Source organism: Bombus impatiens, unplaced genomic scaffold (genome assembly GCF_000188095.3).
Source record: "Bombus impatiens unplaced genomic scaffold, BIMP_2.2 scf_0969, whole genome shotgun sequence".
Lineage (NCBI taxonomy): Eukaryota > Metazoa > Arthropoda > Insecta > Hymenoptera > Apidae > Bombus > Bombus impatiens.
Window position 1 is genome coordinate 910,498 of NT_177388.1, and position 61,594 is coordinate 972,091.

Genomic DNA, 61,594 nt, shown 5'->3' on the forward strand with positions numbered 1-61,594 from the left:
CCTTCTCTTTCTATTCGTAAGAAAATCTATGGAGACACGAGTGAATAAATACAGGAGTTTTCTTGTACGCCATGAACAATAGGGATACGCTTTCTCTTGTACGTATCAGTCTGTCGGGGGAATTACATGTGATTAACGTACTAGGAAAACGCCGTGCGTGTTGTATACAGCAACAGTTTCTTCGAGGAGTAAAGAAAATCTTTCCAAGCGCGTTTGTATGAACGGATTATCCATAGTTGTCGGAAACCGCAGTTAGCAAAATTAAACCGCAATCTCCATTTCCAAGTTTAGTAATTCTATTTTGCACAATCATTTCTCTACATGCAATGCTACTTACGCATCTTTATTTGTAAAAATTGAAATCTCATATTACCGAAATTGATCTTGCAATTTCCAGGTATTAAATTTCATATGTTCAAATTCTTTAGTTTGTTTATATCAAACATTAAAATTTCTTAACTGGAAAATTTTTCCAAGCTATTTCCAAATTTCGATTTTTATTTACACTTCTCAAATTGATCCTTTACAATCGCATTAAACACTAACTTTGAGTTCTCGTTTATGAAACGATCCACTATTGTACGTAAAACAACTACAATCAAGTGCAATAATTAACCTATATTCGAATACACTAGAAGCTCATAATTCTGCTTACGACTCCTTAATTACTCTTTATTATCATTGAAAAAAAATATATATGCCAAATCTAACTTGTCTTTTTACTAATCAACTCGAGTTAACTCGAGTTTTGATTTATAAATCGATTCAAAATCACAGTCGCAACAGAATCAACTTCTGCGTAGAATAAAATGAATCTGAAGGTCGGAACCGTACTTGCTTGTCCGCGATTCAGCACACATTCTCGGGGCTGACTATGAAATCCACGTAGTCGATGACCGTGTCACGGCATGTCCAAAGTGTCCGTTCCGTTCATCGACGAGGAACCTACCGCAAGAGCGGCTTCGTAATTGGCAGGTACGGCAACACGATACCAGTACACTGCATTCTGTCACATCCCTCCTTCTCGTTTGTTTCGACGCGGTCCCTAGAAGGTTCACCCACACCACTGCCCTTCAACCTTCTCGAAAGAAGCGCGTCTCCTCGGATCTCTTCCCATCGTCCAGCCCAAAGACGAGTATCACTTTGCATCTCGTCACGGCGTGCAGCCTGCAGACTGCGTTCCGCATGAAACTTTATATTTGGTGGCCTTCATTTCGCCGATGAGTGAAAAACGCGAGTTCATCTACCTTGTTCCCTGTCGCTATCAACGCGTTTTATATCATTAATTCCATTGGTTTCATCTTTTTTTAGCAATTTTCTACGACTATATTGTATTTTGAAAGATTTGTGGTACGGGAGAAAGAAATTCAACATGATTCGTAGATTTGAAATAATTCGTTCGAACAATTTTTAAAAATTTGCGAATTTGAATTTGAATTACACGATACAAATTTATATTTCTGCGGTGTTTTCTTATTATAGGTGAAATATAATGGAGTTTAAATAGCTAGTACATAAATTTGGTATATAATATTGAATTCTAAATATGAATTTACAACTATCGTGCAGACATTCATTCAGTGATCCAGAAATCGATAGAGAACATACGTTCACAGTAGCATTTCCGTATTCTAGACGCTTTCAATTCATCTCAAGTAGACCAGTTAAAACCGTATTTGTTGACATCAAACTTACTCGTTTCCGTGTTACCATTGGGAACATCGTATTCTTTGCGCGTTACAGATATCCGGTGCAGCGTGTTCCTACGAAATCTGTAAATAACCCTGGAAATGAATCAGCCGCGGAAATCGAGGAATCGTATATCTGAGTGACACACAGAGAGCCGGGATCGCGGTTAACGAACGAGCCGCGACCGTCGAAAAGGGCGCTGTAAATCAAATTTAACGCGGTCGTTACGCTACCACCGACTATCCTGCGTTCCCGTTCCGCGCGTTAATTAAGATCTGATCTCTTTTTCATCCTTCGAACTGGTGCTGTTTTTTCCAATGGAGACTCGAAGTCGCGCATCCTATATATCTCGGCTCCTTATACATATCTCAAGGAACGCACGCGCTTCTCTCGCGGTAGCGGCTCAAAGAAGTATGGGAGCTGTTGTAACGGCAAAGACCACGATTTATATTTGCTAATAAGTCTGTCAAAGAGGTAACCAACCGCTATTACCGGCTTCTCGGTACGGACTTGAGTTTGCGCTGCTCCAGATATAGAGGCGCATCGAGTCCAGACCCACGAGAAGGACGAAAGACGACCACTTACGCTGGACGTATACCACTGGCCATATACAGATGTTTTACTGATATCATATTTGCTCCTTATACAGTAGGGTGCACTTGGGCCCAACCGGCTCGCGTCACCATTCGAGAAAGTAGCTACGCTGCGCCGGGCACAGCTGCACACGCCGGTCATTTCGGATTTTTAGAGCGACTTCGATATGGCCACTGCTGCCGCCGAGCTTTCCTGTTCGCCTCTTTCGCCCTCGATGCGCGACCGCCAGACCAGCTTCCTCCTGCCTTCGATTATCGCTCTTTGTGTCGCGACATGCGTGCGACCAGAGTCTCTCTGACTTATCGTAACAAGGACTCGGATCGCAGGAAAACATAACAGTACACGTGGACCGCGCCACATCCGGCGATATGCTAATTGAAAAACACGTAAATTCTGCCGTTTTGGATTGTTAGTTTACATCGGCAGCCGTGTTGTTTCTTTGCTTCTAAAATTTCAACCATTATCTCAGAGTCCAGGAAGCTATTCAGTTTACGTTTTGTTATTTGTAGAGATCGTATAAGGATAAGCGATCTTCGAGAAGCTTGTAAGAGTATCTTTTCCTATGTTAATCAGCATAAAGGTTGATTCGACTGAAACTCTCCTTTTCGTCGTACACTAAAACGTATTCCCAGGAATTCGACTGTGACACCGTTACTTCTCATGCACCAGAGTTCACCAATGACCTCCGGCGCATGACGTAATCGGATGTGTTCAGGAGAAGGATCACGTCGTCCATTGAAATAAAAGAGAATCACTCGAATCACAGAGAAATTAAGTTCCCAGATCGTTTCGATGTACTTGATGTACGTTTGCACGAGAAAACTAATCGATTAAAAACAAAGGAGTGAATTGGCGAGGTTTCGAGGCATTGTTCGTTGTAATTGGTGATTAAGCAATTACGAGAGCAGCGCGTTCGACCAGTCGATCGGAAAGCGAACGGGATGACGCGACGGCTCGTACCTAACCAGCTGACTTAATGGCGGCAGAAATCGAGGCTCGAGCAACGGGGATGAACATCGAACGCGGGCGAGGAAAGAATTTATTAACATATAATCTCCTTTAATCGAGACACCGGTTGTCTGATCATCACGATGGCCCACGATAGTCGCAGCGATCATTATGCTAAGTAGTCTGAATCCTGAATCACCGAGAGCAACTCCACGGCCTTTGCTCTGCTCTGCTTGCCTCGAGAGCTTCGCTTCCACCTCCTCCAGTACGATGATTGTGGGTGGATGGAATGTCGATAGGCATCTGGGTACACTGGTTGGCCCAGCTGTTGTGCAGGATTACGCGAGTACGTGGCACATACTCGGCCAGGACCTTCCAAGATACGTGTATCCTTGTTCGTCGAAGGTATGCGGTTATATCCTGTCGCGTCGCTCCACCTAGCCGGATCCTAACTTGGAATTTGATCTTGCGTAATTAATGTTTGTGCGCGATCGCCCATAACGGTTCGTTTGCCTGTCTGTCCACTCGCTTGCTCGACCAACATTCTTTTATTCTCTTCCTGGGTTCACAAACACCTCCAGCTCGCACCAAACTTCCTTCTCCGTTTATTCAAGGGAATTCAATTTGGGGAGTCCTGGACGAGTACCGAAGCCGTAACTCGATAGTCTGTTGAGCTTTCTGCAGTTGAATATTGTTGTCTTCGGGAATGATTAATTGCAAGTAATTCGCTGTAGTAGGATCCTTTAAAATTAATTTTTTCATTTGTAGATAGCGGTAGTATATAAGCAATTATTTTCATTTTGGTTGTTTTGTTTCGATATGTGTTTTATATTATTTTGAAGTAACCTTCGTTCTATTTTCACATAAAGAAATAAAGAGTGAAATGTGGTTATATATGGTTTATTAATTTGTTAAGAATAGAGAAAGAAAATTCTTTCTTATTTTCCTGAAAAAATAATGTATACATATTCAATACAATAATGTAGCCATATTCCCAATAAAGTTCACTACATCTTTTGGATGTTTGGTCGATATTTGATAAAGTTAAAGCGTGTGTCATATTTTCGTAGTTATCGAGTTCATCTATCCATCTTCCTTGAGTAGCTCAAATCGACGATCGATCGATCCATCGTTTTGAACTTAAAAGATTCACACGACGAAAGAATAAAATCGATCGAGACACCCGACACTGTTTACGAAATATTATCCACCTCATTCGAGGTACTCGTGTGTACAAATCTTGGTATATAAAACTTTGCACACGTGCGTCCCCGTATGAAAAAACTCAGAGAGAACGAAACCTAGACTATCACGGAGCAGAAAAAACATTCCATTTAAAATAGATTGAATACTTAAAACAGTTAAATTGACGGTAGAACTGAAATAAAATTAAAATAATAAAACAGAGCAAGCTTATAACAATCTGGAGAAAATGAATGAGAGGGATTCCAACTAAAGTTAAAAATCAAATCTCTTAGTAATTGATTAATCACTTCAAGTGGAACGAAGACATAAAAATCTATTATATTAAGAGTAAAAGAGAAAATGAGGAGCAAGAAGAAAGACGAGGTGGAGAGAATAAGAGAGAATCCTGTTTGGCGGATGGTAGAGTGTATAAAATGACACGACAGCTGGGAAGTGCACTTCTCTGGCGCGACGTGCTCTCGTATCCCTATTTCATCTTTTATTTTCTATCGATGTTTTGCTAATTATTGCGTGTACCTAGTTAGCACCAGTCACCGTGTCGTGTTTAATGACAGCAGCAACAAAATAATCGTACGGCTGCCAATGATGTTTCAGTGACTATTGAAACATGCACGACCGCGTGAGCGTTGTGATTAAGTACTAAAGTAATATTTGATTTTAAACGCCCATGTTTTGATATGAAAATATGATAAGGAAAGAATATTTTGTAACTAACGATACTATAATTTTACCAACATATCATTTCATAAGCGGTTTTAATTACACGATTGAATAAATTCATGAGATGTTTTCAAGCAAAATTCCACCTCATCATGACAACACAGTTTATAATAAAGTGCTTCTTTTTCATTTCCGTAACGCCTTTTTAATTCATAGCTTGATCCCAGGAAAGCTGCTATGAAATTTTCATTAATTTATCTTTTGAAAATTTATGAATTTCTAATTCGATTGAATGGAAAATCAGAGGAATATAACCATTTATTTCAAAATAATTAATTTACCCTCTTTAGTATTGCTACATATTCCCAATTATTTTAATATAAATAATGCATAAACGCTATATATTCCCTAAGACTGTTGCAAAATGAATGACCATAATTCATCGGTCTTATCTAAATCTTGATTCATGCAATCCTCGATCTAACAAGATACTTGTTATCACCTCGCTAAAGGCATTACGAACACTGTCGGTTTACACTCAGAACCCCTAATACCTCCGGTTACCTTACTGCAACAGTTATATCAACATAACGGACAATCAATTATCCGCGATAACTGCGTGCAACCGTAAATTTCCCTCTTGTGTTACATAAGCCCATTATTAAATGGGCATGACTCCTCCAGCTCGCAACAATGCAACAGCATAAAACCTGTAGATGCCTCAAGATACCTAAATGGCAGTCTGATACGAAACCCGCAATGATTTTCATCGTCATCGCGAGTCCTTTGCCTTCCAATCACTGATCGTTATTTCTCGTATTCGGAGCACGTGTTTGTACGGTGTTAGAAAACTGGTGGCACGTCGACACGCTATAGCACGACTGCTTGACTAATTAAGGAACTGCTGTAACGATAACACTTGTCTGTAAGTGTATACTTGGTGGAAGAGATATAGTGAGGTAAAATAAAATGCTAAATTGGGTCGCCAATTAAAAAGTATACGAAGAAAACGTAAGAAGCTCGTCCTTGCTGGTTTTACGACCTCTGGTACATTTCTAATTATTTATTGCGGTTATCGAAAATCGTAAATTATAACTAACCGGCCATTATATGGCGAACTGAAAATCATAGTGTTGTAAACAAAGGTTTTGAGAATTTCAAATTTTAAAAGTACGCTCTTTTTAATTTCATAATTTAAGTTATATGTAATTTTATCTGTATCTGCTTGTGATACGTCTCTGCGACTTAATGAAATATAATGTTAAAATTGTCAAACGATCAAAATTGAAGAAAATTGCTAAACTGAGTAATTACTCTCTATTTTATGGAAACTAGCAGTGAATTAATATACATCACTGTAATTCTCAGCTCTCTATATCCTTTTCACCTACTATACTAGCTCACAGAGGGTGAAAGAAAAGAGTAAATCTGTAGTGGATTGAAAAGATAGAGGGGAACAGAGGGAGCTGTGGAACAGTACACTTAATATATCCCGCGGGAACCCGATAATTAACATTCCCATCGTGTAAAGCGGCTTGCGGCTGAACTTCTTGTCGCGTGGCCTTGTCTTCGAGGATCGAGCGGCCATTGTTTGTGCATCGGCATAAATACCGTATTCTCTCGGCTTTACACCGTGGCAACGATAATAGGATACCGCCTAGTGACAGCCTGTTCCTTTCTGCGTGTTATATGATGCGGTATATGGCGCATCCTGCTGAGACGTACTTTTCTGCTTCAAGTACGCGGCGCGTACGTTGTCGCGCCACCATTATCGAGCTTACGTTGCTAAAACACATTCGTGGAGCGGTTTATTGAGTGTATCGCCAGGATTTCCGGTTGTCGCTTCTTTCCACGACGTAATTAACGCGTTTTTTAATTGTGAGCTGATTTTATCTTTGGCTTCATCACGAAAAAGTGTTTAGAAGGAGGAATTCGAATGAATGAAAAACGCACATACGCAACGCTGTTTGGACAGTAAGTAAATAAAAGGGGAGGTAATAAATAAAAGATAAATAATTGGAAATTGATGAAAATCGATCCGATGTCATTATGTTGATTATATCCAGTGGTGAGAAATATATTCTTGTTTCAAGTTTTTAGCAAAGTTATGATAAGAAGTAAGGAATTAACAGTAGAAACACGTTCATCAATTACAACTTTAAAAATGTAACAAAAATATTCATCTTTCGATCGAGTTGCATCAAGTATTCAAACACCTATGGGTGGTAATATAAGTGGCAAAAGTCTCATAATAATTGAGAGAAGAGAGATCCAGTTGATTGGTCGAGAAATTGTAAGAAGTGTACAGAATTTAGTTTGGCATAAATATAATTTACATTTTGAATCTTTTTCGAAAGTAGTTTCGTATATTTATGGTAATAAGTGATCTTGAAGTATCGTTTAAGTAGGTACCTCGTTGGTTTCTGATCGCCATTTTCATGTTTTTGACGAATAGCTTATATATAAAGATTTATACGATGCGAGTAATGCGCGGTTTCTTACCGATTCTCATTTTACGAGGTATGACCAATGTATACACATAAATCGGTTTATAGCGATTTAACGAGGGCTTGTATTAGAGAAAATAGTAGCTGACTACTGGCTTTCGGTTTAGTAAAGCTTTCTCGAAAATATACTGCATCCCATGTTACGTTAAGTCTATTATGAAAAAGAAAAACAAAAGAAGCAACTGCGTATAATTAAGAGAACATTTTGAACAGAATTCAATATATTTTGTATTATTTTTATCATAATATTAAAGATTCGGCGTTAATTACATCATGCTAATCGATAATGAATAAAATAGAATCGCTGGAAATTGATTTCCATCGCTCTGTCTTCACGATATCGTGCTGTTCTCTAATCCTGAAATTTATTTACGAAGAAATGGCATTCATGCCAAACAACTTAAGGATATTAATTTTCTAAAAGCCATTGATTCGTAAACAGTAGTAATTTCCGGTATCTCATTTACTTATCTACTTCCCGGTATTACAAGGAGTTTCGAAAAAGCAAACAATGAACACTGTATTATGATATTTATAATACTTCAACTTGGTTGATAATATCGAGCTATATTGATTTTCGCTGGTATGCATCAAAAAGTGTGTATTAAAAGCTGAGGAAGTTGGGTAATCACCTTTTTACTCCTTACGAATGGAGAGGATTATGAGGTATTATTCGTTGGGATTACTAAGCTACCTGGAAAGTAGACAAGTAACTGTTTGTATGTTGGTTCCTTATCCTGACGAAGTGTTAAATTATTTAAAATCGAAATAGTTTGTACTGAATACTGCTGCTGAAAGGTGCTTTTGTCCCATTGTTGTCCTACTTCCGCATAATATTGTATGAGAACAATTAGGTGATATTCTATACTCTTACTAAAGAAAGTAGCAATCCTCTACACCGTTGTATATTACTATTCTGTTGACGCTTTCACGAGTTCCAAAAGTATCTTTTTCAATATCAATTATAATCTCTAAACACTTGCGATCTCTAGTCAGTCCCTTTAATAGTTAATTCTAAAAATCAATAAAATAATCATCAATCGAATGACTTAAACTTGTTTCATATATTTCAATTTTTCATTTTTCTACATTATGTACACCACGACTTAAAATCTTTTTGTGTAAAATTCAGGCAAATGAGAAAACCAATGTAGATACGCGCGATCTTACCTCTAGACAACAACTTACAATTCAGCCATAATTAATTATCAAGAAGCTAATATATTGTATGTAATAGAATAATTGAATACGTAACGGGATATCTTCTATACAGATATATAATATGTTGTATAATAGAATTTTATGACATAGCTTTTTTGTGCGGAAGAGAATTGTTCGCAGCATCTGAAGAATATTGGAATTCTACACTTCCTACTTCCTCATTATAGCTCATTCCCTATTTCCTTTTCTTTTTATTTTTTTTCTTATTTTCAGTTTCCACCAGGCTGAGTATATGAGGAAACGTTGAAGGAAACTTCCAGCTCACCGGAAATGGCCGCAAATTAGTTTGAAAGAGAAACGAAATCGTTTGATGAACACATCTGATATACATACATATTCTACGCGGCGTGCAATATAATTAGAACATTACGCGGCATCAGATTCACGTTGCACGATTAGGGAAAGACTATTGTAGTCAGGCACATTTATTGTTAAAAGGGAAACAAATTATCGTTTAGGGAAACGAAAGAGAAAGCAGTCCTCGATGTATAAAATTTTATGGCATCGTCAATCAAATTTATTGACAATATCGTTTAAGATAATTCCACGGTTTACGTGACTACTTAAGACCCATTATTTTGAACTACCTGTTATTTTCTTCCATGATATGTTGCTTTTATGAGCCACCGAAAAATTTTCTTTCACCGTTTCTTGCAAAATATCATTAAAACAGGAATCAGTTAGAACTTATTTGCCGTCATAAACGTTGTATGATAGCTTGTCTAATTTCTATTTCGTAGGTAAAATTAAATGTAATTTCATCGTTAATAAAATTAATTTCTTATCATCTAATAATTTTCGAAAAATAATTGTCCCGATCTTTCGCAGTTTAAAGAGTAATTTCTCGAAATGTCATTAAAGCTTCGTGTTTGAAATTTGTCATGGTAGTTGCTGCTTAAATGAGACTATTATTTACAGCGTTGTTTGTTTCTTTTTCGCGCCAGCTTTTGTGCTGTGCACCATTATTTTGCAGATTATATTTTTTATAGACCTTTCATAAAAACATTCATGCAGGATGTAACTTCATTCACTACAGAACAGGTTATGCAATAATTAAATATGCGAAGACACCAAAAATTGAAATAGGAAGATATTAAAAGAAGCAAAAAATTTACATGAAAAACGATATAAAAGGAATATTCTTTCCTTAAATATATGACGTATATAAATGCTTTCCTTTCAAGTTACCTATTTATATATCTTACATTTTTCAAACTTTATTTTATTTACTCAATTACGTATTTACTTAACTGTACTTACTGTATTAACTGTATTAACTTACTGTATTTCATTATATCGATATTGTATTGCCGCTGTAAGTAAATGATCTCACTATAACGATTACCTATTAGTTTTACGGTGCCAGGTTAAATCATTTATAATTTTCCTCTGTTCGAAAAAAGTATAAAATTTTCGTTGCAGAGAATCAAACAATCAAACGTGCCTGTAATTTATAATCCCGATTTAGATAAAACTACGTATTTGAATGAAGGTCTTTGTTACCTCTTGCTTCATCCGAAAATTGAATAAAATTAGTCCAGGTATACGAGAGTCATGTTGGAACGCGGGGCAACGTTCGATCGAATGTTTGGTACGCGTCGTTGACCCCGATTTCTGACTCATCCTGCGATTTCAGAGGGGCCAGATCGAAGCGGTCCCTTCGACTTGTCTACCCAACCACGCCTTGTATTGTCTCACTTAGGCCCACTAATGTGTGCCGTTGTCTTGGCCGTGTGTGCGTCGCACGAACATGTTACCGGTCGATCAAAGCAACCGAGATCTTCCAATATCTGCGCAGCGTTATGATTTACCTGTGATGCAAAATCACGACGCGTGGGTGGAGTGCAGCGATGGCTAAGAACCACCAAACGTGTAATTCGAAGTAATACATAGATTTATTTTTTTAGATATCTTTGTGTGAAATGATTTTTAATCGATCTAAAGAAATTTATATATCGATTAATCTAGTACGTAACATCGCCTGTAAATAATTTATGAAATAAAATTATATGTTCGATGATAAAAGTTAAATTGTATATAGTATATATTTGACGTTGAATATATTTCTTATTCTGTAACTTTAGTTGCCAGTATACATTCAAGTTTTGACTAACGAGTTGATAATAGAAATTTGGTAATTGTATTTTTCTTTCTGAATGTCTGAAACAAACAATAATTTGAAATTTTAGAATCTTTTGATGACGCACCAACATAATATCAGTCACGACGTCCATAGAACTCTCGAAGACCATAGAATTGTTTTTTCAAATGGTGCTCGAATCCTTCCCTCGATGCTTAATCTCCTTGACGAAAATGCTAATTTTGGTACGGCACATCGCAAATCGGCTCGCGTCATTGTTCTTTCAGGCTGATCGTGACAATGGTCATTTTTAAATCCTAATAAACAATATGTCATTGAACTTCGTGCATATATTTACATAGACATATATATTCATACGTTACCGCTTGACATTTCTCGTTTCCATCGCCACTGTGTCGTATAAAATTCTAATAAATAATTATACGATCGTTAAATGCCTATTCATCAAATGTTCCAGTCAATTATACAAACTACATGTACTATAAATCTACTACATACATGACTTTACCATTTTATCTTGTAAAATCTAACGATCTTCCTACCTGGTCGAGGTACCCATTTTGTTTACAAAATGAAATCTTAAAACGTATATTCCTCTTACTCTGCTACACTAATTGTAATTAAAGAAAAGAAAAAAAATAAATCTGTAAATCTTTGAAAGATATCATTTGTTGAAAGAAATATCGAACTGGAGGATCTATGCAACATGCCATGTAAACGTGAGCCATGTTTAATTGCCCCGTTAATCGTTCGCAGTGCAATTAGCAGTTTGTCGAATACTTACGTCAATACGTCCAGGAGAGAAATAATTATTACACAACAGGATGCCGGTGATCCTCTTATTACCTATTTCCTGTCGATCTCTCCGACCTTATTCCGTTCGCCTACCTGCCGAGCGTAATGAAACGTAATGGAACGTAATAGAACGTAATGAGTGGATATACACCTGGTCTATAACTCTTGCCTTGATCTTGAGACTAGAGTCGCGTATACAGCCTCTCGCGCTTACAGCTGACCGAGAAAAGCACGTCGATCGCCGATACAGGAGGGACGTTTTATCGATTTAGCGTCGTTTTCCAAGAAGTTACCGTACACTCTCGAGCAGCGAGCGTTTCAGAAAGATTTTAGAAGCGATACTTGGTCTCGATAACAAAAGAGATGAGCGATAACATTAACGGAATCAATAATACCAGTTACAGTTGCTTCGCAGTCGAAGATGAAAAATCGTGCTGTTTGTATAACGCGAAATTTATATTTCCAGAGGCAATATAATCGAATGACTCATCGTGACAGTTATCACTTATCGTTGTTAATTCCTGTTATTAAGCAAAGAAGATGAATAAAGCACGCGACGGAGCACGCACACGGAGAGATTCGATACTGTTGAGGAAGCTATAATTAATTTATCTATTAGTTACTGGGCGCAACCGACGATCTATAATTCTGATCTTTCAGTTGCAGACCGTTATTACAAAAGAGTTGTGGAAGGGGAGCAAAGTAAGAGATCTTCGGCCGGAAATCGTTCTAATAAATTACGCTCACGATGTATCATCTTAGCGAATCTCGTATCGGTACTATTCGAATAAATTACAATCGCGTTACGCATTTGCCGAAGTAAGCTTAACGTTGATCGTTGGTAAACGCTCGATGATCGCTTCAGGCACCGGATGAACGTTCTGATATGAATACGATCACGACGATATGTGTGTAAAGGTTGATAAAATATAGAAGTTTAATATATATTATGAGAAAGATGTATTTAAATATATGTACATACGTATATCGCTGGTATTTCGAGCTCACCATTTTCTGGCACCTATTCTTAGTGCAATATTAACTTCTAGTTGATCTTCGCCAATTATAAGTCGATATATCCGATAAATAAATGCAACAGTTTCTATTGCTACGTAGAATTCGATCCTCGAAAAAGCGAAATTTCTCATTTCCCAACCAACCGTGTCAGATATATCATCTAAACACTACCTGACTTCTTACCTTTCCATCTGTGCTATCAAGGCGATGTAGACATATCATATCGTTCTTTGTATATGAATACTGTTTAATGAGGTATATTAGTTTTTAATTGAATTTTATCTATTACAGTTTAATATATTAGATAATCAAGTAGTTCTAATGCAACATAGAATTTGATCTTTAAGGAAGAAAAATTTCTTATTTATCAACCGACTACGTCGGATACATCATCTCAACACTATAATATATACGTAATAGAAAACTTTTCTCCTTCTATTTCTGCAATTAATCATCTGTAAGAATATTTTAGTCTTTCGCCGTGAATCGTCTCTCAATACTACAATAAAATTACTCAGAAAATATTAAATGAGCCATAAGAGAAACTTTGCTTCTACTGCTACAATTGTATCTAATTTTTTCTGCCGCTTCTTAAATCACGTTGTTTAGATTTATTTCTCGAATCCATTGCAATTTGATGAGCTCGAAAAACTCGGTAGATTCTAAACTATTATCCACATTTACGTTTAATTGGCATTTGCGTGTGTTCCGCGTCGCGTCTGTCCACAAAAATACTCGGTGGAGCTTGGATAGTTCTTGGTTTCGAAGCGAATAAAAGACTGCCTTCTCACGATACAGATAACACGGCAGATTACACGTCCATAGCATACGGCATTCATCCAGGAAGAGATGTAATTAGAGTCGTATCCACCCCAAAAACCTGACGACCATGTCCTGACTGTTATTAAAGACACGGACATAGCGAACATGCGATTATAATAATTTTCCGACTGATGTCCGAGCGACCTAACGTCGATCTAACGGTGTGTTGTCCGTTTCTAATCTCGGCCGTGCAAGGCGTTATGTAGATCCGTTTCTTTCCTTTCATTCACGTGCATTTCAGAGACTAACGTTTTCTCTAATTTCTTTTCACCGTGAGTTCAATCATTCACACCCGGTATCGTATTAATGAATGAATTATTGCACCGTTCAACGGGTTTCGAACGGCATGAATCACTGATGATTTATTAGAATCATAGGTTTTATTGAGTGTGAATAATCTGCGAGCAAAATGAGAACAGGAACAATATAATCTAATAATTTCATAATTTTACTATCATTTTTATAACTCTGTGAGAAACTTTAATTGTAGAGGAGTAATTTCAGTATAAGAAACTTCGGTTTTGTCGAATAGAATAATTAGTAGTTAGAGGAATTTTATTTTAATGGAAATAATAATTCAGTGATAAGTTCTAATAACGTCGTATTCGGCAATTTTCGAGCCATTTGAGAGAAGTTTACGTTTGTTAAATAAATAACATCAATTTAAGAACATATAGTCTTTATTAAATATGAAATTTAATTTCAAAGGATTTTATTTTATTTCAGATAAGAATTAGGTGGATATGTTTGATTTTTTCTGTTTAAATCCGTAAAATTGACTGAAGATAATAGTATAATATAATGGAATCCAAAGGAAACCTGTAGTGGCTTATACGTGAATTCTTCTCTCGTGGTCCGAATGCGAGTTCGCGTGACTGAAAAGCAAAAGAATTTTTATCCCTCGTAATTGTGGGAAGGAAGATTCGTGGCGCCTGTTTCGCATCGATTTCGAGTCAGACGTCTGATTCGCGTCTGTAGTTGGTTGTCAGTCTCGTTGTCAGACCCACGATCGCTCTTCCGATTGACTCTTTCACGAAAACTTTATCGTGAAACTGATATAGAAAAATCTGGTAGATATAAAAATTATTCTGCTTAATTGAGCTTTAAGTAAAGAGAATGGTAATGAGCGTTTTCTTGTAGAAAAAATAATGTTATTTTATAATTACACAATTTTTTTGAACAGTATATTTATAACATATTAGGAACGTTTATACATTGATTATTTTAAAAACGTTTTAAATATAAAATATAACATTATATTTAACTCAGAAACCTCCTACTGACAGTTTCATACATTTAAATACTAAATTCATATATATGATATCTACACATTCAGAACTGCATATAATGGAACCCCTAGGCAATGTAAGAAGTTGTGTTCCTATTACTGAATTTTTTCCTAAACATCGCACACGAACCACCTACGCACAATTAAAGTAATTACTAACAATTCTGATGGTAATCTGATAACCTAGAAAAATATGACGTTCACCCTTCAAGCTTTCCAAACTGATACATAACCTTCAGTAACCATAATTTACGGTATCCATTTTCCATATACGTGTCTCGACCAAGCAACGATCGTTCCCTAGCATAATATCCCGCCTGTAAATCAGATTCGCGACAGTCATGATTTTTACATCTTTTCTCTTTCTTTCCTTTTTTTCTGAAATACCTAAATTTATAGCATCCGTTTAGCAATGGACGATGCAAATTAAACAATGCTACGTACTCGATACGCGACCGCGATGGTATGTTAAATACAGTTATCGTAACTCGTGTCAGGCGAAAACCGATGGATAACTAGAAAATTGATCGGCCGCTCCGAGTGTTGGACCACGAGATTAACTTCATTCCGCGGGAACCTTTGATTTATGTGCCGAGATCACTAGATATCGACGATTTACATATTTCAAATGATGATTGCCCCGACGAAAATGAATGCTGAACGCAGTCGCTGCATTTTCGAGGCGAATAGCGTACGTGACTATCAATCGACTTGCTGAATATTGTTATTGAACAAGGAAATGGATAACTTCTATGAATTCGATTGGTCACTAAATTATTACGACGATAGTAACGTTATTTTGTAGGTGAGGCAGTTTCGCGTAGATAAATAAAGTACCTATAAATAAGATTTCTGTGCAGGATGCGGAAATGAGGTTTATGATTTGGAAGGAATATAGATCTTACTTCATTAACATCTGGCTCGAATGTAGAGTTTAGTTATTGATCTTTTAAATTAATTTGAACCATTTGATAAATATGTATTTTCTGCTCTACGTCAATTACAATTTAAAGGGTATCAAATAGAATAAAATCATTCCCACCAATTGCAATTACAATAAATCTGCTCGAAACACAATTTCATGTATGTTTCACAAACGATTTAAAAAAAGTATAAGATACGTCTGCATTATATTTAACGTGATTCAACACGCTGAACATTTTATTAACACTGTGATCACATTTACGATGCGAAACATGAAAACTGTAATTGGAAACCCTATTTAGACGACGGAAAATCGTGAAATTGCATGTTAATTGCGTTTCAAAGATGTTAAGGCACGACGAATTGACAATAATTAGTCCTTCTAAGGATCTATTTCGGGAAGCTCACAAATTTTTCGTTTGGGAAAACTGTGTTTTTATTTCGAAGGTAGAACTGTGAAGAACTGGGCTATCGACCGATCATGACGACACGAATTTTATTCTGAAATCGATTACTACGGGCTAGCATCGGGTTACGTACCCTGAGGAGATAAACGGATAAAAGAGACGGTAAATCTTAAATAATCGTGAACGCTGTGCCGATAGATTTGCCATAATTCTTTGCCGCGTTCACTCGCTACGGTACTCTAACTTTCTACTGTTTCTGCAATCGCGTACCTGTATCGTGTCGATGTGATTGGCAGTAATTTTTGTATTTTATTAACTAAAATTTCAATGACTCCAGCGTAATTCAAACTTTGATATCAGCTGTTGCTAGAAATTCCCTTTTTAACTAACAGGCGCATATTTCTTTCGGAAGTATTCTGTTGAGCAATTTCTATAACCCCATTCGGATTATGGCAATTAGAATTACGACAATCATTCAGATCAAAATAAAGTAATTGAAATTAAATGGTTCCTTTTTGAGTTTGTGTTCGTACAAATTAAGACCGGTTTCACACGGAGATACACTTATCGTAATATGCGTCTGATAGATACATACATACAGTACAGTACGCCAATTAAATGGTGTTCACATGACGATTCTCGTGAGACGCAGTACCTCGATACTCGTTTCATTGCAATTTCGTGCCTTGGCAACGATACTTACATATCAAAGTGACAAACGAAACATTAAACAAACAGTGACACTCACACGGTACGTGGCTCGCGATGCCTGTATTACGATACGCGTGTTTCCGTTTGAAACCGCCTTAACCGTTGCTTGAGTTCAAGAATCTTGTATTTAAACGGTCACTTAATAGAGGATAGATACCTAAAATTATTTCAGATTACTTAACTTCACGGAACTTGGCTAATGAGTACAAGGGTGGAAACCTGTTAGGAAATTTCAAGTCAACTATAAGTAATAGGTTCACACTGGTAGACTGCTGAATCCAGACAACTCAACTGATCTGAACGAGTCTTAAATTCCAACCACTCCGCAGCGTATCCAGCAAGAAGCAACATTTAATGTCCGTTCGTTACATCATTATTACACCGTAAATCATCTCGGAAAACCATTTGAAACTTAGAATTAGTTCGTCATAAATTAAAAACCTAGAAATTTTACACTTTTCCTGCACTCCATTCTTCTTAACGTTGCACAAACCCTTCGAAACTTGCACCACTATTCGCCAATATAGGACAAGCAATCCTAATTACCCTCAAACGATCGAATCGAATAAAACGATGCTTTTATCCCAATCAATTTTCTCAACGGCTTGATCAACTTGGTCCCGAGGAACCGGTAGGTATCGCGGGTTAAGTGATTCCTAATTACGTAAAAGCACGCTCTCGACATTCCAGGGCGTCGATGAACAATCACGAAGACACGACTTCGCTGGAGGATCGATCGCAAGATCGCTGGCCCGATCGTGAGCAAGAGCAACGAGGTAAAAGGCCGCCGCTATGACGACAGAACTAGAAGTCGTTGTATCCGGTATCTAAACCGGCAACTCTTTGTCATACACGGTATCGCGCTGGTTTGCCAGCAATTTATATGACTTGTCCTTTGTTTCAAAGTCCGGCCGCCGCGCCGGTGATTTCCTCCAAGATTTACGTGCTTCTGAAACTCTCCATTTCTCGTACTCAAACCACGCGTTTCGACTAGATATTGTGTAATACCTGGCGCCACAGCTACTGTTTATATTGTATATTCGTTAATGAACACGATTTGCTCTGACGTAAATACTCGCGGAACGTTGCGGTTTTGATAGTGATGAATAGAGTTGCTTGTATATCGTGAAAGATACGGAAGCTGGATTAGAATTTAAGTGCGAGGGTGGTAGAAAGAAGTCGATGCAAATCTTTGTTTTATTCACAATGAGTCATTATTTGTTTTCTAACTCTAATGTAGTTTCTTATGTATGTTTGTGGAAGATTGAATTAGAAATTTTCGATACAACCACACGATAGGATGGTATGAAAACTGTTTGTAACTATTTCGTAAATAAATGAATTCGATATTCGACGAATCGAAAAATTTAATATTCTGAGAATAATCAAACGAGTAACATTATTTTCAAAATTCAACATCGATGTAAGGATATACTTAATCCTTCATGTTTCTCCCATAAAGAAAACAATTTCTACCGATCATCGTATCAATATCGAGTTTCGTTACCAATCTCCGCAAAAATTTCTCCAACAATGTTAACACCAATGCCATTCATTTCAAAAACTTTATTTCGCGTAATCCTAGAAAACAGTCAATTTACATTCAGAAAACTTCTACAATAACATATACGTGTAATACAGTAACGTAACTCGATACACGCCCTGCAACGTGTACAATTTCTATTCTATTTATCTACTCTTTCCCAATATTTCCGTGTATCTCCACAAACGCGCTAATTCACCAGGCAAGAAGGTTCCCTAGATAATATCGAATACATAGGTACATACGTATGTACATACGTATAGGAACAATTTTCGTTCCGGTGCGCAGGAGGCTGCCGTTTGAGGTCATAGTTGATTCTAAGTCGATATAATCGGCGACTTTCTCCGGACCGTGTTTAGTAAGGTTTTATAAAGCAAAGCCGTGGCGAGGCTTGTCCGATCTGACGCGATAAGCCAGGCCTGAAAACCTATTGTTACCGGGGTCCCCTTCTCCGCGGATAAATTATCCAAATGCATTCGAATACCGTTCCGCGTCGGCTAACAGTAAACCGCCCCTTCATTTTTCCGATATCCATGGAGCAAGACAAATTTCTCGTTCTGGACCGCGATGATAAATTTCCCGTTGCTCGATGCCCTCGCGGACAGTCACGGTAAACGATCGGCTCAACAGCGTTGCTCCGTTGTTTTCCTAGTATTTTGCTCTAGACTTGATTACGTTTCCAATTGTTTCACTGCGACTAGCTACATGAATACGTCATACTTCAAGTAAATAAGAAATTAAGGTTCTGGGTGATAAATATTATTTTGTACATTTTACAAAAGCTCATTGTATCAGATAATTAGATAATTAGATAATCTTCCATAATATTATGATAAAACAGAGTTTTTATAATAAAAATGATTTTCATATAAGAAAAATAATTCATCATAATCATAGTATAAAATATATATCTCTCTTTTTTACGCGTAAAATTATAGAATCTAAATAGAGAAAGGAGAGCTATGAAAAAAAATATTGAAAAAATCTTTCCAATTTCCTTCCATAATTACGATATCAAAAAACAACATTCAATCACATAAATTAATTTATAAGAAAAACTGCAAGTGAAATCTTGTATTTTCTTGACGTCTTCTCAGGAACGTCGTCCCTCAGGAATGAGTTAATTTACAGACCTTCGAATTTATTTTTCGTCGTATTATAACAAGATGATTTCTGTGAGTAGAAAGTAGCAGCAAAGCTACTCGATAAATACGTTAATGAAAATTGATATTAATTCAATTTAATGAAGATGGCATTAAATCGACGTTTATCGAGCATTTTTAATTTTTATCTATCATTCGAAATTTTTTAATTTTTCTAACAAGTTGTGCGAAATGCAATGAGACAGCTTAAGTGTGCCAGTGAACGTACATTCTCTGACGAATCAACGGCAGAGAAACAATGTAAGAACAATTGCGGAACATTACTCAAAGTCGTTCTTTTTACCGATGGCAATACTTGCACCTCGAACAGTTTTCACAAATTCTATGCGCACAGTCAATCAACTTTTCCGCAAGGGCAAGCTTTCACTTGTCTTTCACACGCGTGCAAAACTAAGTAGATCTTTTTAAAGGCAATTAAGGTTACAAACGTTGAACGAAAAATGATTTCCACAAAGAATATACGATGATTTATAGATACTTTTGAACAGATTCATTTATTTCAATTTTCGCATTAGAAATCGCTATAATATTTTTTAAAGCTTTCTCTAATGTCGAAACGAATATGTAGATACTTCTTAGAGAAATTTATGGTTATTTACAAGAAAAAATATACGATTTTCTCGTTGTTCCCTTAGGAAATGTTCCGGTATTTTTTATATATCCTTGGCAGATACTTTCGTAACATGATAAAATTGATTAATGAGTATTTAAAAAAAGTTTTTCGTTTCTATTGATCAATTATGTTTAAATGGTTGGAATATCCAATTAGGTAATTAAGCTGCCATTTATTATTATTTCAGTCAATATTTTTACAAAGAATGTTCGAAATAGAGATTATGATTAAAATAATGATTAAAATTAAAGGTATTTGTCTTAAACAAAAAACTAGCATACCTACGAGAAAAAAATGTTAAGCTTCTTCAAACATTCAGGTTACCTTCACTTTCTTAGAGATCTTCGATCTTCGTCTCGTGTGTAACACGTATTCTCGCAAGAAACATCAAAGCATAAACTAATTCATAATACCAATCGCTCATCGACGGAGAGTAAAAATAAAGAAAAGTTGATGTTCAAGATCGTCAGAAATTTTTTCGGTTCTGCGTGTATCACGGTGACTCAGCGATTTTCGTCCATGCACCTAACGTAGCAAATCAGTGCAACACGTTTAATTACCTATCGAACTAATTTTTTAGGGTGGGACAACAGGAGAAGAGATTTTTCTTTTACGCTAGCGCACGCGGGAGAAAGGCGCGGCGATTTTATCTTTGTGTTAGCTATACGATATCCAGTACCGCTCGAGATCAATTTGCATAAGCTTCCACGGTGAACTAGGAAAGGCGCGTACTTAATTAACGTGTCCAGCTCGTACGGTCGCGTAGATTTATTCGAGATCGTAACCGTACGATTCGAGGAGTCATCATCTCGTTAAGGTGCTTTAAGGATTCCCAGGCGTTTCGAAAAACTGCCTACAATGCGGAAGTCACCGCGTGTTAACCGCGACAACGGTCCCGCCGGCGTACCGCTAAATTTCGATAAAAATCCTATGTCCGACATTCATGCTCGATCACTTAATTGCCCGTGTTTTTTGCGTTCTCTGTAAAAAATGAAGAAAAGAAAACCGACTATTCTTTTGGTACCAGTTTTTGAACGATTCAGGAATTCTCTGTCTGATATATTCAGAAAGATCTTTAGTATTTTCGAATAATAAGTAATTCAGACATATAGTGAAAGTTTGTTTTCTAGTTTTGTTTAGATTTTCTTGACTCGTTTTTTTCTTCATATTGTTCATGGCTTCAGATGATTGATTTGTTCAACATAGGTACTACTACTGTATTAAATTTGTATAATTAGTGAATCTATTAAAAAATTATTATCAGTACTTGGTACAAACAATTATAATGAAGGTATTCGTATTGTGCAGTAAGATTTTTATTTCTGAATATGGAGATAGACGAACAGAAATCTACTACTTTTGCTATATGATTTACAGTAACAATTATATTCATGTACACCTATTTTTAGTGAAAGAGGCGCACGTATCACAGAACATAGGAAAGGCAAAAAATTGCGACATTTCATTTACCTTACTTTAATAGCTAATTAACTCGCTACCACGCAGTCGTCTTTGAATATCTGCAACATGAAAGGTGTTTCAACACCCTAAAACTTTTATCGCATAGCTGTTATATAAATATTAAACTCGTAGTTCCTTTCGCTAATGAGAAACCTGAACTATTCAAATCCACTTTATATGTAGAACTTTTCTGAAACCAGGTACGTTAAAGTATTTTAAAGTTATTGAATCCGTCGTTAAAACGAAATGAATTTTGAGAAAAAGGAATGTGACGATGATAATAAAAATGAAATTAAGTTAAAATTATTGTATACATATATTTTCTTTAAAAATAGTAACTCGCGTTCTTACACATTTTGTAAGAGAAGACAGAAGAACCTTTTGCGCTAAGTTCAAATGAACGTACATATATATGTCGGGTTTTCGTTAGAATTTAGGGTGCGTAACAATTCTTCATTTGAATTAGCCATCGTTTTGTACAACAGAGATTATATTTATAGGTACAAAAATGACTTTTACAAAGTTTAACGAACAACCGTGGTGTTTGAACACGCAAGATGCAATTGACAATGTTCTTGGGTTCGATAACGAATCCACGGTCAACGGGATAACTCTTTACTAAGCGTAAAATACTTTTAAGCACAAAATAAAATTGCTGGGACGCTCGGTATAAACTGTTCGATGTGCAACTTTCCAAGGCGATCGCACGAATAACAGACTGATGAAAATTTTCCTCTCCTTACAATTGCGTTCGTTTGTTAAATACTCGTTAGAAGTATCGAGAAAGTTCTAATCGCCGTTGCTAGACAGTTTCTGCCTGGAGTTTTATTATTAATACAACGTGTGTCCCATTATATTGGCACTTCCGAGGTAAAATCACACGTGGCTAGGCCCGTTCTTGAGGCCATATGCCGCCACAACCACATTTCTAGGGAGAACCACACAACCACTCCACACCTCCGTCATGCAAAACGTCCATTCCGTGGCCCCATGACCGTGGCTACGTTCGGCGACCAGTTGTGCCGCCTCGAGCCCAATCTCACTATCACAAATCTCGAACAATTACAATCAGATTGAATGACAACAATTGCATAATTACAACTATGATACAATCTAGGCTAAAGTATTAGAGGATCTTCCCAAAATTTCAAAGGAAATGCTCCGGTTTCCTTTCATCTCCGACATATATATATATGTCCTTACGATCAAAAGAAAAGGGAGTCCTAAGGAAATAAAATAAATCCAACGCTTTCAATTCGATATAAGAAAAAACAAACGAATTTTTTAATTTCAATTCACATCATTAATATACTCATTTAGTATTAGAGAGAAAAAAGAAAAAACAAAATATTTCAAAGAACAAATCACACTTTTTTAATTCGCCCGAAAAGCGAGAACGTATATTCGTTCCAAGTATTATTCACAAAATTTAATTCGTAATTTCTTTTCCCCTTTACATCATACAACTTCTATCTCATATTGCGCTACTGAGTTCTAGTGAAATTATTAACGCGTACACCTTCACTCGAATCTACATCTGAATTTTGCTAAGTTCGTGGGCACGTTTCTTAACCCCACGGGGAAACGTTGTTGCATGCAGATGCCAGCCGTGTAGCTTAGCACTTGGCAGGCCGAAAAATACCGTGGAAAAATGGTCCCTCTTACAATTACGATCCTCGTGGTTTCGCGCGAGAGGCCGCGCAGAAGTAACAGACATTTTTCCATGCGCGTTAGAAAGGAATTAATTTGCAAGATAATGAGCGTGCCGATGTAGCTAGCACGCGTTCCGTGTACACCAACTAGGCATTATCGATTCGAAAAGCAAACAGCACGCACGAAAACGCGTTTCTATGAATCATCTCATCCGTATTCAACGACCACAGTTTTGCGATTCGACCCTGAGGAAGCCACCTACGAATGTACGAATCGTTCGCGAACCAACGATCACAGATTAATCACGACTCGATCGAACCTGCCTGGGTTGCTCTCCGCGTGGTTGTTGTTTCAAGCGTGTACGCCATTCTTGGATTCGTGCCAGTTGCTTACCATATTTTCTTTTTCTCCTTCCTTCGTCTTTTATCTCTCAAGAATCTTGCATGAATGATTAGCGTCACCGTTAAACGATGAGTTGGCTCGTAGACTGGCATAAGGAAGGAAAGAGAGGACGAGATGATCGTCAAAGATCAATCTGTTCCTTTTTTTGGAACAGTGGCTTTATAGATTAATTAATTAAACGTATTGATTGAAAGCTGTACGGCAGAATCAATGTAATGAAGACTAAAACGTAAACGATCTTAAAGGTATAATTACTAATGATTATGAAGGATATGAGATATAAATACATGTTGAAGGAGCGACTTACTTTCTGTTAATTATCGACATGCATATAATGTTTATGACTGATTCTATGCTCTTTTTATGATACTATGTCTTGTAGATATAGTATCACGGAAAGAATATCTTGTTGATAGTGCTTGATATAATATTTAGATCTTTCTATCAGAGAAAATTATAAGATATAGTAAAAAGATAATGTTTACTATGTTTATTATATGTTGCATTTTCGTAGTAATTTCAAATTGTCGAAGAAGTAAGAAGATTAATATCTAAATGTCATGCAAATCTACAAACGCCTCCTTTATAACTTTTAAGCTTCAGAAGTATTTTATCTCTAAAAATTATATCGTTAAAAATTACTTATAGAAATTATTTTTAAACTAAACTCTCCAAGTTCTCTGGATAATGCAAAAATCTTTCCGAGATAAATTGTATAGACTTGTCGAATTAAAATGATTACAGTTTAAAAATATTCATAGCCAAAAGATTCACCCCATTTTCTATGCGATTTAAACGATACGAAATAGGAGAAAAGAACGAGAGGCACTAGAGAGATCTAGTCGCGTAAATTACTTTTTTCGCGGGTTAACGATTTCTCTCGGTGTTCCAAATGGAATCATTGAATCATCTCACAGACTCGGATATACTGTACACTTTGTTGCTATTTCTCAACGCGATCCATGCACATGATTCCTTTATTTTCCCAGCTACATGCACCGACATACCCACCTACTGTGGATCAAGGACGACGCATTGCACGCTCACCTGCATGCTTATACGTGATTTTAAAATGCAACGAAGATTTTGCACGCAGTGTAACGAACTTATATTGATTAATCGACAGCCTGAAACTTCTCGCGTGATGCAACACAACATCTTCCTTGCCAGAAGTTTCTTTTCAACTTCAAATGAAAGACGTGCTTCAATGTTTGATGAAAGAAATGAATACGCAGTTATATTCTGTAACTCTATTCTTTTTGATTTTATGAATGTACGATTTGACTATTTTTATTTCCTACTTATCACAACTTATTGAATAAAGCGTGGAAGCAGTATTTTTTTTTAATATCATTTTCTCAATTTGTAGTTTTCTAAATACATAAAGTTTTGAAAATTTTTATACTCGTGTAATTTCATATGAATATTATATGATTGCACGAACGTACAAATGATCTTTTTTAATCTAAAATTTATTTAAGATATTTAAAAAGTCTTAGAGGTAACTATAGATTTTAACAATTTTTTTAGTTAAAGAAATATCAATTAAATAAATTCATATCAACATTAAAGTTTGATTGAATTCTTTGAATTCCTTTAAGGAATTGAATGTAGAATTAGAGACAAATAGGTAATAGAATTACAAATGGTCAATGGAACTTCTCTAAAAAAACGCGTTGTTGCCGCAAGACGGAAGAAAAATCAGTCCGAAAAGGCGAACTGTCTTGCAGGAAGTATCGAGGCCCCTTAACGGGATCCTCCCATTGGCCATCTATCATAAATTATACATTATATCGTGTAAGAGGCGGCCCACGTGGCGGCGAATCGTAGAGTGCAACGATGCGTCTTTTTTTGGCCTGTATAATAATTTATGTTCCGCTATAACGCAGTTGAATATCGATTCCCGCTCGTATAAAAACATTTAATTATAATATGGAATTGCCGTTTTAATTTGCGCCGTGATATTTCAGTGATTTTTCTGTTTACACACGTCTTCATCTGGTTTCGTGTGTATCTGACGTTGCATCCGCTTATTAATCGTGAAAACTCAATTATGTATATCGTCAAGGTAGCAATTTTCGAAAGACATGCCAATTTGTTTTACTACGTTATAAAGTCTTCGAAGTTATCAATTTTTAATTGTCCGCGCGATATATCTTTCGTGACTTTAATACACAGTTCATGAATTTTGAAGGAATTTTTACGATCAAAATGAAGTTTAATTATCAAATTATATTTCAAGGATATCAAGGACGAGCTACAAACTTCCACAAAACTAATCGACTGCATTTTATGGTGGGTGACAGCAGTTAATTGATTAAATTACCTATTGAGACTACGCTATTTAATTCTTGAGTGAATTAATAAGGGGTACCAACATGTTTCTATAGAAACTAATCTTGTACGACAAGGAAAAGCGTGGGCATGTCGAATTGGAAGAGTAATAGAAGACGACTGTAACTAATTACAAAGTAACGAAAGACGTCCAGTAAAACCGATAGTCGGTGCCATTTTATGACACCGTGAAATTAACTTCCTTGCACTTCAAAAAAGTTGTGGTTAATGTTTAAGAGGATAATTACGAGACGATAGAATGAAGTGCTTATGTAAGTATGTATATGTATATATGTTTACTTCGTTGACGCTTCGTTGATTGATGATCCTCAATTTGTATGGTAAATATGCAAGCATGATCGTTGTAAGCTGTTGAACAATATATAACATTAAATTTGTCTTCCACGTACATATCATCGAGATAATGGATTGCGTCTCTGAATTATATTAAAAGATAAAGAAAGATAAAGAGTATATAAATAAAGTGTCTTTTATTTTTCTCTCACAAAAAAAGGAAGCAAGAAACTCTAATTCGTATTATAACTTTTATCTTTCGAAGAGATAATTTTCCAACTTCCGACTACTAGCATTGCCCATGAACATACTACAAAGTGTTTGAAAATTCGATATATTTTATACGAAGAAACGTTTACGCCACCATTCCGCTGGATTCTCTCAGTCGACTTTCTTAACGCGCTGTCCGCTGACTTAATTAGGCAATCCAGTGCCGCCGGTAAAATACGACGGTGGTTATTTACGTTCATTGAGCGCCGAAATAAGCGGCGCACGATGTCCAGCCGCGACTTGACAAAAAGCGTGTCGGTTATTCTGTTCTCTCGGTTGCACAATAAGAAAATCGATACGATGGCTTCGACTTGACCCCTCGACGGGTTCCTCGATAACGGTGTATCATCGTAATACACGATTTGCCGATAGATCAGAATGGATGCAATACATTTTTCGGAACGCGTCCCATGCTCTTCGTTACGAGTAATTTATGTACGATTTAGAGAACGAATCGCGGTTTCTACGTAGAAAGGAGTGCAGTCGAAGTGAGTTGCATGAACAAAGCTTTTCGCGTAGTAAACTCACCAGGCGAATTCTGGCCAAACGGCGATAGCGTGAAATCGCGTGCGAATCAACGTACTGCCCGCGCCGTACCGTCGCGAACCAATCGTAAAAATCCGTCACCGTGAATTATCTCCCCGATAGTTCTGATGTCAGCTGCCTGAATTTTCAATTGGTTGTTTGAATTCTTGAGTTTTAGAAATTTAACAATTTTAAAATTATTGATCTAATATTTAGTAATTTGCAAATTTTTTTACTAAAAATTTAAAGATTTGAAAGTTATCGGTTGGAAATTATGTGATTTGGGGATTTTTGATTGGAAATTTAGTGGCTTGAATCAGTTTACAGATTAACAGTTTAGATTAGAGCTCAGATTGGTCAGCTATCGACTGAATTACGTATTCTTCTCTTGATTTGCATCAACTGCTCAACGGAATGCTCATATATGTTACATCATTAGAATATATTTTGCCGCATTAGATCTAACAGTGATCTGTCTTTCTCTCATTTAGTCTTTTTTCCGAAATTTGTTTTAATATTCTAATATTTTAACGATATAACATTTTCATGAATATTCCATCATCCGAACAATTTACAGAAAATCATGTTTTATTTTATACGTAACAGTTTGTTGTATAAATATACAACAGCTATACATAAAATTGTTTACCTATGTTAAATCTTTAACAACAGAGTACTTATTTGTTTGTAGAAATTATCTGTTACAGCAAATAACATTCAAATATTGCATTCAACCTGTTGATCCATAACTTAAAACCTTCAACTAATTTTTAGTACGCGAGAAAATATATTACTCGTCTTTGCTGTGAGCTTCTGAGTAACAACAAATTAAACATATAATATAACAGAAATCATATCATACGATTGCGTTTAACAGGCTGCATTTTCTTCTTATTAAATCGAATTTTATTGTCATACTCTTTCCCATCTGATAAAGACAACATTTTATCTTTGTTGCTCATTGCTGTAGACGTATCTGCAATATATTCACTTCCGATATCAATTGCATTAGATAACTCAGCAAATAAGCAATAATTACCATCATTACATAATTCATTATAACACGCTTTCGAATACAAATTACTGAGAATTTAATTACTTTAGTTTGGTTTATTAAAGTATTTAGAGTTTAATTAAAATCACAAAATTATATACCTTCGGAAGATTTTCGTGTCATATAGTTACGCACTTTTCCAAACCATCCATCATTTAGTCTTTCTCGATATTTAGGAGTGGTAAATGTGTATAATAACGGATTGACTGCACTGTTCACGGGTAATACAAAGACTACTACCCATGCGTGAAAATCAGCTACAACAAAATATTCAACTAGAGGGATGAAGTAAATCTAACCTTTATATGCGGAAAAATATGAAAAATATTTACATCATATATATGTATATAAATTATATATAACTATGCAATTTTACAATATTTAAATATTAAACAGGCCGATAATTTCTTACACATTCTTATATTTAAAACTTCAATTTACCTTAAATGTCTATTTTTAATATGCAACATAGGAAAAATGCATTTGTTACTGCTGATTATGAATCAAATTATCGTTAACAAATTATTACGTATTACTAGAGGTGTATAGTCAATTAAGCCTAAGAATTTATGGGCTAATTTGCATCAGAAAATTTCACATTTGTTTTACGGACTAGACAACAATTCGTTAATTAGAACCACAATTAGAACTGTCATAAGTATTAAAACAGCAGACAACAGGAAGGAATTAGTAATACTAATGCAGATAATTTACCTGAAATAGGATACTTCATCATAGCTCTAATCTTCAAAACGATAATTGGTGCCCAGCAGGCTGCATCCGTTAGAACGATAAGAAAAAATCGTAAGGCGAATTCGGAATCGCCAACAGACAAAGAACAGGCGTGTCTCGTTTTCCAAATGCTCAGAAACATACCCGTGTAAGCGTAACCAATCGTAAGCAGCCTGTAATGCGAACAGTAATCTTTACAATTGCTTCTTGTTATACATAAGAAAAAAAATTTATTGTACTGGTGGACTACTTTTAAGATCGTTGTTTCTTTAATGTTGATCGTGCCTGCTTACCCCATAAGGTTTAATCCCAAGAAGACGAAGGCCGAATATTCCCATCCAATTAAGTACGGATCGTCAATGTGCAAGGGGAAACACATTCCATTTACGCCGTAAAATCTCGTGCTGCTTCGCCACAGAATCACTTTCGAATGAGTTACAATTAGTTTCAGAATGCTGTCCTTTCTTCGGTTATCTCTGCGTAGTAGCTACAGCGGGGAACTTTATACATGCAATAATTGTTTGCAACAGAATAAACATTTGATTATACTTGGTGCACATGGTATGTTAAAAAGAAATTTCTTTTTAATTCCAGGACAGACAAAAATTTGAGGAATCCACTTTGACCGTGTGATATTCGCTTCTTTACTTTGGTAATCTAACATAACGTGAGTATAAATTAATTATGTGCTTATAAATATCCTAACCTATATAAGAATTAAAACTTACGACTTGGAAATTTCTGTAATTATAATAAAGTAAAGTTTTTTCATCGCGTAAAAATTTAAGAAAGTCTCAGTATATGTGTACTTGTTACAAGAAATACAATTATTCAGAAACTTCTACTACTGTCCCTTTCACTTTTAATGCAAAATAGAAATAGTTTAATAAATTTCCCAAAAGAGTCTAATAAAACATCTAATAATCAACAATTACATACGCACTTTCAAATCTACTATACGTTACTAGCTTTTGAATAATCAGAACAATCGACGCAACGCAACGTTTAATTGATTCACAAATTGACGAAATAAGAGCATGCTGTCTGGTTCGTATCATAACCGATAGGTTAACAAGCGATCGGACATCTTGACAGGTTATTAGATATTATTACCAATGATGCCGAGGTCCATGGACAAATAAGAAACATGGAGACGAACCTGGCACGAGAGCAAGGGTAATTCCTGTGATCCAAATGATGATCATCGATGCAGTTGCCGTATGCGGTGTCATGGTACGGTGACCTTTCAGTGGAGCTGCTATTAGCATATATCGTTCCAGAGACATGAACGACAGGATCAATACTGAAACCTTGACGGATCATTTTTATTTCGATATATTAACGACCAGCCATTCGTTTTCTTCAAATACGTTTCGTCTGACTCGCACAAAAGTTTCATGGATATTATAAGGAATAAAAATCCGTATAATCCAGTATAAAAGTTAAATAATGTACATGAGGCTTTTAAAATATTAGGAAAGCGAAAAACACTTTAATACAAAAGATACTGTTATAAATATTAAACTGAATATTAATTAAATTTTATATGAGAAATTTCGTAACATTTAAAAGTAGATACCATTGAGTACTTAGATTTCAAAAATAGATACATTTATGGTAAAAATTTTATTTAAAGATTTGAAATAAAATATAATTGATAAGTATACCTCCAAAGATGTCATTGCCAATAGTCCTACAAAGGTACAATACCACGAAGACATCCATGAACTGGCGACTTGATTGTAATTATCGCGGAATGTTATGTCTGCTATAGCGATTATAAATAGATATAGCCCCATCAACATGTCGGAAACTGTAAAAAGATTATAAAATTTCTATAACTATCACGCTTGTATGATTCAGTGATTTATGATGGACAATATTGAAACTAAATGACATTGATGTGTCATTTTTATAGCATATTCGATAAACGAGACCGGCATTTTATATCCCTTTAAATAAATATTTGATGTATTTTATATACCTGTCCATACATCCAATAATAGGAATCTTGTCTAATTTTTCTCGAACGCGCATAAGAAAAATTTTTTAAATATTGAACATTTTTTTATTTGATATTGATAATATTTATTATTCTTAAAATTAAATAACGTGTAAGTATATACATATGGATTTAATACCTATATTAAATAATTTTTAACGTACCTGCTAGATTTCGGATAATAATGGTTAATACGCGATTCTCATCCTTGGCTGTGAATCTCCCCCAAAGAACAAGCACGTTACTCGTACAAGTAACACACGAAATTACCCATACTGCTGCTCGTAATAAAGTTTTATCGAGCAAATGGGATAACGACGATACTCCTGCATAGAAGATTCAATCAATCTCGAATTAATCGTCCGATTATATTGATATTTCTTTTACTAATATTGCAAATTTTTAAGGAAATAATAATGTTCATAAATATATGAGAATGTTTGCTAGCATTGTGTAAATATGTAGTACTACATATTTTATAGGTGTTATTAAAATCATCAGTGATATTATAATAGCTATAACCTTTTAAGCCATTTAATGAACTAATAACAGACCCATAATTCATTGACGACCGTTTAGGTATTTTATGGGAATTGAACGGTATCAAAACCATTTAAATTAATGATCATGGTAAACTATAATTATTTAATGACGAACCAAACAACATTCCCCAACATAACATCTAAAGTAATTGTAGCTGAATATCATAACTGAATATATAAAAATTATTTAAAAACAATCTATCATTTTTTATGTTTTTCAAATTCTTACCGTCACTAGCGGGTCGACATCGTTTTGCTTTCGGCGCGTAAGTCGCACAATAATGAAATTTCTTGAAGTAGCTAAAAAGTAATATGAATCATCATAAGAAATCAACGATGTAGTTCATTGCATTCACAAAATAACAATGTCCGATGACAAATATATTGACAGGAGTTTCACTTACAAAGGAAAGTAGTTTGTCTGACACAATACGGATAAATCTACTTACACGAAGTCCAATTGCTTGAACAGTGTGAACGCGTTTTTTGGTAGTGCATCCAAATTTATACCTTCCAGATCTCTAAAATTTTCATGAAATTAGTTATTTACTTTGATAGAAATTTTACAATATAAAAATTAATACAATAAATTATAGAAATAATATGTTCTAAACTTATTAAAAGAATCTTAATGCTAAAACTTACAGAGAGTCCAGTCTTGTCAATGGACTCAACACGGCCATCGGTAAATTATAAAAGCGATTGTAACCTAATTGTCTGCAATAAATATTAATCCAATAATTTTTGAAAATTATTCCATTTCATTGCTTGATAATTCTGTCCTTACGCGTGCTTTAATTTTACCACAAAACCACGATAATCACATTAGCTATTCGTATCAGCCTTATTTTCGTACGTGTCGGCATAATAAATAAAAGTTTTAGCATCAGCATATGTGACGTTCCTCTCGTTTGCTTTTCTAACACCGTGCGTTCGACGGTAAATATCAGGTAAATATGTTGCAAGCACGCGCGTAGCTTAAGACGTGTAGCGTTACAATTTATGTGGATACCGGTGCCTCGTATACTTACAACCTCGTCAGATTTTTTAACGGTTGGAATACATTCAGCGGGACGGTCGTTATTTCGTTGAACGCCAAATTACTGAAAGGGAAAAGATCCGTTTTGCACGATGCACAGTGATGTACGAGGGACATAACTTCGTTACATTGCCATAACGAGTATTCGCAAATTGAGGTAACGCGAGGAACTTACAGTTCGACTAGCTGCTCCAAATTTCGGAACGTGTCCTCTTCGATTGTCTTTATTTTGTTCTTTTGCATACTCCTGGCCAATGGTTGATGTTGCTTGTTAGTTTAAAGTCAGTAAAAAGTATTACTTAATTCCTTAATATAATTTATTAGTAACACTTTTTTATGCAAAATTATAAAGTTTAATAGGAAATATTTTGCTACGGTAGACACCATTACTTTAATTTTTAATTAAAAAAGAAATATTAAGATTAATTATTAATATTAACGAAACAATTGAAATAAAACGAATAATAAGAATTACGTCATTAGTGTATTTGCGACTGCGATTAGAATAAATAAATTACTAATAACAGTTGTAAATATAAAACGTGTATAGGAGTTAAAGGATTAATTTTCTATATTTGTTATTTACTTACGTACGTACAGTAATTTTAATGATGGACATCCAGCGAACAAAGTATCGGGTATTGATTCAAAATTATTTTCATCTAACAATCTGAAATTGTATAGAACGAAATCAGTTTCGATATTTCAATTTCAACGAAACGATGAAGCGTTAACTTACATCTCGCTTAATACCGGCAATTCTGGCAACTTCAGTCCTTTCGAAGTTAATTGATTTTCATTCAAATTTCTATAATAATGTAACAAATTAACATAAGATTAAAATCGTACAAAATTTCTACAAAATTATAATTTATGTTAAATGACACACATGAAGTTTAAAGCAATGCTCCCTTCTAAGTCTGAAAAATCTGCCACAGTGATTCTGTTCTTATTGGCCCTCAAAGATTCCAACTTGGTTAAACCAGCAAAATGTCCAGGCAGAAATTCGCTAATTTGATTGTTATCCAAAGCTCTGTTCATAAAATACATTATGTATATTACATTAAAATTGTGTAATTACTAATTTTCTAATAGCATTGAAGATTTAATTAAAAGTATTTATACTCACAGCCAAAACAACTTAGTCAAATTAAGAAAAGCTCCTTTTTCTAGCTCGTGTATATTACTACCATCAAGATATCTGAAAAATTATGTTTTCTTATCAAAAATATATTTATGCGATACTTGTAAAAAAAAATGCACAAAGTAAATAAGAATCTTAGAAACTCACAGTATACGGATTTCTGAGTATTGCGCAAAGGCGCCCATTGGCACGCGTTTAATCGAGCTATCATACAGAGTTCTAAAAAATTAATCACAATAATTAAGAACAATTCACTAGTGCGATAAAAATAAAAAAAGTGTATACTTTACAAAAGATTTCAGTTTTTTAATACTTAAAAACCGTACATGGAAGTAGTTTGAGAAGATAGGTTTCTCGGAATTTCCGAGTAGTCGTGACAAGTGGCGCGACACTTCACGTACTTACAACCGACAGGAATGTCGGTGGCATCTACGAAGAAGAGGAAAACACGTAAATTACCAATTCTTATCTCGTCCATTGCGTTTTGCGGTTTATCGTCGCATTTTTATTTCTGTTATTCGATATTGTGTTCCGTTGTTCGATAAATTATGGATATTGCATTACCACAAACGAACTCGCTTACAGGTTCGGAATCTCTGTCACTGCCAAACCAGTCCAATACACCGTGATAATCATCTGCATACAAAGTAACACTTTTTATATTGCCCCGTTCGGTATTGCATTTATACTGTATAAAAGGGACACGTATATAAAAATGTCAAACATCGTAACTAAATTTTAAATTTAATTCGTTCTTGCCCGAAAAAGGAGTATCTCGATATGTTCAATACGATCGTGCAACACGGAAGTATCATATTCGAACTATAAATTATTCAAACATCTTTTTGTAATGGATCTCTTTGTCGTGAAAATTAAAATGGATGTAGTAATTAATGAACTAACAGCAATTTTGTTCGTCATCCCCGTGAGGACATTGGCTTTGTGAGTCGCACCAATTTCTCTGTGGTAGACAAATTGTGGTATTGTAACAAAGGAACGTTCCTACTGGGCAAGTATCTGGAATTAGGAAAATCAAATTATCAGCAATTATCGAACGATATGAGTTCGAACAACACAATGTAAATGTCACGAATGAAGGATAATTTAGATCGATTACCCATTTCCAAATGTAAGACGGTATATTGCTGCTTCTAGGTAATTGTTCAATCGTTTAAGTTCTCTATTTTTTATAAATGCAAATATATAATTATAAATGTGAAGTAATATGTAATTGTTAGGGAACAATTTATTGGATTGTTGTCGTTTGTAAGATTTATCAAATATGAAGCTTAAGATTTATTAATGAAACTTCTTATTAATTATCAGAAGTGTGACATTATAAAATATTACCGAATCGTTTTAAAAAAATCTTACTATTTCGTATAACACTTAGAAGATATTTATGATATTTTGAATATTGATCTCTTTAATAATACGTTTTTTTCAGGATACAAATAAAGGTATAAAACGTACATTGTACGTACCTTTATGAAGCTTAAGTCTTTCAATTAGCAATAATATAACTTAATAAAACAAATATTTTATTATCCAATAACTAAATTATCTACTTCGAAGAAATGTAATATCAAACTACAAGACTAACAAATTAAAAGAATTTCTGACAATGAATGAATTTTTAACGATGCTATATCATAACGAATCAACTTTTAACGATATTATATCATAATGAATGAAATCACATACCTTGATTAAAATAATACATCAGCCCTGATAACAGGCACAAGGTCGCGATTAAAAATGCGCCGATAGCACCGATGCGTTTGTACCTCATTTCGGAACACGAACGTTTCGATCTTTAAAACGATCTAGCGCCTCTGTGTTCCACGGACTTCCGTGTTTTCCCTTGCATGAACAACGTTTTCCACGTGCACTCGGTACAACGACTGCATGACACTGGTTGCATTCACTAACTCCGTCGCAAGCTCCGGCGTCACGCACACGCGCTCTTCATCGTCCGCGAATGAGGATTTCTTGCCGTTTGCTGCTAGGCATTTCACTTCAAATTACATCGATCGATTGTCTTCACGATTGTTATATCATAGGCGAACGAACGATTTGGTCGGAAAAGTTCCTTGCAATAAGAAACAAAAGTAGTATGGTGAATATTGATGGACTTGTTTCTTGTAAAGATATAATTTTTGACTGAATTAATAGTTGGTTAGTAGCGGTAGAAGAAATGTTGGTAAAATTATTGGACAGTATGTGAGTTGAAAACATGTAACAGAATTAGGCAGAATTCGCAGGTGTAGGTTTTATTGGATTATTTACAAGGATAATTCGCAAATTCTTTTGAAAATTTGTTACTTCTCCTGTTCTTTCTTTTAAGTAAATTTTGGCATTCGTTTCTCGTATGGATTTGTATGTACAAGTCTACAGAAATATACAGAGAAGCTCTGTGCTTTTGGCATTCTAGGAAAAATATAATCCTATTTTCTTTGTAACATATTAAATAACATACTAAATAAACTTGCTTTTTGACAAAATGAATTTATTTCTTTTCGAGTGTACAGAATATTAACACTTACATTAATACCACTTTAACGCCGCACTATGCGTTTTTATAGATTATCACTGTTATATTAACTGTTACATAATATTATAGAAATTTATTCTAGTCGATAAAATGTTGCACCTCAGACCAACGTTACAAATTAAATGTTACGTATTTTATCTTAAACTCGAACTTTTCGAACGAAAGAAACGCAAGTGTAAGGAAATAATAGCGCCTTCACCGCGAGCGCAAGAAAAAAGTTACTAATTGCAAATGGCGGAGGAGATAGTAATTGGTCTATTACGTGTTCGCTATCAAAGTTTACTTTCGAAGTTCACTTACGATTGTCGCTTCAAACTTCCTAACGTATGCAGATACGTCGGTGACAAAATTGCGACAGCGATTCGAACAATTCGCATCAATGGCGTGTCGCGCCTCGAGACGACAGCGATCAGAGAATATGTAATCACTCATTAATAGACAATTAATATCGATCGAAAAGACTCACGAGAATCTCTAATTTTCCGATACAAACTGTCTCTTCTCTACTGTCTTTATGAAAAGTCTAATTACCGGCTATAAGAGAAGTATCACAAATTCAGGAACTTTTTTTTCCACTATTGATCAAATATATCAAATATACATACTTAAAGAGCAACTGAATTCTTACGAATCGTATCAAAAGCTATAACACTAGTTCCTTTTGCCATGTGTTATTCTACCATCCTTCAATATGTACATCGGATTACAGTTGATACGAAAAGGATCTTAATCTCCATAAATTACAATATACATGACATTTGAAAAAAGAGTAATATCTCGACAATTGTAATTCGATACTGTAGCAGTCCTCAAGCTAAAAGTCTTGAGTCAAGTTGTCACGTCTTTAAGAATGAAGAAGCCGATATCGTCGTACGTAGAACTGTTCTACGACGAGAACGTGATCTCGTTGAGCAAACGACTCTTGAACTTATCCGGGCTATGGCCGCATAATCGTAACGATGTTCGATTTTTCTTCTACATTACGTACGTCGTGATCTTCACCTGGTTGGAGATTGTGACTCTGCTGCAGAATATACACGACCTTGAGAAGACACTGAAGAATATCACGCTATCGTTCCCGACCATCTTGATAGTACTGAAGGCCATGATGTTTCGATTGAATATGCATCTCGTGCTACCATTGCTAACGGTCGTGAAAAGGGACGTGAAGCTTGGATTGTATAAATCAGAAGAGGAAAGGCGAACGGTCGTTTGGTATAACGTGGCCGCCACGTTATTTTCCACCTCGTCGGTCCTGTCTTTATTCTTCGTGCCCACCTTGTTTTATGCCAAACCAATCGTCGGCTGTCTTTTATCCAGTAAGTTCAATCTGTAGTTCGGTGGTTCGTATCTATAGTTCGAGAGAATAGATTGATTCTGTCGATCGACGAAGTTCAGGCTGTTGATATTCTTATTCAAAGAGGAATGATATTAGTAAGAATAATCTATTGATAGTAAGTAGGATTTAGTGTCACCAAATAACTAGAGAATATATTAATATGAATTTTGTCCATATGTTTGCTTCGAAACATTTCTCTATTCCTTAAATGCTCTATATCGTCCATTGTACAAAATTTTTAAATCTAAGGGTAAAATGAATGAAAATAATTTAACAAGTAAATGTGATGCGTGAATAAGTAGAGTTTATTTTTAATTGATTTTTGGTTTATTTTCCGTACTTTAAGTCAAGCAAAATATGTATTTGTGTGATGTCGAGCATTTCAATTCCCATCAACAAGAACTTAATTTTAAATTCGGAAATCGGTACTTGATGTTTCAAACTTAAAATGTAAAACAACGTGGATTGTGGGATGGAAAAAGTAGTAAAAGTGGCGATTTTATTAAGCCGGCAGGTATTATGAACGCGTCGCGAATACTCATGCAGGATAAATCAAGACTTTAATGCGAACTTTATCGCCCAGATCCAGGAAACGCATTCGATATCCGTATCCATACGATCACGCGTACAGTTACCTCGCATATGCAGCTTTATGGTGTTCCAAGGCGACAGTTACTTCCTTCACGATACACAAAACGGTTACGTTTTACGAGCCTGTCACAGTTTGTCGAAGATTTTGCACGACCACCGACTGTGCGATTCTCTTTTTCGCGGTCGTTTCCAGCACAGTTTCGTTCGACGGCCAAGCAAACGCGAATTTATGTACTCGATGCTCTTCTTCGGTCTTCCTTCTCTTCATTTTCGATAAGTAGTATAAGTAGTAGAATGTGAGTTTGATGGAAAAATGTATTTTTTTGTATTTTTGTACTTTTGTAAAATCAAAGCTTTTAGTATTAATATATTATTAATAATATATATAAAGTTATTAACTAAATATTATTAACTCTTCAACTACAGACGACTTTTCTAATATTGTCTATAAAATCGTGAACTGACCCTATTCGTTATATTTTGAGTATATATTTACGTTTCGTTAACATATTAATTCGCAGAATTCAATAATTGTACGCTTCCTTACGAGTTACCGATGAAAGTGAATAACATTTATGAAGTGACAGGAGTACAATCATACGCTTTATTGTGCGTTTATTTAATACCAGCAAGTATGTTGTTAACAATCGGTGCAACCGGCGCGGACAGTCTTTTGGTGACGTTAACGTTTCACCTTTGTAGTCAACTTTCAATTCTGGCACGTCGTGCCAGAAATATCAGTATTGAACCGCAAATATATTCTCCAGAAATGAGAGCGCTCGTTGAGCGACACATCGAGCTTCTCCAGTAAGTCGACGAACATAAAAATAAAATTCCTTCGTTGACCTGGTACGATCTGATTGAAAATGTTATTGTTAATTTAATTGCAGACTGGCAAGTATTTTAGCAAAGGCATTTAGTTCTCTGATGTTTATACAAACATTAGGATTAATATTCTCTTTATGCATCGTGGTCTACCAATTACTCATGGTAATGATATAATTGTTTACATTTTGTAGTATTCCTGTATTTAATTTATTTGTAATTTAATTTACTTTGCAATCTTTTCTTGGTTTTTTAATGGTTTTAAGGAAGTCTTGCTTATTCTGCACTCTCAATTTATTATTATTTTAAAATAAATAAGTAAAATTTTATAGACGACCGACTCTGGAGAAGACATAAATACCATACATTTTATAATTTACTCATGCGCTGTTGTACTATTAGCATTCTCCTACTGTTTCTTGGGGGAGTGTCTAATTAACGAGGTAATTATCAAAAACAATACATAGAGAAAAGTAGTTTTTATTATTTATTTCAATATTCCTCATGTTACAACCATTAAAATATAATAATTCAATAATTCAAAAATGATCACCGTAAATCGAGAAGCACACAAGTAACTAAAATTTTTATGACTTCATAATTTCAACAAAAGTACTAACTGTATCGCTTCCAGAGTAGTGAAATGCAAATGGCTTGCTATTTCATAAACTGGTATGACTTACCGGAACAATACACGCGATCTTTAATATTTTGTATCGCTCGATCGCAGAAACCATCATACCTTACCGCTGGCAAGTTCTATGTGTTTTCCTTAGAAACGTTTGGCGTTGTGAGTTATTTTCCAAATATAACATCACTGAATATTATTAAATTCTTGCACTAAATTTGTTTAGTACATACATAATTTACACGTTTCAACTTATTTGTAGATAGTAAAAGCATCGATGGCATATCTCTCCGTTTTGAAAAGTATTATTTGAATAATTACAAGGATCAACTCAACTTGTTGAATTTGTTGAACATATAAAAGAAACAAATTATTCGAACCATTAATTACGGATATACGACTTGATCTTATAATCGAACAGTGAAACGATAGATTCAATTCTTAAATATTAAACGTAAAGCTGTTAAACGCGCACTATAATTTTCTACTGTGATAAAAGACTCATCTTTCGTAACCTTTCAACTTCTTTAATTTTCCTTAGTAATAATCACTTTAATCAATGCAATTATATATTTCCTTCATATCCCTAAAACATTACTTTCACTATCAATCTTCTTATGATACGGTAAACAGTGTACGATCGACGATTATTAACCGAACTAGAATTAAGTGTCAGGTCTAAAAAGAATAAACGTCAACGTCGCCCAGATAGAATGACTACAGAGATCGAATCTGTCTAATCAATTTTTCTCTATTGGAAGCCACTTGTACGTGGTTTACAACGTACCAGCGATATACGTATATCAAGCTCTCGGAATGTATCATTCTATCTAATCGTCGTCGAACACAAATACGTGTTGGCTGAAGGAATTAAAAGAAAAATTTATTTCGGTTTATTCAAGAAAGATACAGAGTGTACAACTGCCGAGGGGGATACAAATTATGCATATAACTCGTGCTTCACGGTAAATAATCGTCCCTATTGCCAGGTCGAAGCACGTGGACCCTGACGTCGTGTGTTATCTCTTTACAACGACCTCGATCCTACGAATGGAGTAACAGCTAACGTGCATACGGCCTTCACGATACACCGATCTCTCGCCACACGGTCCGCTGCGATCCATGCACGTTTACAGCACGTGTGTACACTTTCAGTGGCAGGAACTTAAGTAACAGTGTGCATCGTCATGTACCTTTGACGCCGATTCGGAGAGACACGGCTGATCCTCCACGAGGTATTCAGACATGGAAAAGAAACAGACGGCAAAGGCTTTGCACGCGTTTCGTTTCAGAGCAGAGATACACGGCCGCGACTTATACGATCGCGGGACAACGAACCAGACGATGGTTGGTTGCTTACTCGGTGTACGATGGTATGGAGCGAATTCTTAGTACTCATGGCCGAATCGTCTAGACGTTCATAAACAAAGGTATATTATACTGATAAATTTGTTTCAAACGAATACATGATGATTATAAAATAAAAAAAAAAAGAAAAAAGAGAAGGAAAGAAAAGTTAAAGGATAAGTATGAACCGATAATACAGGTAAATAATAAACCGTTCGAACGATACTCTGCGGTAGCGACTATTAATAGCTCGTGTTCATTCCCAGCGGAGCAAGTTAGTGTATATCGAGAATCACTTTTTCACCCTATCCTCCCTCGCGGTTGTCATTTTTCATTTCTCAAAGTTGATCATCGGCACAAAACGGCTTCTTCGTCGGTACGGAGAACGTAAAAGAATTTCGCCACGATTAGAACGATTCGTTCACATGCGTGTCCTGTGGCCGTGATGTACGATTCTTGATAACTAAAAATCAAATCCATACCAATTCGCACGAGCGTGCATGGAGATTTTTAGGAACGGGACCGTGTCGGTCGGTATATCGTGACAGCCTGTGTATGCTATACAAGCACATAAACACATGGTAATGTATTCGATGCTATTTATTTCTTTCTTTCCTTTTTTTTCTTCATTCAGACAAAACTGACTCACACGTTCACATGTTAATACGCCTCGCAGATGCATTCGCGGTTACCTCCCACAATTATGTTCCGTATAAAATCGTGCGTCTGCCTGTGCACGAGGTCCTCTGGTGTATGTGTTTGTGTGTACGAATATGCACGTTAAGTGTACACACGATACTTCATGTACAATATTCTGTCTGTTCTCTGTGTATTTCGAATTATATGTATGTGTTCGTGCGTACTGTTCTCTGTGTGTTTGCGGTTAGTGGAAGCGAGAGTTCACTAAATGTCTTTCGTTCTGAGTTCTTTTCACGTTGTGTTCAAGAAACAGAGAAAAATAGCGGGAGAAAGAGAAAGACAGAGAGGGACAAAGAGAGAGAGAGAGAGAGAGAGAGAGAGAGAAAGAGAGTTATAATACAGGACAACGCTCGAGAAGAATTCTAGATCGGTCAAAAAACTTTTGAAATTTTTTACTATTTCGCGCACTCTCAAAAACACTCGTTTCTAAACGATAGACTTAGTCTTGCCCTCAGAAATTTTTTTCGAATTTTTCGTTTTTACCTTTTTACTCGTTTCTTTCTTGTTTATTCGTTTATATTGTATAAGAGAGAAGTGTGCTACGGATGGTGTGTTCACCGTTTCGTTTTTTATCTTTATCTACTCGTTTGTTTGCTTTTTGGGGGGCTTTTTAATTGTTTTATTCGTTTATCGACTCGAGAACGTCGCATCGACACACAGAGAGAACGACTTGACGTTCTCGAGAATTGATCGAGAATATACGAATGTGTTATAGACATGTCTGACGTTTCGAAACGAAAAAATACGTGAATGGAGTTCGAGTACACGATCTCATTTGTTTTTTCTTCCTTTTTCTAAGAAACGAAAGAATTTCTTCTTCCACTTATTGTTACTACGTGCGAGGATAATATTGATGTTCACTGCTTATATTAATCTGCCTGATAGTATTGTGTAAAATCTCACGATACTATTCACGTCATTTCAATCGCGTGTTTTCTCCGTTAGATAACGTTGAACTATTATGATGTACATTTGTTCTTCGTTATATGTCCTATTTCGATAGCAAAAAATTAAATAATAATATTAGTGATAATTAACGAAAATAGCAACTGTTATCATTATAACTATAATAACAATAAGTAAATTGACTACACGAAAGTACAGCGTTTTCTCTTTGTAATTATATTAGTAAATATTATTGAGAACTATATTAGTAATAAAGAGATAATGAGAATTCCAGAAGTCGTGTGAGATTTCAAAAACTGAATGCTGAACAAAAATATTCAATGAGAAAAGTTTGGACTATTTAAAAAATATTCATTGAGTATAAGCAGCATGAAACTTTTAATTATTCTATGAAATTCGTTGATATTGTAATACGATTTAATCATAGAAAATTGTTTCCTGAGCATTTTCATTGAGCATTATAAGCTGCCATACTTAATCTAATCGTATCATAACAGATACTCGAAAAATCTTTGCTGTCGCGTCCAAACTTGGAAAATTAATTTAGTAACAGAATTATCAATAAGCAATGGAAAAGTCTCGATTAAAGACATGATTTTGTTAGAAAAAATACGCGCAAAGCTTGGTATGCCGATTTCTAACTCTTTGAAACGCTAATTTATACGAGCGCACACTTGGCTTCACGAAACGTGTATTTTTTCAAAGAAAATGTTTCTCTATAATCGTAACTTTCCCTTTCCCGATCAAGTATACGTTTAAAGTTTCTAATCGATTATCGCTACGTTTAACCAAAGAATAAGTCGAAAATTCTTAGAAATTTATGTATTGCACGATAACTAGTCGTTTTCGAGTCCATTTTATGAAATGGCGAAAAATGGAAGAAACTGAATTTAAAGAAGAGGAACCTACGTCAAATATAAATAACGTATTTTATATTTTCGATCTATGGAAGTAGTATTACGACAATTAAAAAATTTTATTTATTAAAAGACACAAACGAGCAACCGAGAAACATCTAGCATCTATTAAAAAAATTAAAAGACATAGATTTTTACACAAATTTAATGTGTAACTACTAACCCTCTATAACCGGATTTTAATTCGTCTATAAGGATAAAGGTTGTAATTGATTATACCCTTCGTTCTTATTCAAGAAATAGGAACTGACCATTGTTATAAGTGGATTGTAGAGTCGTAAGAATACAGTGGTAACATAAATTCGTGTAGTAAACAGCAAATAAAACAAATGTAACTTTCAAAGCAGATATACGTTATAGAGGGTCTCCTTAAACTATCGATTAATTACGAAATGTAAGTATGTTGTGAGGCACTTCTCTGCATATTATGTGAGCTTTTTATGACTTTATCACTGCTTTGGGGTCAGTTTTTGAAAATAACTATCAGCAATATCAATAACTACTAGCAATATCAAGCTAAACGAGAATACGAGAATACTTCGTAATTCAATCATCACAAGAAAGTATTTTTTTAGATACAACATTGAAATAGTTGCCACCCAAGATCATTACCACTAGATTTGTAATAGTATTTTATTGTGAAATCGAGAAATATAATAGCTGTCAAATTTTAATTGAAATTATATCGAGAAAACATGATTTTATAATCGATGTACGACAAAAATTCACGGGAAGTTATCCAAATAAAACAAAATCGCAAGTGTTAAATCTGATAAAAATAAATGTAATTCACTAATGTAACACTAAGCTGAGATTAATGAATAGAGTTTAATGTGTTCAACTATGAAAGCAAAAGAAGAAAATACCTTTTCGTAAAACGAGTCCGAAATAATATTGCAAATATAACTCTTTGTTTCTATGATCTTTGTTACATCTAAGAAATGTAAAATTAATACAGAATAGAAATGATTAATCACTAACGATATAAATATCTTTTTTCTTTTTTTTCTTTTTTTTAAATGTTAAAATGTGTAACATCGAATCGAGATCCATTCTCATATCGGAATGAAATATTTACATATAAAGCAAGCAATTCATATAAACAGCAGAATAAATAATATTCTTCGTAGCGGAAAACATAATAGATTGTCCATATTTTTTTTTTGTAAGAAAAATTTTTATTCTGGATTAAAAAATCTTAGTTTACATATAAATCGGAATTTTTATGTACATTTGCCTAGGTCTGTAAAACTCTCGAATGCTCGTATTAATCGAACAGAGTGGATAACATAACAAACTGATAGAGTACGCTATAAATAATATAACATATTGCTTATCTATTATACACTATTCTAATTATACCATAACTGAAGCTATAACGGAAAGAAAGAAGGAAAGCCATTTTCTAATACAGCATAATTTTTCGACTATACATTTACACTTCAATTGGCGCAACGTAAACCATACACGAGGAAAGAAGCCGTATAAGGAAATGAAATGATCTCAAGATTACGACGAATATGTACAAATAACGAAATGGTCCCTAATCTCAATAGAAGTAACTATAGTATTCGCAGAGTATCGAAATAAGTCTTAATCGAATCATATATTTTCGAAAAAGACTTATGAAACAAAAATATAGAATGTGGTATGAAAATAAATGATAATAATTGTATGAATGTAGAAACAACTACTTAATTTGTGTCGCGATATTAATACACGAGTCGATACAAAAATCATAATTTGTATGTAAATATATATCACGAAGATTACCCTGCAAATACTTAGTTTCTGAGATTAACCTATACATTTCAATGTATCGTTTGTATCGATACTTATACATATATTATTATTATTAAAGAGTGAACATCAAACACCTCGAAACGTGTGTTAATAACCGACATGCCTTTAACACAGTTGGTAATTCGTAAAGGAAAGCAATGAAACGATAAAAAAGATAGAATCGGGGTCATTACAGGATATAATTCTAAACTGAAAGGAAACTGAAGGCAGTCGAACACCTGAAAAACTCACCAATAGGTGATATAGATGATTTGAATAATCCAGATGCCAGTCCCATGTTGCATTGTTAAAGCTATAACTTCGTTTTCTGTGAATAAAAACTAAAAAGCGACTCTTCATACGAAACATATCTTCTACGTAACACGATCGTTAACAAAGATAGTCAATGGCTTAATTACAGGTGTTTCATTTACAGAATATTAACTATGAGTAACCATATATTTGAATCTAATTAATGCTATAATCGATGATTCTTCTGTAAATGAAACATTCAATTTCTTATGCCAGTGCCGGTGATTTTCCTTCTGTTACTCGATAGGTTACGATAAAGAAAAAAATAATTTTTTCAGGCATCTTATGTGAAAAATATAGAGAATGCCGCATATATTAGAATTAAGCTCGTACAGCAACTAATATTCAAGAGAGATAATCGTTTAGTATAGATAATATAAATAGTTGAAAAATATTATAAAATAATTAAAGAAACTAAGATCTACTATCATACTACGATTATACTGTTACAAACTTAAAGAGACACTGTTTGTTTCATATAATTTACACCGACGCGAGAGTAACGATTTGTTGCATGAATTATTTACAACTGAAACGTACATCCTTTTTTTTATCTTTTATCTACTTATGCATTAAAGAAATGCTTTTTATACAAGAATACGTTTCTTCCTCGCAACATCGAATCTTTTCTTTCTTACTTTTTCTTTTCATTTAGCTGAAAATCCTAATAGAAGCATTTAATCAAAATATCATTACCTATTCACACTTCAGCGCAATGACACGAATTATTTTCCTAAACCTGACACCGTGTCTCTTTTATCTTTTTTCCTTTTCCTTTTATTTTAATTTTTTTCTTTCTTTTTTTAATAATTTTATGGATAAAAATTATTATAAGTGATATGTACAAAATGAAATATAAAAAAATTATGAACCTTAGAGACATAGCAATGCTCCATTTGGTTATTACTAACTCTTCGGTCGCGACTTTCCAAAATGACCAACGCGATTTTTATGATAAAAAAGTAACATCACAGACACTGGCACAATCATTTGTTAGTGGCTTTTTTTCATTGTTGTCCAATTGTTTCCATTGACTGTTGATGTTGTTCATAAATATTAAAATTAGAGCGTCTGTCACATAATCGTGCATCGATTGACTCCAACGGGTAGTTTTCTCCAACGCATGACGTTGCTTTGTTTTTACGAAACAGGGGACTTACAGTGGGCAGTGGATGGTTGCATGAGAAGCGATTACAGTCTAGATGGCCCAGAGGAGCATCTGTGGATCGACGTGAGGTAGTAATCCTGCAGTGGTCAAGTGCAAACGTATCCTTCCTGTGCTACTGTAGATGCACCAGTAGGCCCTTCCTAAAATATTTCAAATAACGAAACAGTTAAAGTACTAAGATTGTTGGGAAAACTAAAGTAAGAGAAAGAAGCGGGACGTTGCAAATAAATTGAATGTACCGATACTGCTATATTCTCCGCTCCTTACCTCCGCAAGATTCCGATTTACATTAAAATTAATGTCTTCTACAACAAATCCAAACTTATCTTACTATTGCTGCTCTATTTTTATATGTAGTTAACTAATCTGTTATATGACAATTATTGTTCATTATATGTATAATAACTTACATCCTTAGTAGCTGTCAACGTTTGTTTGTATTCATCCAAGCTAAATCCGGAATTACTGTCTTCCCCACAAGACTGAACGACTAGCGACCCGTCTTCTCCCTATAAATAAAATTTTATTAAATATTACTGTAGTATCGTGGATAAATGGCCTAAGAAATTTCGGATGAACCATAAACAATGTCGTGAAAAAGCCTAAGTGTTGACAGGCCCATCAATGTGTCGTCGGTCTTTCAGTCGAATAGTTACGCGAAAGAAAGGCCTACGTGACTATGGTCACAAGCGGTTGCGAAACACGTACGTGGTGAGGCTATGAGAAAAGATAAAGGGATGCTTAAGGGAGAAAGACGAATTAATAGTCAGTCGTGAGTTAAGAAGTCAGAGAGTGTGGTCCGCGTGAAAGAGAGCGTTGGAACCGTGGTGACGAGAGTTGTAAATTAATTATTTAATTGTCTTAGTTATAGCACATTATTGTATTTAGTTCACGTTAAATAACCACCGTTTCCTGTTTAATCAACTCTAAATAAATAATCCTACATTACATATGAAAACAAAGATAATTAATTAATAATGATTAATATTTTATTTTCAGTACCTACATGGGCTACTGCTTGCTCATTATCGGTGGCCCTTCGCTTTTTTCCGTATGTGTCTGTGCTTTGGTCGGATAGTCTCTTCCTGTTCGTCAAATCCCCTTGGTTTCGTGGAGAAACGCTACCAGTGTTACCATTCCCAGCAATATTTCCGTTTTTATGTACATTGCCAGAAATCTGTAAGAAAGAAATCATCAATAAACAAGTGCACAAGTAAATAAACAAGGGAAATGAGATTAAAGGAAAAATGAATTACTTTTCTTTCTCGTTTGAGCAAACTAGGAGATACATAAGTGTGAAGATCCTTTCTCTTTACGTGTTTTGCTTCAATCCACATACCATCTTTTAACAAGTTCAACTGTTCCGCTTGCCTCAGAACTATAATTTTATTGGTTTATGACTATGTATGAAAATTAAAAATTAAATTATTTAATTACACATGTCATAATATACTTACTTGAGTCCACGAACGATTTTATATCATACGTTAGATCAATGTTTAAATTTTCGCTTTTAGCAAATAACAAGCCGATAAACCACATGGAGCAGTGTCCCTCCGGCTCTGGTTTTAGCGGTGGAAATGCCTCCGGATTCACATGTGCCAATGTAATGTGTGGATTTCTTTCCAGAGTACCTGTTTTTAAGAGTTAGGGTTTTGCCATTTTGGCACCCGCGGATTATTAGCATTGCAGTATCGACAAAATAAATATTCAAAGTCAAAGTTTTTATGATTACAATAGACACAGATTAAGACAGAAGCTTATACAATTCATTGATCTAGAGTCCATTTACTTCTGCGTAGGATGCATAATCTTGTAATATGAAAACCTATATGCAACTTGTAATAACAGCAATAAAAGTAACCTGTTTTAATCTACGTCATTTAACTGGAACAAACACATGATATGGTAAACTAATAACAAGGCAGCCAATGCATCGTCATTGAAGTTATCGATAAATTCACAAGATATTGCGCAAACCGTAAGTAATAAAAGATATAATAGTCAGATCGTGTTTAAAACTTTTTATACGAATTGATAAAAACAAAAAATAACAAAAATTAACGCATTATTTATTCAATTACAAATAATTTAACTTATTGGATCGTTCGATTAATTTTTCTGTACAACACCTCGTTTGTTATAATAATGATTAATACACGTTTATCGACGAATTTTATCATATCTACATACAGTGGCTCACGAAAGTATTCGAACGCTTACATTTACAAATTTCAATTAATAAAATGAGGTGTACTAAACTAATTTGTTAAAACAATTCAATAATATAGACAGGAATTATGATACATTTATTCGGAACATTCATGATAAGTGTCTCACAAAAGTATTCAAACGCTGTAACACTGTTGATAGTTTTTCATCTTCCTTTGCACTGAATGTAAACATCATTGCTAAATGAAAATATTGGTACGTTCACTTGATATTAAGATATCGTTTCAGTAACAGTAACATAAAAGTGTGCACAATAGTATTTAAAATGAATACCAAAAAGTTTGAAACAAAAAAGTGTGAAAGAGAAATAATATATAATAATAAAATCATATAGCAAGATTGCCGGAATTGTGAACAGAAGTAAGTCCACAATACATTATATCATAAAAAAGTCAAAGAATGAGGGAACACTTGCAAACAAAGCTCGATCAGGCAGACCAAAGAAATTGGAAGAGAGGAGAAAGTTATCATTCGCGAATTAAAAAAAAATCCTACTACATTCGCTCCTCAACTCACAAGTATGGTAGCTGATATGTTTCATAAAGAAGTTCAGCCGGAATTATGTTAACAAATCTTACGAAACAATGATTTTCATGATAGAATACCATGAAAGAAGCCATATATTAATGCGATAAATCATAAAAAAAAGACTGACTTTTTCAAAAACCTATATTAATAAAGAATTCTTTTTGGAATAAACTCATCTTTTCGGACAAGCCAAAGTTTAACATTTTTGGATCAGCTAGTCAAAATTATGTGTAAGGAAAACCAAATACGGTATTGGAAATTCAACATTTACATCAAACAGTGAAACACGAAGGTGAATCGGTTATGGCGTGGAGGTGCATGGCTGCCAGTGGCACTGGAAATTTGATATTTACTGATGGAATACTTGGTAAATATAAGTATTTAAATATTTTAAAAAATAACCGTAAAGAAAGTGCCCGTAAATTAGGATTGTTGGAAGGTTTCCACTTCCAACAAGATAATGATCCTAAGCATACTGCTAAAATTGTGAAAGAATGGATCATATATAACACACCACACGTGTTAATTATCCCACCGCAAAGTCCAAGCATAAATCCGATTGAAAATTTATGGGTTGAAATCGGAGAAAGATTAAATAAATTTCAGATAATCTCAAAGCAAGTATTGAAAGATGAAATTATAGAAATATGGAACTCCATTGAATGTAGTTTTATAAAATCATAGATTTACAGTATGGATCGTCGATTGAGACACACTATTGCTGCTAAAGATGGTCCAACAAAATATTAATATTAAATAATTTAATAATATATGTAGCGTTCAAATACTTTTTTTGTGAGTCACTTACAATGTATGTTTCTAATAAATGTATCATAACTCCTACCTACGTTGTATCCTATTGATATCTGCTTGTCTAAGCAAATTACTTTAATGTACATTATTTCGGCCATTTAAGTTTGTATACGTAAGCGTTCGAATACTTTCGTGAGCCACTGTATATAATTGAATATATTTAATATGTGTTTAATATTTTACCTATCAAATGTCGTATTTTAGACTCAACAAGTCCACACCATTCAAGCTGATCTTCGGCAGTCAAACTTCTCGCCAATAGTACAATATAATGTTTATATTTTCCAAAGAAATTTGGAGGTTCAAATAATTTGTCCCACGTTGCTTTCCCCATGATAATTTCTTCTGTTATCGAAAGTCCATTTTCGAATGCCTCTTGCATAATTGTTCTTGTTGATACTGATACGTTGAAAGTTGAATTTTGTTGAGGATATGCCGGTGTGATTATTGGCATTAAGTGATATCTATCTGATATATTCACCTTGGGAAAGAAGTTTGTTAAATTAAGAAACTTATTAGTATAAAATATGTTTTAATCAAAAGCAATATTAAGAATCTATATTTATTCTTTAAGAATGATTCTTACTCTGGGATCCCAAACTGGATAGCCTAAATTAACATTGTCAGGTTGCTTTAAAAGAACTGGTTGTGGCCACTTCCATTGTGAAAATACAAGGAAAAATTTCTCTATTAATGTTGCTGCAACAGCATTAGGATAAAGTTGGCATGTTCTTGCAACCAACATTGCCCAAGACACACCACCTAGATAGCCTAATACATTACTATATATCCCATGTCCTAAAAATGAGAAAATAAAACAATGTATAAAAAACACTTGTCTCATCTCAAAACATACGAAAATTAAAAAGCAGATTATCTTACGTTTTGCCCATAACTTAATGGCTCTAAGTGCCAGCCTAAAATTTTCTATATTGGGTACTAAACGTAGTATTTCATCTGTTACTCTACAACCGTTAAGGCTTCTTACACATTTTTGATCCAGATTTTTTAGAAGCATGTCATCTTTAAGGTCCTACAAATATGGGAAAAATTTATTTGATATGCAATTTACAAAAAGGTGGAGAAACATTATATACATTATATAGTAAGTTGCTAACCATTGAATCAGGTATTTCTTTAAGTGACAGTTTAGCAAACAGCATATCAATTTCAATACCATCAAAATTCATTTTTATTACTGGTACAAATGCTTCTTCTACTGCCTAAAATATGTTAAATAACACAATTAAATAACTATAAAATTTACATTTGAACAAATAAACATTTTATGATATGTCTCTGATATATTTAATTAGAGATTTTTATTTCTAATCAACTAATGATAACTCTAAATATTAATTGCATTACTCACTGTGTAAATGTTATGCAAAGAAAATGCAGATTAAATGGACAAATAATTGTTATGATTACTTGATATTGTGTAAAGTACGTACCCTTAAATCTGTAACTTCTTCTTGCATTTTCAGTAATTCAAAAAATGATGCAAAATAATCCGACCTATAGATGTGCCGTGGTACAACACAGAGAGCATCTATATCAGCACCTTTGTGATGTACTCCTAACCTATATGAACCGAAAGTATATATTTTACCACCAACTTGGTCAGCTACGCTGGATGGCATATTTCTGGCAATACTTGTGTCCCGTATCCATTGTTTCACCAGTGTGTTTAATTTACTAATCAAACATAACAATTAACATAATACATAGTTAGTAGTGTTCAAAATATCAATATTATACAATGTAAGTGTAAATGCAATACCTTAAAATTTCCATTCTGTGATTTAACTCTGCCTCAGACTCAAATACATTATATGGCTTTAATGCCTCCTTTAATTCATTGGTCCTAGTAAAATCACTGGGCTTTGGTTCTGCTACACTAATAGCAGATGTCATACCCAATGTACGTAGGTTCTTTTCTTCTTTGGATGATGCATTTGAGTTTGAGTTATTACCTTGTGATGACCACATCTTGACACGCATTTATTTGTTCTAGACCTGAAACAAGGAGACAATGATATTTAATTGCATTGGTTTTAAAGCAATGAATTAAACATAAAAGTTTGTACATTTACAAAAACTGACATGGATATTAACACTTGATTATATAAACAATGAACTGTATTCCAATATATATGACTTTCTATCATTAAAACAGTTAATTATAAATTAATAATTGCACATCTTCATAAAATAATAGCAAATGATCAAACTAGAGTTTAATAAATAAATCGTTTTAATAAGTAGTTCGTATAAAATATAGCATTAGACACAAATTTACCCAAGTACGTTCTCTTTACTAGTTAAATCTTATTTATATATAGTTTTTTAACACAACAAATAAAATAAATACGGATAAACACAACATATTTGATAGAATAACATCGACATAAAGAGTACTAATCAACCCTTCATCATTCTCATGTATCATATCACAGGACAATAATCATTGTACCTACAGTATTTTCGATATCTATATTAATACTACATTTTTGAAATGCTACATATCAGTAAAGAAGTTAATATAAAAGTGCGCGTAAATTTGTCCAGGAATGTGATAAAGTGATGATATTATGAAATCTTGAAAAAGATAGGGCAGAAACATAGATCTGAAATAAAACTTCTATGTCTACAAGAATATATAATATTTTACAAAATATGCAAACATTTTTAGTGATTGATTTGAACGAGCGAACACTTTTTCTTCATTCTACACGTGATCGGAAACACATGAGAGTGTGAATATTGAATATTGTATATTGCTTGGATTCTTACCGATAATACTTTGTCAAAGATGCGATGACATGATAAGGATAAAGAAACTTCGGATGTGTTGTCTGTCAGGTTATAAAACGTGCAAATGCCTCTAGTAAAGATGCATCACGTCCATCCGATGCTTGTGGACGACTCCTGAAAAGGAAATTGTATTCCTAGCGCGAATAGCACGTTTTTCAAGCTCTGCTTAGTCGCAAAACAGCGCGAACAACTTGTAAACAATTTATGAGGTAGCAAAAGAATCCAGAGAAACGAAGGTCCATAAGTCACAAAATTGTTCGCGTCGATCAAATTATTCCATACACCACTAGTGGAAATTAATCAGCCACAACATCAATTGTAACACACTTCACGCACAGGACACTTCGTGTTGCGATGTATCTTGTAAATAAATAATTAAACGTTAGTACTTGAAAATAATAGACACACATATATATGCAATCGCAGAAAACCAGCTACAATCTGGACATGGCGTCCCTAACACGGCCTTATATACCAGTCAGAAACTATATAGATAGAACTGCAATCGACTGGTTTCTAGCGCCGTGTTCGATTTAACTGCCATCTTACATGGAATGGGAAATTAACATTGCATTTTACATCTCGGTTATTTATAAGCAGATTTATTGTTTATTTTAATTGTTTACTGTCATATATTATATTTTTTGATATTGTATAATATTTTTTCAAAAGATATATTAATTAAATCATAGATATTTAAAAAAATTATAGCTTCCGGCCCACGCATTGTTGCAAGTGGAGCAAGTGCACTGTAGAAATCGCAGTGCGCTTCTTTAAAACGTATAACTTATGGCTCCCATGTCGAATGTGCTTTTATTGTGATATTACTGTTATGTACCCGAAGCAACAGTGCTGTATGATTTCATCGAACGTGAAATTGTTATAGCTTCGATTAATTTTGCTTGAAGTAATACTTAAAATGTCTTATCCTAAATAAACTATTATGCCAAAACAAGGAAATAACATCCCCGTTATTTTTATCGCCTTGAAAGATTATGCAACTTATTCATTGCAAATACTAAAATAATACATTATTCACAAATTATCATTGACGTACCTATAACAGTGCATACAAAAACTAAATTTTTCATTTTTTAGCAATTTATATCTTATACTAGTCACGTCCTTATATTTAATATATGAAAAAGAGTAATGTAATAATTCCATTACAAAATAATAATTCCACATCACAAATGTTATCAAAGTTAAAAGAGGGATCTACAGGGAAAGAGAAGGAAGTGCATTTAAATCAGAGAATTTTCGAGTATGCCTCAGTTATTAATGCATTAAAGTAATCGATATTTAATACACTATTTCCAATAAAATGTATTATATTGTATCATATATAATCTCAGTTTTATTTTCTCCAAAAATCATGGCTATTTCATATTGAAGCACAAACCGCGTAACGACGCGAGATAGTTTTTTAGTCCCGGTCTTCACCGAACGGTGGCGATATTACACCAAAGCAACAATTTTGTTATTCACGCGCCGGATCGTTTTTTCTTTTATTTTTCTTTTCTTCCAGTAACTAACAGTAACGTAGCAAAAAACGCCGGAAATAAAAGCCGAATGAAAATGACTCTTTTCATTGCTCGAGTTTTATTTGCGGCCGAGAGTTAAGCTGCATGATACCCACGGGGATGCTTCAGCCAGAATACTTACTAGCTGCCGCTAAATTAGCGGCGGAATTAATCTTTATCCACTCTCATTCTATCCAATCTTACGTGGCCTCTTCCTGACCGCCTGAGCATTTCAGCGAATACAGTAATTTGAACTTTCACCCTTTCTTCTGGTTCAGGAATCGGAACTGATTCCGGAATTTTACGGTTATTTATTGTACTTTGATATTGAACGATACAGCTGTGCTGTGAGAGCGTTCTGCACTCAAATGAACTTTTGAAACAATTTTTCTGAAATTTGCGCAATTAAGAATAAGACGCCTGTCCGGTCGGTCGCGCGTCATTTAATTAAGACGAGTTGCCTCGCGTATCTCTTTAATTAAAATCGTAAACCCATTTACCTTCGCTACCCATTTACTGTATAATGTAGACATTATTACATTCATATAAATTCATTCAAAATATAATAATTTATCATAAATTAGTGTCGCCTAGTTATTATAATATCGATGCTAATGTTTACTGCAATACTATATTTTCTGATTTAAAATTTGTATTTTTTATATAGATTCAATATTCTTTTGTAGAAAATTTTTTTTTAATTTAGTTGTTTACATTCACAATTTGTCCGATTTGGACATTTGGTAGAAGTTTGTAGAAAATTAAAGAAGAAAAAGAGAAAGTAACAGAGTTTACAGTAGCTAGACCTGTACCGTACTGCACTTCGTATTCTGTCGTAGAGAAGCTGTGTTAGGCCATAAAACTGAGTCTTCTAAATCCAACCCCTATTGTTATTGTCAATAGCTTACACCATGTTTATGGCGAAAAGAATATTTAAGAAGAAGTGTAAAGTTAACAGAAAATCCAGCAAATAAAAGTAAAAATTTAATCTACAATTTGTGAGTAGCCTTAAGTTTAGGATTCTAGTTATATAATAAAAAAATAAAAATTCAAATGGTATATTTATATGACACATCAATACGATATTTAATCCAAAAAATGTGGATGGCAATTATTAATGTTTTTGATCATATTTTATTAACTCTGTGATGATATACTATTGATGTACTATTCCATTTTTTAAAAATTCAAAGTTTTGGCGTAAGTTCTTCCAAGATTAATAGAAAAACCGTTTCCGTGATAGATTCAGTGATGTCTTCAATTTCGTAGGAATTAATTCTCTAGCTCATTAGCGCACCGATTTGAAACAGCTGTAAATAATCAGGTAATACTGCTGGCGCGCATAACTCAGTTCGACCACATATGCTACGTAATCAATAATTACAATACATGATAGCAACGAATTTTGATTCCCTTTCCAATGTTTAGTCACTCCAGAGGCGTGAATAATTGAAACCGGCAGAATCGAGTGTGTAATCTAAATCTAAATTAATAGGTCACGTTGCTCGCACAATAGTAGCCTTTATGATACCGGAGAGATTAGTAAAGGTATAATTTACTACAAGATTTGAAAATTTCAACGCGTAGCTCTTCCATTGAAAAATGGAAATTAATCAGATTATTAATAATGCAAAGAAACTCTTTAATAAAACTATAAATTTTGCTAAAAATAGGTTACGATGGTCTCTTATAATTAATTAGAATTTCATAATCTAAAAGTTGATTTGATGTTAGAAATTACGTTTCTTTATACATAAAATTAGATCTTGGGGAGTAGATAACATAACTAATGAAACGAATGATGTTTCGTTATGTTTTGTATAAATATTCATAATATGAAGTTTAACTCTTTAAGTTTAATAAAATTTATTTTAATAAAATTAACTTTAAGTTTTGATAATTAACAGAATTTTTAAATATTCTGTATCTGCCTAGCATTTACGAGCACTTTTGGAGAAACTCAAGCATGAAAACATATACTTACTGACTAAAATTAAGAAACATTGTGATCGCTTGGAAATTATTGTATATTTATATGTAAAAAATAATACAAGGTGATAATAGCCTATACATGAAATTATAATATATTTTTTCTTCATTATACTTGTTCTATAATCGATATTGAATCAGGTGAACAAAATAAAACTATTTGACGAAAGTTAATAAGAATAAGAAAATTAAGAAGAAAATTAATAAGTTTCCTGTTTGAAATATTAACTATTTTTAATAAAAACTAAATAAAAAATAATTTAATAGGATATTGAGTAAGTCTTGTAACCCTTAGGTTTGAGAACTGCATGGCATCTGCGTGATGTTGATTCAATTAAGGGGGGGGGGTAAGGTTAATTCGTACAAAAAAAGGCATGTATTTGTGAATTTTTTCTGACGATACAGTTAAAATTTCGTTTTTAAAACCAATAGTACATTAAAGTATGACATTCGAAGAATATTGTATAAAATTTTCACGGAGAAATATTAAAAAATACGGCAATGGCAGCAATTATTCGGACGTGTCTCGGAAAAAAATATAATTGCGAGACCCCTCAGAACTTGGTGCTGGATCATCAGAAATCAAAAAGTTAAAATTCATTCGTTAGGTGATAGTTTTCTCTAGGTAACGCTGCGAAGATTTTTTCAAATTTTCAATTTTTCACTTTTTTGGAGCACTTTGAAGAGAAAAACGCGATTTTGTGCGAAAATTTTCGGCTAATTTGTTATTTTAAAATAAAAATAATTAACAAATTTGAAAAAACTCTACAGCGTTACTTCGCAAATTATATACAGAAGTAGTTTTAAAAAGTTCAAAAGGATCGGTGTAGTAGTTTTGAAGTAATTGCGGGCACCGACTTTGAAAACGTGAGTTGCGGGGAAAACGCTTTAAAGTTTTGAACACTAAAAAATCTGGTATAAAACGTTCATAAGCGAATTTTATCGGCTCACACTGAATCATCAATGCCAGGTCCATAAAGGATGTTGCTATCATCCATGATAGTTCTTCGGCTGTTGCTGCTCTTTCTTCTTTTATAGCAGATTAAAAAAATCGATTCGCTACTTCTCTTACAGTCGAGCACATTTCTTTCACGTAATCATTGTACGTCGGTTTTGATAAAAACCTACTAGACAAATCTTTTCACAGCCAACTAATCCAAGGCCTAATATCCTCATCACGAAAACAAACCGATAATTAACATCGAAAGTACCAGAGTTTATTCTTGCACTAGACGGAACATTTGTAATCTGTTTACAGCATTGGCACGACACTTTGATGTTAAATCCAAGGCCTTCTTTCTTAGTCGAATGAAAATTTACTTTTCCATATAAAATTTTCACGGAGAAATATTAAAAAATACGGCAATGGCAGCAATTATTCGGACGTGTCTCGGAAAAAAATATAATTGCGAGACCCCTCAGAACTTGGTGCTGGATCATCAGAAATCAAAAAGTTAAAATTCATTCGTTAGGTGATAGTTTTCTCTAGGTAACGCTGCGAAGATTTTTTCAAATTTTCAATTTTTCACTTTTTTGGAGCACTTTGAAGAGAAAAACGCGATTTTGTGCGAAAATTTTCGGCTAATTTGTTATTTTAAAATAAAAATAATTAACAAATTTGAAAAAACTCTACAGCGTTACTTCGCAAATTATATACAGAAGTAGTTTTAAAAAGTTCAAAAGGATCGGTGTAGTAGTTTTGAAGTAATTGCGGGCACCGACTTTGAAAACGTGAGTTGCGGGGAAAACGCTTTAAAGTTTTGAACACTAAAAAATCTGGTATAAAACGTTCATAAGCGAATTTTATCGGCTCACACTGAATCATCAATGCCAGGTCCATAAAGGATGTTGCTATCATCCATGATAGTTCTTCGGCTGTTGCTGCTCTTTCTTCTTTTATAGCAGATTAAAAAAATCGATTCGCTACTTCTCTTACAGTCGAGCACATTTCTTTCACGTAATCATTGTACGTCGGTTTTGATAAAAACCTACTAGACAAATCTTTTCACAGCCAACTAATCCAAGGCCTAATATCCTCATCACGAAAACAAACCGATAATTAACATCGAAAGTACCAGAGTTTATTCTTGCACTAGACGGAACATTTGTAATCTGTTTACAGCATTGGCACGACACTTTGATGTTAAATCCAAGGCCTTCTTTCTTAGTCGAATGAAAATTTACTTTTCCATCACATTTCACACACTTCACTAGCGTAGCAATTGTTGAAAAAACTAATAAAAAATCAATTATCCTATAATATTTTTCACGATCCTTCGTACCTTGATCTTCAACGGTCACTTTTATTTTTTTAGCTGACGCGCTGCTTGTTGAAGTGCCTTCGTATTTACGTTTATGCGGAGGTACAATTTTTCTAGGTCGATATAATCTCGAACCAGTTGATTGTCTATCGGATTTTGTAACTTTTTTAGGAATTTTAGTAATAATTTAACACAAAACTTAATGAAAATGAAGCCAAGATGATGCGAAAATAGGAACACACGTGTACGTCTGCTCGATAGAATATTTACTCCTTGTTACGTCGCGTAACACTCTACTTAGCCCAGGCCACACACCGCGGGCAAGATGGCAACCAGATGTCTTCGGGATAGTTTTCTCTAGGTAACGCTGCGAAGATTTTTTCAAATTTTCAATTTTTCACTTTTTTGGAGCACTTTGAAGAGAAAAACGCGATTTTGTGCGAAAATTTTCGGCTAATTTGTTATTTTAAAATAAAAATAATTAACAAATTTGAAAAAACTCTACAGCGTTACTTCGCAAATTATATACAGAAGTAGTTTTAAAAAGTTCAAAAGGATCGGTGTAGTAGTTTTGAAGTAATTGCGGGCACCGACTTTGAAAACGTGAGTTGCGGGGAAAACGCTTTAAAGTTTTGAACACTAAAAAATCTGGTATAAAACGTTCATAAGCGAATTTTATCGGCTCACACTGAATCATCAATGCCAGGTCCATAAAGGATGTTGCTATCATCCATGATAGTTCTTCGGCTGTTGCTGCTCTTTCTTCTTTTATAGCAGATTAAAAAAATCGATTCGCTACTTCTCTTACAGTCGAGCACATTTCTTTCACGTAATCATTGTACGTCGGTTTTGATAAAAACCTACTAGACAAATCTTTTCACAGCCAACTAATCCAAGGCCTAATATCCTCATCACGAAAACAAACCGATAATTAACATCGAAAGTACCAGAGTTTATTCTTGCACTAGACGGAACATTTGTAATCTGTTTACAGCATTGGCACGACACTTTGATGTTAAATCCAAGGCCTTCTTTCTTAGTCGAATGAAAATTTACTTTTCCATCACATTTCACACACTTCACTAGCGTAGCAATTGTTGAAAAAACTAATAAAAAATCAATTATCCTATAATATTTTTCACGATCCTTCGTACCTTGATCTTCAACGGTCACTTTTATTTTTTTAGCTGACGCGCTGCTTGTTGAAGTGCCTTCGTATTTACGTTTATGCGGAGGTACAATTTTTCTAGGTCGATATAATCTCGAACCAGTTGATTGTCTATCGGATTTTGTAACTTTTTTAGGAATTTTAGTAATAATTTAACACAAAACTTAATGAAAATGAAGCCAAGATGATGCGAAAATAGGAACACACGTGTACGTCTGCTCGATAGAATATTTACTCCTTGTTACGTCGCGTAACACTCTACTTAGCCCAGGCCACACACCGCGGGCAAGATGGCAACCAGATGTCTTCGGATACTCAATACCCGAGTACCCTCAATAGTCGCAAGTACCTTCGATAAATCTCATAGATTTCCTAGTAAAGGTCCTTCAAACCAAACAAACGTCTGTTTCCGAAGAATTTCTAGACTATTGTCTACTACAGCTTGACAAGGGAAAGTTAGTTTTTCTCACGTATGATGCAACTTTCCTCCCACGAACCACTTTCTCTCGAGGGCGGTTAAGACTCTTCGTTTAACCAATTAACAACGAAGCCTATTCCCTCACTCTCCTAACTAAAATCGTCACCAACAAATCCGATGGTCCCGTGCGCTAGACACACTCATCCTTAGCTTTCCTCCGCCACAGCATCGTCTCCGAACATAGTTCTTCGGCTGTTGCTGCTCTTTCTTCTTTTATAGCAGATTAAAAAAATCGATTCGCTACTTCTCTTACAGTCGAGCACATTTCTTTCACGTAATCATTGTACGTCGGTTTTGATAAAAACCTACTAGACAAATCTTTTCACAGCCAACTAATCCAAGGCCTAATATCCTCATCACGAAAACAAACCGATAATTAACATCGAAAGTACCAGAGTTTATTCTTGCACTAGACGGAACATTTGTAATCTGTTTACAGCATTGGCACGACACTTTGATGTTAAATCCAAGGCCTTCTTTCTTAGTCGAATGAAAATTTACTTTTCCATCACATTTCACACACTTCACTAGCGTAGCAATTGTTGAAAAAACTAATAAAAAATCAATTATCCTATAATATTTTTCACGATCCTTCGTACCTTGATCTTCAACGGTCACTTTTATTTTTTTAGCTGACGCGCTGCTTGTTGAAGTGCCTTCGTATTTACGTTTATGCGGAGGTACAATTTTTCTAGGTCGATATAATCTCGAACCAGTTGATTGTCTATCGGATTTTGTAACTTTTTTTAGGCATTTTAGTAATAATTTAACACAAAACTTAATGAAAATGAAGCCAAGATGATGCGAAAATAGGAACACACGTGTACGTCTGCTCGATAGAATATTTACTCCTTGTTACGTCGCGTAACACTCTACTTAGCCCAGGCCACACACCGCGGGCAAGATGGCAACCAGATGTCTTCGGATACTCAATACCCGAGTACCCTCAATAGTCGCAAGTACCTTCGATAAATCTCATAGATTTCCTAGTAAAGGTCCTTCAAACCAAACAAACGTCTGTTTCCGAAGAATTTCTAGACTATTGTCTACTACAGA

At 34.5% G+C, this 61,594-nt stretch overlaps 3 protein-coding genes across 4 annotated transcripts; 1 reads left to right on the forward strand and 2 right to left on the reverse strand.

The window, feature by feature from the left end:
• Positions 1 to 27,563: 27,563 nt before the first annotated feature.
• Positions 27,564 to 35,614, reverse strand: LOC100746035 (relaxin receptor 1). Its single transcript, XM_012391188.3, has 21 exons — positions 35,366 to 35,614; positions 34,565 to 34,678; positions 34,226 to 34,297; positions 33,988 to 34,090; positions 33,809 to 33,880; positions 33,647 to 33,718; positions 33,407 to 33,550; positions 33,257 to 33,325; positions 33,116 to 33,187; positions 32,693 to 32,764; positions 32,510 to 32,581; positions 32,124 to 32,195; positions 31,928 to 31,999; positions 31,708 to 31,778; positions 31,101 to 31,262; positions 30,602 to 30,747; positions 30,094 to 30,244; positions 29,228 to 29,357; positions 28,917 to 29,107; positions 28,304 to 28,459; positions 27,564 to 28,124 (listed from the first exon to the last, which is right to left on the reverse strand). Exons 1-21 carry the CDS (start codon positions 35,451 to 35,453, stop codon positions 28,000 to 28,002), a joined length of 2,226 nt encoding a protein of 741 aa, XP_012246611.1. The 5' UTR covers positions 35,454 to 35,614; the 3' UTR covers positions 27,564 to 27,999.
• Positions 35,615 to 36,918: 1,304 nt separating this feature from the next.
• Positions 36,919 to 39,911, forward strand: LOC100746278 (odorant receptor 2a-like). Its single transcript, XM_003493124.4, has 6 exons — positions 36,919 to 37,534; positions 38,667 to 38,952; positions 39,036 to 39,135; positions 39,303 to 39,413; positions 39,605 to 39,760; positions 39,861 to 39,911. The coding sequence occupies exons 1-6, from the start codon at positions 37,066 to 37,068 to the stop codon at positions 39,909 to 39,911; spliced, it is 1,173 nt and encodes a 390-aa protein (XP_003493172.1). The 5' UTR covers positions 36,919 to 37,065.
• A 544-nt stretch (positions 39,912 to 40,455) lies between these two features.
• On the reverse strand, positions 40,456 to 53,556 carry LOC100746158 (poly(A) polymerase type 3). 2 transcript variants are annotated; one of them, XR_001102649.2, is made up of 12 exons: positions 53,099 to 53,556; positions 52,086 to 52,321; positions 51,757 to 52,000; positions 51,421 to 51,525; positions 51,185 to 51,335; positions 50,889 to 51,100; positions 50,486 to 50,783; positions 48,187 to 48,363; positions 47,986 to 48,107; positions 47,732 to 47,906; positions 47,140 to 47,238; positions 40,456 to 46,869 (listed from the first exon to the last, which is right to left on the reverse strand). XR_001102649.2 is itself a non-coding variant. In XM_012391206.2 (12 exons), exons 2-12 carry the CDS (start codon positions 52,304 to 52,306, stop codon positions 46,816 to 46,818), a joined length of 1,854 nt encoding a protein of 617 aa, XP_012246629.1. In that variant the 5' UTR covers positions 52,307 to 52,321; positions 53,099 to 53,556; the 3' UTR covers positions 40,456 to 46,815. The 2 variants fall into 2 exon arrangements, 1 of the variants encoding a protein (XP_012246629.1); XM_012391206.2 differs by having other exon boundaries at positions 47,736 to 47,906.
• Between the last annotated feature and the right edge of the window lie 8,038 nt (positions 53,557 to 61,594).

Excerpts from the sequence above, each read along its gene's own strand:
- LOC100746035 (XM_012391188.3), bottom strand. The coding sequence starts at position 35,453 with ATGAGGTACAAACGCATCGGTGCTATCGGCGCATTTTTAATCGCGACC. Across the intron at positions 32,582-32,692 it reads TTGGAGCAGCTAGTCGAACT|TAATTTGGCGTTCAACGAAA; the intron begins GTAAGTTCCTCG and ends TTTCCCTTTCAG. Across the intron at positions 30,245-30,601 it reads TGGCAATGACATCTTTGGAG|GTTTCAGTATTGATCCTGTC; the intron begins GTATACTTATCA and ends TGATCCGTCAAG.
- LOC100746278 (XM_003493124.4), top strand. The coding sequence starts at position 37,066 with ATGAAGAAGCCGATATCGTCGTACGTAGAACTGTTCTACGACGAGAAC. Across the intron at positions 37,535-38,666 it reads CGTCGGCTGTCTTTTATCCA|AATTCAATAATTGTACGCTT; the intron begins GTAAGTTCAATC and ends ATTAATTCGCAG. Across the intron at positions 38,953-39,035 it reads CGACACATCGAGCTTCTCCA|ACTGGCAAGTATTTTAGCAA; the intron begins GTAAGTCGACGA and ends ATTTAATTGCAG.
- LOC100746158 (XM_012391206.2), bottom strand. The coding sequence starts at position 52,306 with ATGCGTGTCAAGATGTGGTCATCACAAGGTAATAACTCAAACTCAAAT. Across the intron at positions 51,526-51,756 it reads AAGAAGTTACAGATTTAAGG|GCAGTAGAAGAAGCATTTGT; the intron begins GTACGTACTTTA and ends AACATATTTTAG. Across the intron at positions 46,870-47,139 it reads CGTTGACAGCTACTAAGGAT|GAAGGGCCTACTGGTGCATC; the intron begins GTAAGTTATTAT and ends GAAATATTTTAG.